The sequence below is a fragment of the Astatotilapia calliptera genome, chromosome 13, assembly GCF_964374335.1.
Source record: "Astatotilapia calliptera chromosome 13, fAstCal68.1, whole genome shotgun sequence".
In the NCBI taxonomy this organism is placed as follows: Eukaryota; Metazoa; Chordata; class Actinopteri; order Cichliformes; family Cichlidae; genus Astatotilapia; species Astatotilapia calliptera.
The window spans coordinates 13,298,188-13,352,937 of record NC_137434.1 but is presented as its reverse complement, the minus strand read 5'-3'; the positions used below and the strand labels follow the sequence as shown (position 1 = coordinate 13,352,937).

At 40.7% G+C, this 54,750-nt stretch overlaps 3 protein-coding genes and 1 long non-coding RNA gene across 7 annotated transcripts; 1 reads left to right on the top strand and 3 right to left on the bottom strand.

The window, feature by feature from the left end:
- Positions 1–7,985: 7,985 nt before the first annotated feature.
- kcnk1b (potassium channel, subfamily K, member 1b) lies at positions 7,986–15,177 on the bottom strand. Its single transcript, XM_026190637.2, has 3 exons — positions 14,666–15,177; positions 11,720–12,115; positions 7,986–9,678 (listed from the first exon to the last, which is right to left on the bottom strand). Exons 1-3 carry the CDS (start codon positions 15,018–15,020, stop codon positions 9,422–9,424), a joined length of 1,008 nt encoding a protein of 335 aa, XP_026046422.1. The 5' UTR covers positions 15,021–15,177; the 3' UTR covers positions 7,986–9,421.
- Positions 15,178–20,231: 5,054 nt separating this feature from the next.
- map3k4 (mitogen-activated protein kinase kinase kinase 4) lies at positions 20,232–42,956 on the top strand. 2 transcript variants are annotated; one of them, XM_026190091.2, is made up of 27 exons: positions 20,232–20,867; positions 26,768–26,958; positions 27,065–28,470; positions 30,159–30,419; positions 30,586–30,738; positions 30,819–30,976; positions 31,114–31,230; positions 31,324–31,423; positions 31,590–31,673; positions 31,784–32,053; positions 32,153–32,302; positions 32,664–32,825; positions 34,171–34,304; positions 34,819–34,897; positions 34,988–35,066; positions 36,843–36,936; positions 37,236–37,358; positions 38,643–38,743; positions 38,836–38,916; positions 39,036–39,227; positions 39,315–39,385; positions 39,490–39,606; positions 39,685–39,844; positions 39,935–40,057; positions 40,435–40,541; positions 41,766–41,945; positions 42,037–42,956. In XM_026190091.2, the coding sequence occupies exons 1-27, from the start codon at positions 20,836–20,838 to the stop codon at positions 42,055–42,057; spliced, it is 4,746 nt and encodes a 1,581-aa protein (XP_026045876.1). In that variant the 5' UTR covers positions 20,232–20,835; the 3' UTR covers positions 42,058–42,956. The 2 variants fall into 2 exon arrangements, with proteins under 2 accessions (XP_026045876.1, XP_026045877.1); XM_026190092.2 differs by lacking the exon at positions 37,236–37,358.
- LOC145419618 (uncharacterized) lies at positions 35,852–37,325 on the bottom strand. Its single transcript, XR_013900920.1, has 2 exons — positions 37,194–37,325; positions 35,852–36,487 (listed from the first exon to the last, which is right to left on the bottom strand). It is a non-coding gene; the product is annotated as an uncharacterized LOC145419618 (long non-coding RNA).
- Positions 42,957–48,582: 5,626 nt separating the features above from the next.
- Positions 48,583–54,028, bottom strand: agpat4 (1-acylglycerol-3-phosphate O-acyltransferase 4 (lysophosphatidic acid acyltransferase, delta)). Of its 3 annotated transcripts, none has more exons than XM_026190761.2 (10): positions 53,720–54,028; positions 52,155–52,335; positions 51,743–51,912; positions 51,496–51,657; positions 51,225–51,378; positions 50,986–51,088; positions 50,832–50,907; positions 49,765–49,963; positions 49,638–49,659; positions 48,583–49,116 (listed from the first exon to the last, which is right to left on the bottom strand). In XM_026190761.2, exons 2-10 carry the CDS (start codon positions 52,330–52,332, stop codon positions 49,080–49,082), a joined length of 1,101 nt encoding a protein of 366 aa, XP_026046546.1. In that variant the 5' UTR covers positions 52,333–52,335; positions 53,720–54,028; the 3' UTR covers positions 48,583–49,079. The 3 variants fall into 3 exon arrangements, with proteins under 3 accessions (XP_026046546.1, XP_026046547.1, XP_026046545.1); XM_026190762.2 differs by having other exon boundaries at positions 49,638–49,656; XM_026190760.2 differs by lacking the exon at positions 49,638–49,659.
- Between the last annotated feature and the right edge of the window lie 722 nt (positions 54,029–54,750).

Below are 54,750 nucleotides of genomic sequence, written 5' to 3'. Positions count from 1 at the left end.
GTAACATCCCAGCTGCCCTCCTTTGACTTGATTTGGATCAGTGTGCTGCCCACTGGCACATCTGGTTTCCTCGTTGTTTATTAAAAGTCTTTTGTCTTTTTTGTTTATGGTTGGATGCATGAGACCACATGGTGCAGAGCAGATCTGGTTTTTTGACAGTCTTTCCTGATGCGTTCAGAACACACAATCAGAACAGAAACCAGCACGTATCACGAAACATATGTTCTTTGTCTCTTATTCCTCTTTTCTTATGTATGAATCTGCAGTGCAGTTGGATGCTGGAGACCATATCGTGCGGAGCAGATCTGCTTTCGCAATTTGTGCTGGTACGTCCACAAACAATCGAAGCAGAAAGCATTTTACATCACGAAACATATGTTTATTTTGCATGCCTTCGTGTCTGTGACGCAAATGCAGTCTGTGTCCCCGGCAGCAGAGTCACGCCATCCTCTCTGTTTCAATATGTTCATTTTCTTTGGTTGTGTGCAGAGTTTTCTTTGTTTTTCCAGTTGTGGTGAAGCTGTTTGTTTTTCTTCCCCTTTTGTTTGCTGTCAGTGATGAAATATCGTTTATATCACTAAACAGTGGGTACGCTGCACCATTCACTTTGTCTCTTAATGAATGCGTGCGTGATGTAATTGAATATGGCTTTCTGGTGGGATCTCTTCTGAAGTTCTCCACTCCTCCTTGAGCTAAAGCTCGTTGAACTTGTGCAGAGCAGTCTCTGAAGAAACAGCTCTTCATCTTCCATTCTGATGCACATGCAACTTCCTACTCATTTTCCTGTAATATGCTTTATCTTCTAACATATCCTCTCTCTGGAGTGATGTGCTGGCGGCATCTCACAAGTTCCTTTGATTGACCTTTATTGTACTGCTGCAGGAAACTGTACCACTGACACTGTTCTCAAAAGCATTAAAAAACAGATGACATTTTGACATTGGCGTCTCTCGTTTTTGTTACTGTTGAAAGGCATTATTTGTGGTGCACTGAACGTTGTTTTCATGACATTTAAGTGGCATAGGCTCAGGGTAGCATGGACTGATGTGCGATTTTCTCCTTAGGCCTTGTTCTTTTTCTCATTCCGAGTGGTCATATTTAATTTCCTTTTTGTTTCCCTGAGTGCTTTGTTATTAATCGTTTCCTCTCTGAGATCTTAACACATCTAGTCATGTGTGCTGCAGTCTCTGCATCCAGTCAAAGCTGCCCCTTCTTCCCAAGAAGAATTTCTTGCGGATCAATTATTGCTGTAACATTTTCTGTTTCGTCATCAATCCTGCAGAGTCAGCCTCTCCCCTAAAAGATGTGCAGATGACAAATTAGAAGCAGCAGATTTTCTTCTGTGATCTTCTGTGATCTATTTACTCTGCTACCAAAATCTGACACGCATCGTTTCACATCATCAGGGGTGACTGTGGCTCAGGAGTTAGAGCATGTCACCTCCTGTTCAAACGGTTGGTGGTTCGATCCCCGTCTACTCCAATCTGTGTTCATTCTAATGCATCCACTGGAGTATGAATGTGTGTGAATGTTAGATAGAAAGCATTTGCATTAAAAAAAAAAAAGTGATTGTGTGAATAGCTGAGTTAGAATATATAAGAATGAGTCCATTTACCATCATCTTGAAGGTTTAAGTTTAAAACTGGAATGAATAAAATAGATAAATATATTTATTATCATTTAATCAATAACTATTGACTTTATCTGTCTGTTGTGTGAGTGAATTAGGTGTATTTAAAATATAATTTACATAATCATAGCTATGAAAAGAAGTTATGAAACAAACAAAGTAATATGGTGGACCACTGACCGTCTCTCCCACACCTGTCGAAAGCAGATGTAAAATATTCTCTGATTTTAAAACCCTGAATTCTGTCACAACTTTTGGCGGGACCCCTGTAGTTCCAAAGGCCTGTGTTATTTCTTTAGGGTGCAATTGTTATTCATCTGCCATTACTGGTAAGGCTGACACACAGCTGGAGAGAAGAAGCAGATTCCTGAAGGATTAGAGTTCCTGCTGATGCTACTATGCGTCAGCATCATGGACCAGTGTGCCGCAGACAGCACAGCGCCGATGGGACGAAAAGATTGGCATCAACCGTCTTCTTTTTCTGGCAAAACTGAACTGCCCTGATTTCCATTATTAGATATTCTCTTTTTTACTTTTGCTGACAAACAAATGAATAAAGTAGCCACAGAAAGTTCCCTCCGTGTTGTATACAGTCAACAAACAAATGCCTCTATAGATTCAGTCAGACAGCAGTCATTCAGTTAATGGCAGAACTTTAGCCTCTCCCAGCTGAAACACATTATTATGTCCATTACAGCCATGTTAGTATTATTGATAGCTGGTCACAACTAATCGCCCCATGCTGCACAAGGAACACTTAGCAGCACGCTTCAGGTCCAGAAAGGCGTATGACAAATGGCTTCATATTTATAGCCAATTGTTAATCATTTTATTCATTTCTTCTTTTTTTGCAAGTTGTGGGGAGTGAGGATAGTCTGTAAATCAGAGCATTGTGAGGTTATTGGATAAGTTTAAGACACACTGATCATATCAGAAATTTACATGGCAATTAGTCAGCTTTCTTTCTTCATCTTCTTATTTTTTGATGGCAGTTGTGTTGTTAAATGCATCATTTTGTAACTTTTGTCATCTAATTAATGTCCACAGCATCTTCTCTACATCAAATCTCAGCACACAAATCCCCGCTCTCTAATGACAACTGGCAGCCTTAAATATGTTCAGCTGTCACAGACTAACCCATTCTTCCACTCTCAGGTAAATTCTTAAATCCCAACCTTCCACCACAGTATACAATATATCAATTAGAATAAATAAAAACATAAATATTCTAAATATTTCACACATTAATTTTACACCAAACCCAATATTATAAAAACCCAGAAACCCCGAGCACAAAAAGATTCACCACACTCTCTTCACCAATGGTCTCTCCCGGAACCTTTAAATGGTGTCTGATTTTAAAATTCCCAATAAATAGGCAATAAATATTTAAACTTCTTGTGTGCAAATCCATGCTTAAAGTGCAATGCTAAATAAAGTGCTTGATAAGGTGTGTTTAATAAAGTGAAAGGTGTGCTTTAAAGTGCTATACAGATAATATAATATAAATAAATGTAGTAAGGGAGTCCTCCTCCTTACAGGGATATAAAGTAGGAAAACACAGAATAGGAGCCCTCTGCTGTTGCTTCCCCAAAAGATTCTTTGTATTCCCTGGGTATTCATATCTATTTAATCCGACTGCCAGTATATGTCATGGGTTTTTTTTTTCATCTCCTATGAAAACCAGAGCAGATTACAAATAATTTCTCCCAGTGCCTGCACGAATCTTGATGTGAGCTCAGTCTTGATGTCCTCCAAAAATCACACTCCACAGAGATAGTTTTTCACTGCAGAATAGCTGTGAGAGAACAAACGCCTGTGGCTACATCATCCAATTAGCATCTTTCGTCTCTTCTCTCCTCCCTTCTGGTACTGTCAGTCTGTCTCCCCTCTTATTCATTCAACACATAGTTAACTGGAGCAATCTGCAAATGTCTTTACATATACACAGCAACTGCAACCTGAAAGACATTGCTTGGTGTGATTTTAATCAGTGGTATCAATCTTGAGTACCTTTTAAGTATAAATAACACCCACTGTATGTCAGTAAAATGAACATGTTGTGTTTGCTGTAGCAAATGAGAGCAGTTGCAGACTTAGCAGTGGGGAATAGTTGTGCTTGAGGCCTCTCGCGTTCACATTGTCCCAGTGTGTGTGTGTTTGTGTGCCTGAGCGTGTGTTTCAGGATATAAATAGAGTTGCTCCACCATCAGAAAGCGGTGCTATAGGGTAGATGCCAGTCGTCGCCTCAAACTAGCCCAACCCACCCCTGTCCTGCCTGACCCCTGAGTGAGCATATGAGGGCCAAAATTGTTCTAAAAGCAAACAAGATGAAATGTCAAGCAGTATGCAATATATGACTGGGTGCTACTACAACAAGTTTTACTTTTAAGTTATGTGAGAACGAGTGTTTAATTTAAGCTGGAATATATCAGTCTTAAATGACGTGCAATTAACACCAGATGAGGACTGTTTAGAAACAAACTTTACATGATAGGTAATACTGTCAGGATGAGACTTCATATCTGGTTGTTTGGATCTGGATCCCTCAGACAGCTTCCCATATGCTCATAAATCATGTTAAAAACAAAAAGGTCAAATGGCAATGTTAATGACAAGAAACTGCTGGTAAATTTCAGTCAAGTGTGTAGAGATGAACCTTCAGGGGATGCTTCTGTTCTGCCCCGTTACATTCTTGACTGACAGCCCGGCTGCGTCTTCTGACAATCATACGTATGTCAAAAGACGCAGCCAGCGTGGGTACAAATTAATAGCAATAAAAACCACACAAAGAAAACTGAAACAATGGATGAAGCATCTTAACTGGTAATAGGCAAATACAGAGGGGAAAGTGGAGCTTTAGCCAAAGATGGAAGCTATTTGGTCGGAGTATCTGGAGTCTGGAGTGACTCCAATCTCATTTTGCTGTAAGCACAGATGTTACTTGTGCATGCACAATGCTTCATTTTCAGTGAGGGGGCAATCTCGCTACTTTTTATTCAGCACTGTTTTCTCTGTGTTGGCAGTTAAATGTCATCCATAATTTACAGGCATTATTTAACAGCGGAGATGGAGAATTTGATTAAAATGAAGATGGACGGACGGACGGACGGACGGACGGACGGATGGATAGATAGATAGATAGATAGATAGATAGATAGATAGATAGATAGATAGATAGATAGATAGATAGATAGATAAGACACAGCTATTCCAGTTACAGTTTGAAGACAGATAATTGCACTCTCACAATTGGCTTCGAATAAATACTTGCTTCGAGCGTGTATTATATATTCATGGAGTTAATAACATGGATGTCAGCTCATTGGCTGCTGCAGTGAGAGGTGCCTGCATGTCAAAGTTGGTTACACTTCTCTTTGACATGAAGCTGTTTAATAAAACAGAAGCACTGCACAATTAAATTGACTTTCCTTAGATATGTGCCACCTGCAGCTAGGAAAAAAAACAGCAACAACAGCAATATAATATGTAGGTAGGATCGATTGTGAGGCTGGAGGGCATCACAAAATCACGGACAAACCAAAATTCAAAACAAATATTTCAAGAGTTTTGCTGTTTGCTTTATATATTTCATTGTATCTGATATTGTCTGGTCCTAAAGCCTCTATATGTTATGCAAATTCAAATCCTTTGCATGATATTGTGGGAAGATTTTGATTGCAATCTTGCATATTTCAACAGCTACTAATGTCCTTTCTCTCATAAAGTTTCCCAGGAGCCTAACTATTGTTTGTTTGCTGAAATGAGAAATAGTTTCAGATTAATCACTTCTTTCGGATCCTGCAGAGCCTCGTGTTCACCTCCAGCTTGAATGACTGGCAGAAACAAAGTGTGATGAACACCCATATCCATTTTTAAGGTCATAGTGGTGCATTCAAGCATATATATATATATATATATATATTTAAAAAGCCTAGAAAAGACCCTGTGGTTATTTGTTCTGCTTTTACTTTCCAATTCCTCCTACACAAAACCAGCAGAGACTGACTGCAAATTTCCCCTTCATATAATCATGTGTTTCTACAAGAGAACACAGGTGTCGGGGCACATTTCCTATGAGCTAACACTTAATTTTCCTGTGTTCAAATTTTATAGCATTTTGCATGAAATGCCTCTCATGGTCCTGGGTCTTTGAACAAGTGTTTTTGAGTTTATTACAACTTTTGTTTATTTATATATTTTCTATTTGAGTTTGCTTGGTGGTTATATTTACAACTTTATTTATTTGCTTAGGGAATTTACTCGTAAGTTCTTACATCCTCTTTGCATAACAGTTTAATTGTTCCCGCAGTGCTTTTTGTTCCATCCACTTGTGTCACTTCCCCTATATTAAGTTCGCTTACATGTTTGTTTCCCTGTTTAGTTATCACTTCCATTCTCACTTCAGTCACTTGTGGCAGTTTTTTATTTCTAGGATCTTACGTTTAGTTTTACCTTCTCTCCTGTGTCGTTGTCTTTGATTACTATCACCTACATCTCGTTACCCAGCTGTGTTCACTTACCCCCTTAATTGCTGTCTTGTGTAAAGGGAGGTCAGTGTCCCCTTTAGTCTTTGTCACATCGTGTTCTCCCAGCTATCCAATCGCCTCTGCTTATCCATTTCAGGGTTGCGGGTAGGTGGCTGTAACCTATCCTGGCCGCCGTAGGCTGAGAGTTGCCAGCCTGTTTTGGGGCTAACACAAAGAGACAACCACTGATACTTGCATTCACACCAACATCCAATGTAGAATCACCACTTAAGCTAATCCCAATAACTGCAGCGGCATCCCGAGAGAACTCACACTGACATGGGGAGACAATAAACTAGAAAGGCTCCAGCCAGATGGTGTATTTGAACCAAGGACCTTCTTGCTGTGAGAAAACAGTACTAACCACTGTTCTCAACCAGCTGCTTTGTACTTTAGATTCAGTTAGCTTGCCCAACTTTGTGTTGGATTTTGTTATTAACTTTGTTGGCTTTGGAAATTGCAATTGCAAAAATAAAGGTTAGTGTTTTGTTACATTTTTTTTTTTGCACTTTTTAAAAACACAACTTTAAAGTGTTGTGTTGCATTTTTGTTGTGTTTAATTGTGCTTAGTGCCAACATGGACAGTTTCCAATTTCGTTGTACTATTGTACTAAGTATGACTGTGAAATGACAGCAAAGAGTTATCTTATCTTATGTTATCTTATCTCACTTGTGTCATCCTAATAGCCAGCATTTTGGGTCTGTGCTTTGCAATTCATGACACAAAACAAAGAAATCCAATTAATTAATAACAAACACTTTATTTAAGACACACTTTTACAGTTTATTTGTTTCTTATTCCTATGCTGAAATGAAGTTCATGTAAAACCTTGATACACAATGGTATTCATGACAATCGTAGTCTTGCAACACTAAAGTACTTAACAAGAAATGTAAATCTATAGCATCCACCACTGAAGAGATATGTACAAAAAACTCATGAATACAAATACTCCAAACATGCCATTTCTCAGCATGAATAAATAACGTCAGTGTACTTCCATTTGTAATCCTTCATACGATGTTTATTCCCGAATCAAAGCTAGAACTACCTCACCTGATAGCCTTTGCCTTTGATATAACATGTAGGATCAAAGCCTTAGCATCAATTAGCTTAATCTGTCTACAAAGCAATTTAAACATCTTACAGTAAAAATAAGGCGAGTAACCCCCAAGTTTCAAGTTCTCCTTCTTCTCCTGAAGAAATCTGAACAAGATCAGTGTTTCACAGTTCACATGAAGGACCAGACTGGCATAAAAATAGAAAGAGAGAAAACCACTGATCTACAGAACACACTGTTGCAGATCAGTGAACCAACTCGAGTGGTAATCTTTCAGGTCATGACACCTGTATGCACTGTTCCAAACAAATGAAACTGAATTTAAAGTCAGCAGAGGAGTCAGTTTTTCTGCACTCTCACAGGGCTTTAAATGTCATGTAGCAAAAAAAAAAGGCATTAAAAAACATTACATTCAAAACCTGATGAAAAGCTGTAACCTGATGCGAAAGACGAGGTCAGAACTTTATCTCCATAAAACAGATTGTACCGGTGTCACCGTTCAGAGAAACGGGAGGTGCTGTGATTGAAAACGAGGTTTTTCATTACAGCAGCATGCGTCACTGTTTGAGCGGTCGTCTGTTTGCACCAAACAGATTAGAGGACGGATGATGACCATGAAACTACTGTATCTGACATAACACTTTCCCTCAGTCCTAAAACTCGTTCATTTAAAGTCACTTAATTCGATTTAAATCTGAGACAATGGATAAAAACTGGGATTTAGCTGCGCTCCTACTCTGGAGTTCATAATTTCCTCTTTTCCTATTGCACCGTGTATAGAAATGAATTGCTTGAATTAATTACCGAGAATATTTTGTAAACCTTCCCCACTTAATATTCAAAAACGTACACTTCTTTATTCAAACTTTGTACATACGCTAAAAAATGTGCTGTTCAACACTGTTCTTTTCTAGCTTAGAGCAACTCTCAAGTTTTACGAAGTATCCATGAACAAAAAAAAAGTCTTTCCAATAAAAAAATTTAAAAAAATCTAAGGTTTTCAGGAATTCTTGTACTCGGGTCCTTGTGCAAACTGAGCTCTCTTTGTTGAAGGTAAAATGCCACGGGTCAGCCCTCTGCAGTTCTCTGTTCGAACCGGGCTAACGTCACATCCCTTTTCAGACACTTTAGCACATGTTAAGCCATTCAGATGAATCAATAAATTATAGTGCTTGACACAGTAACAACTCCCAAACAGAGCTGCAGCATGAGAAAATCCACAAATGTTTTTCCCGATGTAATATGACAATGTGGAGTGCGACCGGAATATTTAACACCTCTATGAAGATGACCCAAGCAGACTTAAAAAGAGAAACAACATGCTTGTAAAGTGTTTCTAATTGGAAGTCCGCTGTGGGGGAAAAAAAGCCTGTTTTTTTAAAAAGCTTTCTCAAAACGATCATGTTCTCAGGATGTATTCTGATGTCAACCTCATAAATCCATCGTGAAAAACATAATATGCAACGAAAACAGGAACCTGAAACTCAGCAGGAGCCAATTCAACAGCGAGGAGCGCCACAAACTGTGCCGAGCAATAATCTAATTTGACTTTTAAAAAAAACAACTTTTAAATAAAAATCTGATGACACGTTTCAAGTAAACAGCTTAAAATAATTAGTTTCCTTTTAGATGTATCAACATCACTTTGAAGCATCTTCACGGCGTGGAATAATTGGAGGTGTCACATTTACATTTTCAAACATTAACCTGATTATGTACATTCCACATATCTGTCAAGCATCTCTATTTACAAGATGCACACATGTTTATGTACTATTTTAAGACAGACAACAGAGATTTGTCCTGCATTTTAGCTAAATTCAAAAAAGCCTAACTTTGAAAGTATTCCTAAATATGCAATAAATAATGCAGCTTTCAATGGTGCCGAGCGTCTGTAGGACAGAAATACAGCAGAAGGTTTTTTTCTCTTTTATCACTGCCTCTGTATTTATAGCCACTGTTACAATATTCATTTTCTGCCTTATTAATATACATAATTTTAATCTCTGCTGCGTAACACTATTGTCAGTATTGTGGTTCACTAAAGGAAAACGTTTGCTTGATCTGAGATCTGCTTGATCTCTCTTTTTTTCTTTTACGACTAAAATTTGCAGGGCTGAGTGTTAAACAAAGCCTACAGCTAAGATCTACTCATTCTCTCTGCCTCACTTCTACATTTTTAATCCCTTAATAAGTGAATTTTACTGGATCATAGGATCGTCGTTGGGAGAGGCCAGAGTCGGGACGCTAACAAACATCTGGGATTTGTCCTGGCTCTGGGTTGTGCCGCTGTTGGACACCGTAGTGAAGGAGAGTTGATCGTGTTCCAAAATGGCGAGGCGGTCGACCGGCTTCTCCTTCTTCAGGTAGAACATTTTCCTGAGCTGCTTCAGTTGTTGCAGCTCACAGAAGGTCTCCAGCACCACTAGCATGACTATGAGGCCCAAGATCAGGTAGACTGATGAGACAAAAAAAATAAGGATTAGGAGGCATATGAGTAATGATCTGCAGTGCTTAGTGTAATTAACACCATATTAAAAGCATTTTCTTTAATCCTGATGTGAAATCACTTCCCCTGGATTTAAATAGAGGTTTAAAGCCTGACTTAATCTCATACCTGCAGCATATTTATCATTTATAATGCAGCATATTTTTTCAGCATGGTAGCTGCAGATGATGTTTTGCTACTTGATACAAAGCCAGTGGATTTACTCATAAACACTGTTGTTTTATGGATCAACACAAGAGGGCAGTGCAAACCATCCATGTTAACAAAAACATGGAGCATGCTTTAGAATGAAACAAAGAGAAAATGGAAAGGATAGTGTAACACTGATAGTTGGTGGTTTTTTCCATATCAAAACAGAGCCTGGCATTTGTAGGAAATGCTATTCTTTACTGTTTTTATCAGTTTAAATGCACACATACAGAATGCACTGAATAGTGCAAATCCCGAGTGCAACTCACAGAAGGAGTGGCTGCTTAACCCCAAAGGCAAGACTGAAGAGATTTTAGCAAATGAGGTAGTTTGTTCAGTATATACTAAACAAAACGCCTGCTGTTTTTTAGTTGTTCCACTTACATCACAATGGTAACACAGTTATGGTCATATCACTTCCGATGCATGTAATTCTTCACAGAGGAAGTTGTACGAATGTGTCTGGAGCCATTCATGCAAACAGACACGTTCTGTTCCTGCCTCGTCTCCTCCTACAGACTGGCACATTGTGCCTACAAATTGACGTCTATTTCTCTCTCTCTCTGGCTCTCTGACCACACACCCACATCACAAATGCTGGAGACAGTCGAGTGGAATAACATTTGACATTCGTGTGCATGCACTCCCTGATGAGACTCTATGGGTTTAAACTGAATTTCACTTTTTTGCACTCTTAACTTTGACGGTGCTGCTAAGAATATGCTGCACAAGACAACCAGAAAATGCAGGCAAGACCTTCCTGCTGTCTCCAGTAGGTTATCGTCCAGATTTAAAACTGCTCTAACCTTGTTTATTAGAATAACTAATATGGCTTTAAACACATAAAAAACATGCATATAACTGGCAATTTTAACTGAAGGTTTTAAGAAATTGAATGTGCAGACTCAAGTAGAAGGCAGTGATTACTTCTACTTTACTGTAGAAAAAGCTATATCCTAGACACCACGTGTATATGGCCCTTCTTTGATGATGACATAAAACCTACCTGCCTGTAATTCTGATGCATCCACTCACAACACGGCGCATGGTGTAATTTTCACAAACAGGTCAAAGATAGACCCAGCTAACTGTGTCACAAAGAGGCAGATCAAAGTTGGCCATATTAAAACCCGCTAAAAGTGATTTTTCTCACATCGGAAAAATAACAGCATTCGTTCTGACACATTTGCAATTTAAATGAAGTGAAGCCTGTGAGCTAATTTGGGCAGGCAACTGGCTCACCCACACATAACACTGCTCTGCTTTCATCGTACCAAACACGCCCTCCTGATCTGCTGGTCTATTTAAACAGCATAAGTTCCTGTCTCACCCTCTGACGTGTTAGTCCTGTTGCTGCCCTGCATTATCTGCTGTTTTATCCCTTACACCACCCTCAATTTAATCCATCCCTGATAATGAGCTCAAACTCTGGCCGTATTCTACAGCTGTTATTTCCAAATGAGAGTTGAACAAATAAAGACAATCTCTTTAGCATATGTTACACATTCTGACACTATGTGTGACTTGTTGAGGCTCTTTCCTCACTTTATAGCTTAATTAGGAAGCGAGTGCTGTTTTTAAGTGCAAACAAAGCAGGTCCTAGTTTATGAAGGATGTTGTAATTTTGAGAATCAGAGGCACTAAGAACGATACCGTAATCCAAAAATGTATTTTCTTAATAGTGATTAGACCAAAATAATAGATCTACAGAATAATTTAGTTATATAATATCACTAAAAAAACCTCTGATAAGAATCAAAGTGGACAGTTAGCTACTAACACTCTCAAAAGCGACACTCACCAGTGATGCCCACTTTGTAGAGCTCCCTGAACTTCTGATTGGCAGCCTCTCCGGGCACGTAGTCTCCGAGGCCAATGGTGCTGAGCGAAATGAAGCAGAAGTAGAAGGACTCCAGGAAGTTCCAGTTTTCTTCCAGCGCCGAGAAGATGGCAGCAGGGATAAGGAAGAAGCAAGAGACGGCCAACATGGCGAGCACAGTGGCATGAACAATGGCCACCAGTGGCTTGGACAGGCCCCAGTGTGTGTGGATGTACGTGATCGGCCTCCGTGTGCTAAATACCATGATCCGTTGCACCACAGCAGTGAGGAATAGAAGGGTGAAGGGGATGCCGATCATGGAGTAAATAATGCAGAAGGCCTTCCCGCCGTCTGAGAGTGGTGCTGTGTGCCCATATCCTGCAGAGGAAAAACATTAAGACCATCAAAAGCTGCAGAATAATGTAGGATTGCAACGCTTCTGTAATCACTGCTATAAATCATAGTCTGTTGTTCTTTCTCCTGCCACGTCAGGTGTGACTGCAGGAAAGAACCACGCAAATATTTACCATGAAAGGCGATCTGTAAATGCACTGTAAGATTGTAGCTTGTTTGCATTTCATGGGAAGAGAGCTCAATTTAACTAACAGCAACATCCTGCATCACAGTTACTGAGTAAAACAAACATTTGGAGGATATAAAAGTTACGACTTCTTTTTTTAGTATTTTGTGGCACGCAACAAGTTTCCTTTATTTTTTTTAATGCAGTTTGTCTTGGACTTCAATCTAAATTTAAGATAACTGAACTTTTTTTTTTTAAATTTCATTTAAAAAAGTATATATATGAGCTAATTTTGACTTTTACAGCAGCAACAGATCTCAAAAGTCTGAAAAGTGAGTAGTATTTTATTCCAACTAATTACATTATTTGGCAACAGGTAGGTAACATGCTTGGGTATAAAAAGAGCATCTTATAGCGGCACAGTTTCTCAGAAGTAAAGATGCAAGAAACTGCATCTGTAATCTGTGGAACAATCTTAGAATAATGTTCCTAAACGTAAGACTGTGACGACTGTAAACATCTCATTATCTACACAGTACATAGTGTCATCAAAAGAGTCTGAAGAAGTCTCTGTGTGCAAGAGACAAGGCTACAAATCAGTAGCAGACTTCTATAATCTTCAAGCACTCAGGTGAAACTGCAATAAAAACAGGAATGATTTTGTTGTCACAATCACTGAATCTGCTCAGGAACACTTCCAGAAATCATTGTCTGCGAGCACAGTTTTCAGGTTAAAGTAGGTCCTGTCTGAGCCAAATCTCATTTTGTAAGTTTGTAACAAACGTAACAAAAAAATGTTATGTTTAAAAACAAAAACAAAAGAAAAAACATGGATACTGGATCCTCTGGATTACAGAGGAGAGGGACCATCTGGCTTGCGATCAGTTCAAAAACCTGCATCTCTGATGGTATGGGGGTGCGAACCCGTGACTATGGAACTGACATTGTGCACATCTGGGAAAGCACCACAAATGCCAAAAAAGTATGTCTCTGCAGCTGGTCTCCTCCAGATGTTTAGACTTATATTAAAAGAAGAGGGGAGGCTAAACAGTGGAAAACATGGAACCTTTGCGACTTTTTGCAGACATGTTGCTGCAACCAAATTCAAAATGAGCAAACATTTTTCCTAAAATGATGCATTTTTAAACATTTTATTTTTTCTGTGTTTTATTGTGAATTGAGATTTGCAAATTCCAGTTCCAGCATTTATATTTTAATTGCACTTTATATTCGTATGCATACAGTCATTCCTACACCTTGTCTGCAGCCATGTTTCTGTCTGCTTAAGCTTTATCAGTATCTGTGGTCTAGTTTAAGTCATGCTGAACAACTTTGTGCTCACTTTTCTAAACTTGCATTGGTGTGAAAACATACCAGACCTAAAAAAGAGGCTGAAAACACAGGACTACCGCCTCACAACATGCAAGTGATAAAACTGTTTCCTTGTGACAAAAATCCCAAATAGTTCACCTCCACTTGTTAGTTAGCAGCTACAGTGTAACTACATCACTTCAGAATAAGACCTGCCCTAGGTAATACCATAATTGTCACTGCACATCTATTGAGTAATGTGTTTTTGTAAGGTAACAAAGGCAACAGAAAATATCCAACAATAACAGGGAGTGTCTGAGACTGAATGGTAAAATGACACGCAGGCAAAAACGCAGACCTCAGTCAGGTCCTGTTTACAGTCATCAGTTCTGTTGAGACTTAAAACAAGATAATGCGATCATTTTTCCCCATTTAGGAAGCAACTGGGGCACAGGGTCCCTTTACTACCGTGTATGTTGTAACCTCACTGCTGCCAATCTGTCAGGCTAAAGTTCTTCCTGTGCGCTGACTGATCAGCAAGGCAGGCGTGCCCTTTGTGAAGTTATCCGGGAAAAGAAATACATAACTTCTAACTTAACAAAGCTATTTCTTACACCTTGGAAAAAGTGACAGAAAACCACGTGTGTGATGCACTTGCCTAAAGCAGAATATGTGTGGCTGTCTGGGAGGGTTAAGGCCTGCTTCTCCAGCTATAGCTGTTAGAAGAAGATATTTAAATTTCTATCGCTAGCTGTAAATATATATATATATATTAATAATAATAATGGATTGGATTTATATGGTGTGTGTGTGTGTGTGTGTGTGTGTGTGTGTGTGTGTGTGTGTGTGTGTGTGTGTGTGTGTGTGTGTGTGTGTGTGTGTGTGTGTTGCAGCAAGGGTTGCTCTTTTAGAGTGGGTTAATGTGTGTAAACGGGGTTTCCGGTGTCAACATAAACGCAAAACACAAAGATTATATATTTCAAAATATAAAGTCCCGTTTGTACTAAGACCCGTTTGTGTGGCCTTGTCAGGCGCCTTTTCTGCGCTATTCTGCGCCATGCTCGGCTGCAGCATCACCCGGCCTGCCCAGGACCTACCTGTGGTGGACAGCACCGTGCTGGCGAAAAACAGCGCTGAGGTGAAGTCCCAGTTCCAGTTGGCCGATGCGTTATTCAGGATGGATACCCCGTAATTGCTCGCCTCCAGCGCCTTCCTAAGAAACTGCTCCAGCCGCTCCTCGGAGAGGCAGTCATTTTCCTGGAGGAACTGCTTCTTAATGGTCCTCAGATCCTGCCGCAGGAGGTCTTCGTAGGGCAGCTCGACCGATGAGAAAACAACTGCGCCGAATATGAGATAGAGGAGGTAGCCCACCACCAGGGAGACGAAATACCACGTCGATTTGTGAGTCTGTATCAAACGCACACAGGAATTGCTGGCTAAAGACTGGAGCATTTTTAAGAGGTGTATCACACCGGTGTGATACTAAGCTACGTTTGTCTACGGTGTTAATTTGACCGTCTAACGTCCTAAATTGACAGCATATATCCTACACGCAGGGATGTAATAGAGACAAAGAGCAAAACGAGGAACCGCTTTCCCCTGACTGAAACCTGCCACTTGGTGCTTTCAAGTGCAGTCGGTAATCTCGACGTAATATCTTTACAAAAAGAGTGTTTATACTACAAACGCGTATCGAGTTGGTACGCTGTCGTCACTGGAGATCCTTTGGATAGATAAACCCCCCCAAAAGGCACATTTCTAAGAGGCTGACTCCTAATCTAAGCGTTTAGCTTTTACTCAGTGGGGGAAAATCCGAGCTTCAAGCGCTTCTGAAGGCATCAAATGATGTGGCGACGACAAAGGGCGTGTGACGCAAGAACTTCCCCTTTCTCCCCCCGCAGGTAGCCGAGCCTGTCTTTCGATTTCTAGTCAAAACAATCGAGAGACGTCAGAAAAGACCACAGATGGCTGTCATGTTGGGTAGATGAAGAAACGCCCCAGTGTACCCACAGGGGGGCCTGGGGTTAACTGAGGCGTGGAGACTCAGGTCCCAAATGGCTAAATTATTATTGGCCCAGTTCTGTGACAGCCAACACTTACTTCTGTCCTACATACAGAATGACAGAATGACGGCCCATTGCTGGTCCACTCCTGGCTGCCAGATCTCAATCACATGAACTGAGGTTTGTGGTGACACAATACCTAAAATATCAAAGTTAAAGCTAATGCAGGTAGAATGGGTGTTACATCATTGTTATTAAAAATGAAACAAGAATATTTTGGAAGACATAACAACTAAATATGTCAGATAGAAGTGATATATCCAATATGTTCCATTGTAAATATATATATATCTCACCATCAGACAACATACAGTCGAAATACGCAAGGGCGACTACATCACAGTTGTACTTACTGAAGAGTGTTCTTTGCATTGATGACATAGAAAGGAAAAATACTGAGTCAAAGGTGTGGTATGGTTTACAACGATGCATCAACAGTCATTATGCATGGATTACCCCTGTCAAACTTCTGCTTTTGTTTCTTTAAAGTTACCTGCCCTTCGAAAATATGTTTTGCGTTACTCGAAGTGTTTTCCTGTCACACAGCATTTTTTTTTAAAAGTTTTTCAAGTGTTTAAAAGTTTTTGCGGGATTGCTTGTACAATACACCGAATAAAATCAGATTATATAAAACTCTTCACTTTGTTTCCAACGCCTGAGCAATGAGTAGCTAAATCTTTAATTGCTTCTCTTTTTCCACAGAACAGGGGAGATCCTGGTCACGTAACTGAGACCGATGGGAGAGGAATGACAATAAATTATTTATTAAAAGACTATGCAATTAACCTAGGTTAACACAAATTCAAATAAGAGCGCCACCTATCCAAATAAGACCGGTAGAGCACCCAGATTCCATTTAATTTAACGTTTTCCATTGTAACAATGGAAAAAAATTACTAAATTTACATGTACTTAAATTGCATGAAATCATTATTTTGGGCATAAATAGTTAGTTTTGAGTGTATAAATACTGAGAACTGTGCACCCAGTTAAAAATTGGCATTTCTGATAGTCACTCAATGTTATTCCTGCATGAGGGCTCAGATTTTGCATCATACACACTTTGTAACAAGTGCAGGAATTACATTATATGATAGTGGACACGAGGAAGAAGAGGAGGCCTCATCAGCCGCTGTTAATCCAGGGCCTTGAAGTGGAGAGGGTGATCAGCTTTAGGTACCTGGGTGTCTACATCTCTGAGGACCTCACCTGGTCACTGAACACCACACAGCTGATCAAGAAGGCTCAGCAGCGGCTGTATTTCCTAGGGAGGCTGAGGAAATTTGGTATGTCGGCCAAGATCCTCAGCAGGTTCTACAGCTGCATTGTGGAGAGCACCCTGACCAGCTGCATCACTGCATGGTACGGCAGCACTACTGCTATGAACCGCAAACACCTGCAGAGAGTGATAACAACTGCGGAGAAGATCATCAAGACTCCACTGCCCTCTCTGCAGAGCATCTACCATCGCAGAGTCCAGAGGTGAGCTGCCTCCATCCTCAAAGACCCCACACACCCCCAACACGGACTGTTCACACTTCTGCCCTCGGGGCGGAGGTTCAGAAGTGTGAAATCCACAACATCCAGACTCACTAACTCCTTCTTCCCCACTGCCATCAGACTCTTGAACAGCTGACCTTTTTTTGAACAGTAATAATAAAAATCTTTTGCACATCAAGTCATCCTGCAAATTAAGCCAGCATATTAAGCTAAAGCTCTTTTGCACACATCTCTGTTTCACATCTCCATATTTTGTCTGCTTTTCTGTCTTCATTTATTTATTTGTACTATTTGTATTTATATGTTCTATTTCTATTGTATATGTTAATCGGCATCTGTGGATGGACAGCAAAGAAAGAATTTCATTGCACAGAGAAATGCCTTTTTGCTTGTGACACATGACAATAAACACTTTGAATCTTGAATACAGTTGCATACATCCAATCTCCTAATAAAGCATTAATTTAAAAGATGAATTTATATCTTGAGGCTCCATGTTGTGTTTGCAAAATAAAAATATTTAACTACAATCTGAAATACAGCAGGGTGTTGATGCCTTGAGTTAGCAATATGTAGATAACATAATTATATCAGCTAGAAAGTAAACCGAGTGACAACCTTTGTACTCAGTTTGAGCACTCAAACCACTTTCTATTTGCAAGTCTCATTCACACAATCCTTTTCCTTTACATCTAAGCACTTTTTCTTACATTCACACACAAACTCACTCTTTGATGGATGCAGTGGGGGTAACTTGGGGTTCAGTATCTTACCTGAGGATATATGGACTAGAGATCAAACCATCAGTCTGATTGGTAGACAACCTGCTCTACTACCTGAGCCACAGGCGCCTGATGAAGGATATTGAAGATGCTGCTGGGTTTGATATGAAACAGTAATAACTCTATTAGATGACATACCAGGTAATACTGGAACAGCAGAGCGAACAGTGGGCTACCAAGGTACACGGCTGCAAAAACTGAACGCAGAGAGCACAAATCTATTGTCACTGAGAGGCGAGGCATACCAGCAAGAGACCTGAAGGTGGCAGGCAAGAGTCAACAATTAGAAGGGCTTTCTTCAGTTCTATACAACCAAAACTGTTGCTGTCATTAGATTAAAACTGAGAAAGTAAAAATAATGACAGATCATTAGATCTTCTGCAAAATTAGCATTTTTTTTTTAAATTTTTGTCTAACATATGGATCTCATTACATGAAATGTTTTCTTTAACCATATAAGCACCAACAGCTTCTGGGTGTTTTTGTTTGTTTGGGTGGGGTTTTTTTGTTCCTGTTACACTTTTGCTCACAGAAGGTTTTTGTTTTTTTTGGTTTGTTTGTTTTTTTCTTACACCCCTAGAGACAGTTTACTTTACAAAAACTTCCTTAATCTTAACCTAACCTATTTTTACATGCAACATTTACTGGGAGTTTTTGTCACAAAATTAAAGATACTTAGTGTACATGAATGTACCGTTTTTTAGATGTTACCTTTATTTCTTCAAAAAAAACAAGACGCTTGATATGTGTAATCCTAATCATTTCAGGTACACACAGTCTCTTGTTCAACCTACTCTTTTACAGTATAATTGCTAACTGGGAGAATATGATGGGATTGTCCTGGATCACATTTTCTGCTAAAATTCTGCAGTTGCCGGTAATTATTTTAATTTAATTTAATTCCAGGATATTCTGTCTTATTTTAAAGGTAAAGAAAAAAAAACCATTGTGGATAAAAGCTTAAGGAAACTGTCCTCATAAATATTGTGTTTACAGTTCAGTTGCTCAGGTCAGATGATTTATTTTCCTGCATCAGCAAATCCGTGACACCATGAGTAAGGCCAGTTCCTAATTTCACAAGGAACAGATGATCTCATGTTCTCATGCAAGTCAAAAGTAATAAGTTGCAAAAAAAAGCAGGATATCACTTTAAGTAATATAAAAAAGTTAGATATATTAAACACTCAGTACAAAGACCAGAGAAAAAAGTAGAACTGAGCTGACTTTACTTTCATTTATTTTTTTTTACATATAAAGAAAACTTTTATACAAAGACTATAGATTAAGATCTACATAATAATCCTATGCAAAAATAAACACTACATTTTATTTAAGTTGGTCAGCAAGGAAGTTTTCTATCAATGTGAATAAGAACATAACGATGTGCTCAGTGGATTCTAATTTTGACAACTCCAGGTTTCTAACTCGTGTTTTAATGTATTCTGACAGCAGACGTTTTTGTGTGTCAGCAGTTCACACTGAAGTGATTTCCTACTAAACTTCCAGCTAATAAAGCTGTGGTAACAATCCGGGATAAGCCTTATAACTTTATCATATGCTCTTGTACTCTCACAGATGGACAAGTACTGATGCAGACGGAGTTTGGGTTTGAGATTGGTTGGAATGATTTTTCTTAATTACATTATCTATAGCCATGCATGTTCTCTTGATGAGGCAAGAGATTCATCTTCTTATCTCAAGAAAACACAGATAAGAAGGTGATTAATCAAAGGAAAACAACTTTTGTTTTCATTACACAACATGATTATGGAGACCTTGGTAGCCACGAAGATGGCCTAGTCCCCTTATCTGGTTACAGATGAAGTTAATAATCACTGAAGAAGGAGACTAACACTTCATTCATGAAACTGTGCCCATTTTCTTCTTTAATGAGGACTAATCTGATTGTTATCTTGCCTTAAAACGTGTTTCCCTGTGCCATTCCTTAATTCAAAAGGCACTTGATTTGACTTGGGCTTATTCTTATTCCTACTTTTAAAAATATCAATGTTAAAAAATTAAAAGTTTTTACAGAGCAAAAGTGAAGCGTCTCCACATGAACACACACACACACACACACACACACACACACACACACACACACACACACACACACACAGAGAAGTAATCACTGCAGTCTTCTCTGGAAAATGGGAGGGCTGTTTATCTCAGCAGTAATGTCAGCAGTTCACTTTCCTGCTTAAAGAGAAAGAACCTATGGTACTGATCCAGTCATTCTCAGTGTTGTGATTCATACATTAGTACATTACATTTTATACATTCTACAAAGGATAAAGAAAGGAAGCCATGTATTTTTATATTGTCTTTATTTAGGTAAATTCTCGCATTAGTCCACAAATTACATATGAATGTTCACCAGATTTTACACAGGATCCATGACAATGAAGATGAAATTTATTAATAATAATTCATTTATTTATTTTTTTCTCTATCCTGTCGCAAACACACCCACTCGTGAACTTTTAATTAAAAATAACCAAACGCAACCAGTCTTTTCACGCAATGAACACTTTTTTTCACAGCTCTGTATAACAAGTGGTTTCGAGTGTAATTCATCATATCAGTCAAGTGGTGACAATGTGATGACTGTTGTAAGTGCGACAACTGCGATTGCTCTCTGAGGATAAAAACGAGCACTCCGACCCTGCACTGATGGCCGAAGATGATCCCTCCGAGTTGCCGTAGCGCTGCAAGGCTGTGGCACTCCTCCTTCAATGAACGGTGGAAAGATGGCGACAGCATACGCACAAGCGAGAGTCGACTGTACCGGCGGATAAAAAGTGCTGTAAAGAGACAAAATCCACCTCCTTTGCAGAGATTTAGCGGTGCAAAGTGTGTTTGATATAGCTAAGACATGGTATAGCCCATGCACAGCTTGAAATAAGGAGCCACCGCTTTGTTATGGAGCCGCCGGATCGGAACAAGCCCAGCAGGTAAGCGATTTCGTTGAACAGACACTTTATCGCCAGGATTTCGCAGTTGCCGAATAGTGAGCTAGCCATGACACTGCAGTCGGAGCGCTTGCGCATCCAGCAGAAATCGACTTCCTGTCAAATAGTGATACCCGTGCAGTTAATGCATTTGCAGAACACTAGTTGTAAACTTTTTGGAGAAACACTTTCCGGGGGAGCTTGCTGCATATAATTTATTCCCAAGCAGTGCTCGGTTGGCCGTGAGAGAGCCAAAAATGCTCACCAAATACTGAGGTAGCGTTATTAACAATTACCAACCGCTATAACAGTGCAACAGTCCCAGCTAGCTAACATCCACATTAGCCGCCGCTAGTCAGTTTATTGTTCAGGCGCAAGTTTGTTGACAGAAACTGAGGAGGCTGAAACTGCGTTAGTTTTGCACTGCAGGGCTCTAAATGGGGACTTGAATATATATTTTTTTATTATTTTGTCTCGCCGAGCTGTGCATTTCCCTTCCAGTAACAGAAAAGCAAAAACTTCGCTACAGTAGCTAGCATGTTGCTTCACTGTTATTGTTAACTCCGTGGGTACATTCGGCGCCGGTGCTGGACGTTGAATCTGCGCTTTCAGACTTGGTGCATTTCATGTTGGCTCACTATTACTGCAGGAATAAGAGTGTGGTTGATAACATGTCGCAAACGTGCCGCGCTGCGGATGTTTGGGCGTACTGTATGCACTCAAGTGCAAAGTTAGTGCGCGATATATTTTGTGCAATCGCGCAGAAGACCGCGTTTTAACCAGAGTCTCAGGAGATTTCGATATGGGCGCATCTGGTAATCGAAATGCCGCAGTGTTTGCCCCTGACCGCTGGCGACAGACCCTCAGGAATCTGCTGTTGTGTCTTCCCCTCTCCTCCTCCTCCTCCTCCTCCTTCTCTCATGCAGTTTTTTGGGAGGGGGGGGCAGAGCGAGAAGCATTTTTCATGTTGGATCAGCTCTTGTCATCTGCCATAATCACATTTTTTGAGTAAATAGCCAGTCTTTTCCTTTTTGGTGGCTATTTCGGTAATGATTGCGTAGCAGCCACTTGTTATTACCTTGCGCTTTTGTGGTCACTCAGTCGAAGTGGATACACAAACAGCTCGCGTGATTGTGCAACATTGGCCCTGAGTTAGTATATTGCTGTCCGACATGACTGCATGAAGAAAATTGATGAGCCAGTGGCCACATTATTGCTGAGAGTATGTTGGTTATGTTGATTTTACTTACATGCTTATTAGACCACGTTTAGTTTGTGCACCAGCAGATGAAAAGGTAACCGTTGCTCTATGGGAGCTCACGCAAACGCTCAGCGGTGTTTTACTAGTTAACAAATGTTTTAAGTGAGTCTAAATCTGTCTCTCCTGCAGGGGTTGCTTTCCTGCTGTTTCTATAGTAATGGGACTACTATGAACTGCCAGCAAAACTTGTAAACAGCAGAGTTTACATGTTCCAGGCTGCAAGGTTTGCACAGAAGCGACATTAGTTCAGCGTCTAGCGTGCTCCATGATGCATGGCTCTGCATATACATTTAAACTGCAGACTGAAAAGACAACAACAAATAAGTTTGCTTTTAGTCTTCTCGGCTATCTACCTCTTTGAGCTTATATAAGATTGTTTCGCACCAACAACTATTTTAAGAAACATCAGTTATGTGCTCGCTCTGCAGTTGAAGGCTATCCCTATCTTTGCAAGTACAGAGGTCCTTTGTCAATAATGTCTCGTTCTCAAAGTCAGTCTGAAGACACTGTGGCTCACAAGCATTCCAGAGATTTCAGGATGTGGTGTGCTATGTGCAGTAGATAGCTGCCTGGAGCCCCGTAGGCGCACATTGGGCAGAACTCATTAATGCTTCGCTTTTGCCAGGAGCACAGGCTGTAGAATACAGATGGATCATCCTCTAGCATTTCCTATCTGCATCCTGTCTTTGCCCACACCTGCTTTAGAGAAAGAAACTAACACTCTCACAGGCTGCCACTCTCATCTGTCATTTCCTTTTAAACAATAGCACTTTTGTAACTGCTGAACTGTGGCAACTGATGTTGCTAATGCAGGAGAGCGACCGTGTAATAAAAATGATTAAGCACCGCTGAATACCATGTTTGTCTATTTTGAATACATGCTTTATAATGTGCACAGCTGCAGAACAGGGTGCAAGTTTGAAACTAAAAGAGGTGTTGCTTATTTCTCTCTGCAGTTTCAGATTACGTTTCAAAGGTGGAGCAGACTGCTGCTTTCACCGCATTTATAATGCATGCGTCATAAGGTGAAAAACATGTCATTACACCATTTAGCATTTAACTCGCGCTCCAGCCGACAGTGTGCAAACAGCGTCTGCTTTAGCTGCCGCTGGTGCAGTCTTTTCTTAGACCAAGACTGTTCCCTGTGGTGAGCAAAGTACAAGTCCAGATATTAATCAAAGCAGTGTTTTAGAAATAAGTTCACTTTTTTTTCTGGAGCTATGAATCAGAGTGCGTTTAGTGACAAAATCAAACTTCTTAGCTGTGCATTAACAGTGTGCTTTGCATAGTTAGTGCATGCAGGAGAAGTTGGGAGGTCACGCTGTTCCAGCAAAGGGTGTGGTGAAGTACATCTTGTTCATTGTTTCTGAATTCTGTCAGCTTACGATGCAAAAACTGATTGCTGCTTCAGCTCTGCCAGTTTATCAGGCGTTAACAGCACGTCAGGAATGCTTAATGTTGCACACACGTGTGCTGCATTTCCACGGAGCCCACCAATTGCTTTTTAATCTTACGCGCTCAGCAGTGAACGATGGTTTGAAATTAGTACCCCGCAGATGCATGCTTTTTACAGTGGGGGGGGGGGGGTAATTCAAAACTGTATTTAGCCTACCAGTTAGGCATCAGTTATGGCAGCATGACCTAATTAAAGCAAAGTGTGCTCTTACAAAAACCCGACCACCTTCTCCTCCTTTTCCTTTCTGTGGAAAAAAAACAAAAACAAAAGTCCCCTTTAGTTTGGGCATTGTGAGCAAGTGTGCTCACTAACCAGCTGTGTGGTATTCAGCCGTGGGCCTCACGGGCCACGTGTCAGCGTTATACAATAGAGAGCCCCTTGCTGGTACAATAGTGTGGATGGTTTGTGTCAAAGGTCAGCCCCCCCGCGACTCTGGCAGCCCTTGGTATCTCTGCTTCAGTCGCTATACAGAAAAGACTCTCGATTTTTGTGCCGTTTATTATTCACTTAGTGTTCTGCCTGGGGCTTTAGCATTCCACTGGCCTTTATGGGAGCCCCAATGAGCCATCAGATGAGCCATTGAGAGCAGCCAGACACCATCTGCAGTGATTATTCACTATCAGCAGCCAGGCAGGGACAGCTTGAAGACCACAGTGCTGCTATGGTTAACTGCAGGACACACATGCTGGTAACTTTGTGTAGCCTGTAAGTAGGTTAAGAAATTCACAAGACAAATTTGCGTATCCCTTCCTGCAACGGCACAGCCTGTGCTCGAAGCGTGTCATGGCAACCTAACAAACAACCGGCCCCAGTGGCGTCATTGGTTCCGCTCTCATTCCTGAATGATTGAATCACAATGTTCTGCGTAGAGGAGTACGTTTTTAAAACTTGGTCTCATTCCCTCGCTCACATGTATGTACTATTTCTGTCCTTTTTCTCACATGGACACACACACACATCCAGGCTTTCGAATGTTTATAAATGCGCACACAATGTGATCACTTGTGACACACGCACGCACGCACGCACATGCCGTAGGAGTTTTTGAAGCATAACAGGTTTTTAAATGCGTTCTCGTACTAATGCAGGAGTACGGTGTGTATTTCAGCGTTCAGCAGTTTTTGTAAATCTGCTTTCTTCTTGCAGCTTCCTGATACCTGTCTCAATTATCGCATAACAAAAACCAAACTCATTTGTCTGTTGTTGTGATTAATGCCTTTATTGTAAGGAACACAGTTGCCTACTGTGCATGCACACTGGAAAGTACTGCACGGCGTTTTGTCCGTCTCTTGCAGAACAAGTTCCCTCACAGTACACTCATAGAGTACATTCATAATGAAGTCAGTGTGCTTTCATTTAAGGGTTGATCTGCGATTTGTTCTGTGACTGTTCTGGGTAAACTGGTTGTGCTGTCACGGAGATTAAGATAAGATAAGATAAGATAACCTTTATTAGTCCCACACGTGGGAAATAATAATAATAATGATAATAATAATAATAATAATAATAATGGATACTTTATTGATCCCCATGGGGAAATTACTTGTTTTTCTCTGCATTTGACCCATTCACTCAGTGAAGCAGTGGGCAGCCCACTAAGCAGGCGCCCGGGGAGCAGTGTGTAGGGACGGTACCTTGCTCAGGGGTACCTCAGGGTAGCCGTTAAGTGGATTCGAACCGCCGACCTTCCGATCATGGGGCGACCACTTTACCTACTGAGCTATCCCTGCCCCCAAATTTGTTGGTTGTTAGAGGTATTGACAAAAAATTTCAAATATTTTAAAACAAAAGGGCTTATTTCCAGTGAAGTTACGAGAACATATCTAAAGCATTCAAGTCGGTAGGTCCAACAAGTTAACATCTGAGTTTATAGGCTGTTTCACAAGATGGGAGCTTCTAAGTGCTTAAATAATTCGAGACATTTTCCATGAACAGAAACTTGCTGTTCACTTTGCAGTGACCCTGAGAATGACGGTTGTTTTGTGAGAACAGGTATTCGTGATTGCAGCTAATCTTGCACATGCAGCATTTTCAGCAGGTGTTCTGACCTGTGTCTGCCTGCATGTAGCTCCACAGCTGCTCCCACACACTCTCTCTCTCTGCATGTGTATGTGTGGAGAGTCACATAGGCATTCTGCCGGGGGGGGGGGGGCAGATGGGTGAAAGAACTGCAGCCCCGTCCACTCACACTCCCCAGGTGACAGCGACACACCCATCCCCCGGTTTGAAGCTGCCAGCACACAGGCTAACAGGCACGTGTAGGGGAATGCCTTTGAGTCAGATGATCAGCAGAGGCACACATGGTGACTTGCATAAATATAATAGATGTCACCCGTTTTCATTTGCCTCCCCTTCTTCCCCATTGTTTTATTTTGGCTGGGTCAGCCCTTGTAACCTTTCTCTCTAATCCTATTAAAAAAAACCTCTCAGAAAGGCCTTAGGGCACAGAGCTTTGACATTGTAATCTGGAAAGGCGTGGTGCTCTTCCACATTACTACCCCTCCCCTTTTCCCCTTTTTTCCCACAAGGAAGTGTTTCGAGTGTTTGTAATCTTTCCTTTCTGCAGAATTAGCTGCTACAGCCTTTCAGAATTCTGGTAAGCGCCTGTGGTATCCAATATTTATTGTTTCCTCAAGATTTACTGGAATCTCCTGGGGGTGTTATGCTGTTTTGCATAAGAACCATATTTGCATGCAACTGTGCAGTATGACTTAGACAGATTTAATGATGGGTTACTATAACTCCCTTTTTGGTCAAGCTATATGTTTACCAAGACACACAGAAACAGTTTGATATCCTGCACCTGGATGCCTGTGGTCATGCACAGACTATTGCAGCCAGAGAGATTCCCCCCTCCAGGGCAGACAAGTCGTCACACTGCTGTGGGTAGCAGCAGACGTTCAGTCTAGCTGCAGTTTAGCAGCCTGTCTCCTGTGGCATTCAGGATTTGCTGCACAGTCTGTTATTGGTGCAAACAGACGAGCACTATTTGACCTTGTGCACACATTTCTTAGGTCGTGCTTGTGATATGAATGAAATGGTTTCATAATGCCAAGTCGTTGTGTCTCCAAATCTAGTTTCTGTTCCAGGTAACAGTTCTTATGCATATAGGCCAGTCTAATTTAAATATGCAGATCTTGCTCAGACCAATGGGTTGTCTTTTCTGTTGTCATTCATGCCTGACAGGCAGGCCAAGCCAGTGGAAGATGCATCCCTACGGAGCCAAGAAGTGGCTGAATCCTGTGACTCTCCCAGTGAGGAAGAGGAAGCTCTGTATGGGACATCACCTCCATATAACGCCCGTCAGGTGAAACACATGTCTAGCAAACACCTGAGGAACAGTCAGGGGAGGAGCGCTGGGGGGTCTTCAAACAAATGTAAGTTAGTAAATCGATTTTACAGATAAATGTGTACTTAGAAACCCCACATTACATGCAGGTTTTACACACAGTGTTCTGACTGGAAGTCTGTTTCTTTTCCCAGCTGACGCCAGCTCATCTGCCCTGAAGGACAGTCCCAAGGCAGTGGAGACATCTAAGGAGCACAGCTACAAACAGGGCAAGAAGCTGAGGTCTGCACAGCGCTCCACAGAGAGAGACCACAAGAAGACATTTGAAGGCTCATTTATGCTGGATCCCCTCTCAAAGCCCCTCATGGAAACCAGAAAACATTACTTGAGTTTGGGCTGCAGTCGCAGTCTTCCTGTGTCTATGCCCCATATGTCCCGCACCCACCGGCAGACCTCAAGGACAGATTGTCCTGCTGATCGCCTCAAATTCTTTGAAACTCTGCGGCTGCTGCTCAAGCTCACATCTATGTCCTCCAAGAGGAAAGAGAAGGAGCAGAGAGGCCTGGAGAACATGCCTTACTTGGGTCACAATAATGAGGTTATTTGGCTGGAGCTGCAGGCATGGCACGCACGGCGTTCCACCGGTGACCAAGACCTTTTCCTTTTCACTGCCCGCCAAGCTATCCCTGACATCATTAACGAGGTTCTGCACTTTAAAGTCAACTATGACAGCCTGATAGGGGCTCAGTGTTCAGAGTCTCAAGCAATTCAGGGGGACTATCAGAGAGTCCCTGATCTAGTTTGTGAAGAGAAGAGGGAGCTTACTGTAGCAGAGAGCAACCACTGTGGAGTAGATCCCTGGGGCTTTAGGGCCTGCCCCTCATCAACAATGAATGCAGCAGAGCCTCTTGGCTCTGGCGCTGATTGCAGGGAGCATCTTCAACGTCAGCGGCTGGCATTTGAGCAGGTCAAGCGAGTTATGGAACTGCTGGAGTCTGTGGAAGCTTTGTACCCCTCTTTGCAGGCCTTACAAAGGGACTACGAAAAGTATGCAGCACGAGACTTTCAAGGCAGGGTGCAGGCGCTCTGTCTGTGGCTCAATATCACCCAAGACCTAAACCAGAAGCTGCGCGTTATGGCCACAGTGTTGGGCATCCATGACTTATCCCGTATCGGGTGGCCCGTCTTTGAGATCCCTTCACCTCGCTGTTCTCGCGGAAACGAAGATGAAGAGAATGACGACGACGACGAGAACGACTCGATAACCACTTTTACCACAGAAAGTGACGTCGAGGACAGATATGGCGAGGACAATGGAGAAGCGAGTCCTGTCACAGAGGGAGAGTTGTCTCCCACCCTGACTCCTAAATTTGCCCGTTTGTTGTCCGAAGATGAATTTCTTCCAAATGCTACTTCAGGAAATGCAGAAGCATCCGTGGGAGGAGGGGTGTTCTGCCCAACATCCATCTACAGACCATTTGTGGATAAAGCTCTAAAACAGATGGGACTACGTAAACTGATCCTCAGACTGCACAAACTGATGGATCGCTCTCTTCAGAGGTCCAGAGCAGCACTGCTCCGCCACACTCTTGCACTAGAGGTGAGGCTGTTATTCTAAGAAATCTGGTAATAAAAAGGAGTCACATTAGTAAAGCTACATCTGGGTGTGTCATATATCCAGGCCCTGCTGGTTAATGACTTAGTTACTTTTCTATAAATCAATTAACAGCCATATGATGTTTTGTTTTGTTTTTTTTGTTTTTTTACAGATCGAGCTTTTTCTTGTTTACAAAATATTTATAAACAAAATAAAAATAGAACCAAGTTATAGAAATGATTAAACAAATTAAAGCCAAATTAATTTTACCACAAGCTCTGCAACAGAATTATTTGAAGTGTGATCGTCATTGTATGTTAAATATAATTGGTTAATTAAGCTGCTGTGACTGTTTTGGTCATTTGAATCTTTAATATAAAAGAAGAAAAGATTAAAAAGATATAAAAGATTTATCAGTATTATTCTACTGATAGATACTGATACATTGATTTCTAAAATTGGATTGGTAGTTTAAGTTGTCATTGAGAACAGTAATGGCTTGTAAGCACCAAATACTCAAAAGGGGTTCACAAGTCGGCCCAGGTAAAACCCCCTGCTCACGCCAAGTCATAAACAATTGGGCTGACTTGTCTTATCTGCATTACCTGGCACGTCGTTAGCATATGTATAGAGTTTTAAGTAGGGGGGTTATGTTTGCGCTGCCCTTAAGGAATGTAGTCTGTGAGATGTGGTTAGCTGCACATCTGCTTGCCAACTTTTTTTCAGATGCTGATGAAAGGCTAATTATTTCCTTTGTTTAATTTATTTAAAGTAAAATACTTTGAGGTTCTGCCAATTAATATAATGGTATATATTACGCATTGTTTGCATGCTGTGGATTGTAACAGACTGTTTCCCAAACATCTGTTCAATCGTAATTTATTGTAAACAGTGAAACAAGATAATCAAATGCATTTTTCAGTAACAACATTCTTTGTAGAAAAAAAGGAAACACTAGGAAATGAAAATTTTGTTTTTAATCAATTATTTACAAGAATTAATTTCAAGGAATCAAAGTTTAATTCATTGCACTCTAGAACTGAATTGCAACGTGACAACTGAGTGGCCTCATAATTCATGCAAAAATGTATTTGTTATTAAGTATGTGTGGTTTTTCTAAGCGGATCTATACCCAGAAAGTTGATTCTGTTCAGTGGGTGAAATATTTTGTCATTCAGCTGAGAAACAGTGAAGTTTCTCCCACTAAAAATGTAACATTCAGATAAACAGAATCAACTTTCTGGGATTTCCTTGCGAGGATGATTAAGCATGCATCAAGACAAATGGGTACGTAGTATAGAGCTTTGCACTAGCAAAAGATCCCTGATTTGACCCCACCGGAGAAACAATTCCTTTTAGGGTTTCCATCAGTGAGAAAAAAATCAAACATGCAGAGCTGCCTGCTGTTGCAACCCATTGTGAATAACAGAGCAGACAAAAGTAGAATTCAGTGTGTGTGTTTTTTTCCCCAGTTAAAGCAATGATACAGTAAATTAGTTCTAAACAGCTGAATAGCATTTTTGTCCACAGAAGCAGTGTAGCAACTTGTTATATTGTTTGTATGTTAATATAATTTAATTAGTCACTTGAGGAAACCTCATTTCGAGAAGTTCTTACAGGTAGAAGCTTACAAGAAGTCCCCTTCCTCCGAGACTTTCTTAATTAAGTTCACACTCCTCTTCCACTTGTAGTTTGCAGACTTTCCAGACCCAATGCTGTACAGCGATTACCTGCCTGAGCTGTCACGACACGGTCAGTTCAGCGGTCCTGCTGACCCTGAGCTCGGAGCGGACCAGGTGTCCTGGGCAGATCTGCTGGACATGGATCTTCCATCCTTCCGGCCAGCGTTCCTCGTACTGTGTAGAGTCCTCCTCAACGTCATTCATGAATGCCTTAAACTGCGACTTGAACAGAGGCCCGCTGGAGAGCCCTCGCTGCTCAGTATCAAACAGGCAAGCAGCTGTCCAAGTCCTTGCTTTTTTCTCCTCAGTTTTAGTTTATAACTTCTCAACAGTCCTGTGATGCCTGCAAACATGCAGTTTAAACTTTTGGTGAACAATTAGCCTTAACATTTGTTGTACACAAGTGTTCTTACATGCGTTTGCTTGTGCTCTGCAGTTGGTGCGCGAGTGTAAAGAGGTCCTTAAAGGAGGTCTTCTGATGAAGCAGTATTATCAGTTCATGCTGCATGGTGTGGTGACTGACGCTCAGGGCTTGCAAATAAACGCCAATATTGATGAATTTGAAGAAGATCTTCACAAGATGTTGGTGGTAAGTTTCCCAGCCATTCTCCCGCCTCTATTTTCAAACTGTAGTTGGTGATTATTCACCGTGTGCTGCTTTTTGTGCAGGTTTACTTTGACTACATGCACAGCTGGATCCAGATGTTGCAGCAGCTGCCTCAGGCCTCTCATAGCTTGAAGAACCTGTTGGAAGAGGAGTGGCACTTCACCAAGGTCATCACTCCTTACATCCGTGGAGGAGAGGCCCAGTCTGGGAAGCTTTTTTGGTGAGTGAACCCGCAGTCGGTCAGAAATGTGCCATTTTTAAAACCGAGTGACCGCATTCTTGTTTTAGTCACGGCGCCTGCTTGCAGAAGTTTATTAATCATTTATATAAAACTGAGCAGTGTTCCGCTCTCTGCAGTGACATTGCTGGGATGCTGCTCAAATCCACTGGAGAGTTCCTTGATGCTGGTCTGAAAAAGAGTGATAATGAATTCTGGGAAAGTGCGGATGACAGCACCGCCTCAGATGAGATCAGGTGAGGATGATTTCAAGATTTCATCAAGTTTTTATTGATGTTTTTGTCCCACTGCATTTTGATTTTAAACTCTGAAGCTTTTAATTTTTGCAGGCGGTCCGTTGTTGAGACTAGTCGGTCTCTTAAAGAGCTGTTCCACGAGGCCAGGGAGCGAGCATCTAAGGCCCTGGGCTTTGCCAAAATGCTTCGTAAGGTGAGAAACTGACATAGGAAAGACTATTCACTTCCTTGACTTAAAAAGAAAAAAAGAAGATGCAACAGTACTGGCTTTGCAGTTTGTCTGTCACCCTGTTTTCTCTGTTTGCCGAAGCACCGGGATTGTGTTTTGACACGTAGTTTGTGTGCACCCTTCTCTGCAGGACTTGGAGGTTGCTGCAGATTTCACTATCACTAACGGTGTTACTTGTCTCCTCGAGGCACTGAAGAAAAGAAACTATGTCAAGGTGTTTATTTTGTTTTGCTTTTATTATATTTTATTTTGCCAGTTTCTGATCTTCCTTCTGCCCTGGGGTTATTTATGTAACTGTTTAACACCCCCCCCCCCCCCCCCCAGGTTCAGATTCCGGGCTTGGAAGAGCTTCAGGTTTTTGTCCCCTGTGGCTTGATGAATCAGCGACCCGTCATCCTGCAGCTTCTTAATGCTGCAGCTGGCAAAGACTGTTCTAAAGAGCCAGATGAAATCGCTGAGGACGAGGCCTACCTGCTCATGAGCAAACACAAAGCTGGGGATTCCACCACTGATTCTGACTGGGCTCAGTGGGATGGACAGCTTCTCAAGCTGGTCCCACAGATGGAAACTGTTGACACTTTAAGGGCCATGAAGGTTTGTGGCATTTCTAAATTCAGTCTGTGTGCAAGTGTGTGCGTCTGCCTGTTTGTACCTGACGTTTATGTGTCTCACAATGGTTCGATATGCTTTCAGGTAGAGAACATGCTGTTGATAGTGATGCAGTCAGCTCACCTGGTGGTTCAGAGAAAGGTTTTTCAGCAGTCCATGGAGGATGTGCTTACTCCTAACCGAGAGCAAACATCGAGTCAGCCCCTCATCGCAGGCGCTCTGGAAGAGCTCAAGGTGCTTATATAACCACATGCTTGACATCTAACCCATGGTTTATTCTGTGTTGTTGTGCAGACAGGTGCATGTCGGTGTCCTACTTTCAAATCAGTTTTTATAGCAACTGCTATCAGCTACCCTGAATTTCTGCCCTATTAACATTAGATAAAAAGAAGAAACAGAATCATTTTCAGGTCATATTTTAGAAGTGCTTCCTAAATGGAAGCCACTAAACTTTCAGCAACTTTATCTGTTACTTTCAAAATAAAAATCTCACGTGGCTGCACTTGATAATAAATACATGCATTAATAATAATTTTTATGAAAAAGGTTTTAAACATGTCTCTTTCTTTTCTCGTGTTTCTCTCTCCTTTCACAGAATGAGGCACTGCAGCTATGCATTAAGATAAGGGATGCCATTGACTGCGTAGATAACATGTTTACCACAGAGTTTAAGGCCGAGATCGACGAGTCCGAGTCAGCCACTCTGAATCATTACTACAGGGAGGCGATGACACAAGGCTACAACTTTGCCTTCGAGGTAAAAGACTGGAAAAGTGTGGGCAGATGCTGTGTCTCAATTCCTGTTGCTGCACGCTTGCTATTTTAAGTACATAAATGCACTCAAACTGAGAAGTACAGCTACATACAGTACTGTGCAAAGGCTTTGAGCAGAAGCAGTGATTTATTGAAACATACATGGAAATCCAGCATGTAAGGTAGGGCTGGTATTAAGTTTAACATCCAGGCATCCATGAAAACAGAAGTTATTAAATTTAACGGCGTTAGAAGTTAACAGGAAGTTAGCTCGCTAGTTTACACCTAAACATTTCATACCATGTTCTGACTGAGATTTTTGAAACGAATTAAAGCGTACAGCTCTGCTACCACTTCTGACATAAATGAAGACAGAAAACTAAACAGCAGTGGCGTTTGAGGGGTTACTGAAGTTGGACTACCTGGTATATAATGTTGTGCTACATGATTGCTAGCGACACAGCTATGTTAGCACAACATTAGCACAGTGAAGCTGGAGGATGAACGCCAACTTTTCTTCCACTCGATAAAAGTTAACGTGAGGGATTCTGGTAGTCAGGGACAAATGCAATCGCATAGCAGGATGCTATACACGGGCCAAAGTTCAGTCAGGAGAACAACTGAGATTTTTCATCCACAATACAAGGTTAGTTATTAATATACTGCAACAACATGGGAACAGAACAGCTGCGAGAGAATTCAACATTATTGAATCAATGTTATGGAAGTGGAGGAAGCACAGTTCTTGGCTTTCCCCATATTTCAAAAGTGCTTCATCTCTTTGCTATGACTGTCGCCCGGCATAATTTGCAGATGATAATGGTTGTAGCCGCTGCAATGCTTTCGACCAAAACAGGTGCAGCTTGATGACATCATCAACATGCGCTATCGCGATAGAGCGGTATAGTCAAAATCCCTAACGTTGGCCAAATTTATATCGTTTCTATCGTATATCGTTTATATCGCCCACCCCTAATGTAAGGCATAGGAATAGTTTTTCAGGCTTTTTGAAGGGCATTCTTTGGATGTTGGCTGCCTTTGTTCCATTCTCAATCAACTTGACTGTACTTTGATAATCTTTCAGTTTTTTATGACTTATTTTATAAATATAACAAAACAAATTTCCTCTGAAAACGGTCAGGCATAAAGACTGGACTGAAAATGGATGAAAAAATGAGCCAGGGCCCAAAGAAAAACTTTGAAAGACCTTCAAAAAGCCAGGAGAACCACTGTAATGTAACTGTAATGTAGTCTGGCTCCCTAGAAGCAAAATACAAAGAAATGAAGGAATGACTCAGGACTTTTGCACAGTTGTTTAGCATCTTATCAGTCTCTTTTTTTGCTTCCAGTATCACAAGGAGGTGGTGCGTCTGATGTCAGGAGAGTTCAGACAGAGGATCGGGGACCGTTACATAGCTTTTGCCCGCAAATGGATGACCTATGTCCTGACCAAATGTGAGAGTGGCAGGGGCACCAAACCCAGGTAAGATGTTCCTATCAGCTGAACACTTATTTTTCACTGTGCTCCTTCCTGAGTATCTGCTCTTCTTGGTAGTCTTCTGGTTTGCAATATGCTACTCAGGGATGCTTTTTGTAGCTAAAGCCAGGCCTACTGGTTGAGTATTAAGCTATAAGATTTTTATTCTGCTGCTGCCATATTTATTCACTGTGGAAAACTCACAATGTTCATTAAAGATGAGCTCTTTGTCAAGAGCTTTTCCTTTGAGCCATGACTCGTTACTATGGCAACCTTGCACTCTTAATGCAGTGAAGAATTTGACAGAAGCATGACATTTTGGATAGTGTCTAATAATAGTGTGACAAATACTCAAACAAAAACAGTCCCGGTTAACTCTGGGTATGAGTCAGTTGTCATATTAGTGCTTCCTGTCTTAAATGCTTAAAAAAACCAAACCACCCCCCCATAAATCATTAACTAAACATTCTGTTGTGGTTTGTTTTTGCATGCACGGATTAACAATGTTTCGCTTCCACAGGTGGGCGACTCAGGGTTTTGACTTTCTTCAAGCTATTGAGCCTGCCTTTATATCAGAATTACCAGAGGATGACTTCCTGGTAAGTATAGTTTCCTACGACATAAACAATAGGCATGCTTGGAATACAATATTTTTATACTAACTGAAAATTTATGTTGTGTTTCTTCAGAACTTACAAGCCTTGATGAATGAATGTATTGGACATGTGATTGGAAAACCCCATAGCCCTGTTACTGGCCTGTACTTTGGTAAGAAGCTTTTCCACGATAGCATCTTCCATATCAGGATTGATTTCAGGTTATACGCTGCAAGTTTACAATGGAGAGGGCACTGCTACACAAAGCAGACACAGCAGCAATGACATTACAGTTCAGTTCACATAGAATATTAAAAAAGTGTGTGTGTGTCTTGAAGTTGACTTTAACTTCTTTAACCTCCTAAGTCCTGAACTCTTCCACTACATGCATTTTTAATTTCTCTTTGATATTTGAGCATATTGGGACCCGATGAATGTAAAAACAAAGAATTACCAGATTTCTTTTTTTCTTTTACCTAATTTTTGTTTTTAGGAAAAATAAGAGCCACATATGAGGATATTCATTTAAAATTTTGATAGAACAGTAGCTGCATAATGTCCTCGTAAGTGGATATCAGGCCCTTGTAGAGCAAAATTGAGTATTTTGGTCTAAATAACCCAAAATGTGATGTCCACATATGTGGGCGCCAGGTCCTAGGAGGTTAAAGTAAATGAGTAAAAATATGAAAATCTGAGGAGTCCTGTTATGACATTACTTGTTACATAATGCACGTTAAGTGTTTATGGAAAAATAATTCTACCACCAAATAATGTTTTTATGGAAAAGGTGTTATGTTATTGGAAAATTTGATATGAAGTTGGCAAACTAGTACCAGAATAAAGCAAAATGTTGCTACATCTATGTCTTTGATGGAGTAAAGTAGTTCAGCACAGTGGTATATGATTATAGACCATCAATTAAAGTTGGGATGTTGTGTAAAATGTAAAGAAAACCTCTCATAAACCCAGATTTTATTTACAATCAAGCGTAGAAAAAAAGCTAATTTGATGAAATTGATTAACTGACTTTGATGACAGCAACATGAATCAAAAAAGTGGGGACAGGCATAACATCCTCTCTTCCTGTACAAATGCTCCATAAATGTCTGAACTCAGGAGACCGGTTTCTGTACTTTTGGGAGAGACGTGTTGTCCCATTCTTGTCTGATATTGTCCTGTCTGGATTCTAGCTGCTCCTGGGTCTTATTTGTCATATTTTTTTGTTTCATGCTGTGCCAAATGCTTTATGCTGGAGAAAGGTCCGGGCAGCAGGGAGGCCAGTTCAGCACCTAGATTCTTCTTTTAGAAAGCTACGCTGTTGTAATAGCTCCAGTATGCGGTTGCTTCAATTCATTTAAAAAGATTTCTGGCCCAAAGAAGACGACAGCATCTCCAGATCACACGTCGATGTTCACGTCTTCATGTTTGCATGTTAGAGCTTTAACCTGCTTTTGTGACTCCTACAGTAAACTGTGTTCACAGCCAGACAGGATCATGTCTGTTTTTGGGCCTCAGGGCCCAAAGTTTACCGGTATCCAGTTGATTTTCAGCTTTGCTCTTTGTGTCCTTCGAATCCTTTGATGATATTATGAACTGCAGATAATGAGATATTCAAAGTTTACATTAAATTACATCATCAGTTAAATTACTTCCAATACATTAACTTAGATTTTTGCTCTGTAATTTGTAGACAGTCTTTTGCAGATTGGTGAACCTCTTTCTGTGTTTTATTGAGGATAAAATATGGCTTTATGAGATTAGTAAATCATTGCAATTTAATACAGTGTTCCAACTTTTTTCGCACTGGAGTCATAAAAACATGACTTAGATATCTTGTTACTGCTAACTAATTTCTCATTCCCATGATTTAAACCCAGTGATGATCTGTTTTTTGGGGGGAGGGTTTGGACAATTGAATAAATTTAGCATTTGTTGTTTTTCTTTTCAGGTCCCAGAAATAGTCGTCCTGTAAAGTTGGTGGGTCGTTGCCATAGTGATCCACCAAACCCCCCTCTGATCATCCCTAACGCTGAAGGGTTCAGGTGGGTGACTGCAGTTTTAAGTTTTTCAACACTTTTTCTTTTAATGTTTAAACTCTGTCCTGCATGGCTTTGCTTTTTTACCTTCTAATGTTTTTTCTGGCTAGTTAAGCTTGTGAAACATTTGAGCTTCTTTGTTTGTGCGTGTGTGTATGGTGTGCTCTGTGTGTGTGAGAGTGAGTGTGCATATCTGTCCGTGAACCAGCCACCCAGTCACACACCTACATATAACTTCACACATCCCATGCAAGCCACCTTACCTCCCAAGGCAGCGCTCCTCAGTTTGTTTTTTCACCACACAGCTCTCGAAGTCTCCCCTGTGATCTCCGGAACCAGCTGTTCCCAAACGGCCCTCGCCCTGTCCCTCAGGGACCGGGGGAACAGAGCCACACCAAAGCACCCGGCAGCACCCCCAATGACGTCAGGTAGCTTTGCCCCCCTCCCAAAGAAGAAACTGTTGTCAGAGTTCAGCTCGGTCAAAAAAAGGGGGAAAAAACCCAAAAGCTGTCAGAAATGTTTTTGTAAGGCTTCTGTAAATGGAGGAAGAAATGCTTCATGTTATTTATTAACTGCAAGATCCAGGACATTTCGTTCTGTACTGAAGAGTTTAAAGCCAAAAAGTATTTTACCTAATTATCAAATCTGGGATGTCCTGCCAGTGTATATCCTTAACGGTAAATTAAAAAAACGTAAAGAATGAAACACTTCTAAGCTTCTGATTGCATATAAACCAACAATATTTGGGAAATTTTGGGAAATATTCGATTGACTGTTGTACAATGAAAGTCACACACAGGCTCCACATCAGGGCATCACAGATGCAGACGATCAGTCTGTTTGATTTAGTTTAATTGCTTACGTTTTTAAGCTATTTGACTTTAGATCAAATGAAATAACAAGGCATTTCCATTTTACCTTAAATGTATGTGTAATTAATTCATAGCATGCCTGTAAGATTACAATTATTCTAGTCTCGAGGCTTGATACACAGTGATTTGCATGGCTATAAAAAACACAGATTTAAAATGTAGCCTCCTAAAATGTAGTCCTGCAAAAATGTCAACAACTCCAAAAAAAGAAGACTTCCACAGGTCTACTGATTAAGGGAAGAGGCTGTGATTGTTGTGCATGGTGTGAAAACGAACACTACTTCACTGAAGGAGTTGGCTATGAATTCTGCTTTTTAGTGTTATCCACATCTGTCTTGCTTTGATGCTGGTGACTGACTGCTTTTAGAATTCCTGGTGCATTAGTACAGAAATCCGAGCATGCATACTAAAGGTCTTATCTTCAAGTGTGAATGCCACTGATGAATGCTGAGCTGTTAATGGCTTTCATAAGGCCCTCTCTAATTAATCTATATCTTCAACATCTCCTGAATTCAGATTCTTTCCCTCTGAATTTGTAGTAATCTGTTAAATCATGTAATTTACAGTATTAAGTTTCATTATGAACACAAGTCTGGGGAAAAAAGCTTTAATTAAGATGCCTTTAGAAAAAAATGTTACATTTTCCTCCGTTTATTTAAAGATAAAGAAAACATTCAGTGCAAAATGTATCTAGAGTGTACTGTTAAAAAGCTTATAAAGTAAAGTTCCTTCTTGGTAGATGAGATTGCACTAACTTGCGCCAGACCGAAACACTCCATCTGAATAAGTAGTTTTTGATTGAATCACAGCATTGCATCAGTTTCTTCTTTGTCTTTGCAGAGGATCCAGTTTCCATGAGAATGACCGGCTGTCATCAGTTGCAGCAGAGTTGAATTTCAGGTCTCTGAGCCGCCACTCCAGCCCTACAGAGGACAGAGAAGGTGGGAGCTTTCAGCGATCTATGGTGTTTGATCTGCTTTGCATATTAGCCTTCCTTGTCTGAATCTTCTTTTCTTTTCCTTTCTTACTTTAGAACCTTCGTATCCTAAGGGAGACCCTAACAGTTCTTCACGCAGAAGCTGGGAGCTCCGCACCTTCATCAGCCAGTCCAAGGGTGAGATTATTTAGGGATAGGTACCAAAATCTGGTGCTACAAGTCACAGAACTACTATTAACTAAATCACAGCAGAAATGTTTCCAGAGTTTAAATATTAATCCTGTCTCCTTTCTCAGACACAGCAGCGCGGCAAAGCCCCATGGAGGCCGTCCGTCTCTCCATTCGCAAATTCGAAGAGAAACGCTACGCCGTGATGAAGCAACGCAACATCATCGGCCAGGTGTGCCACACACCCAAGTCGTACGACAACGTCATGCAAGTTGGGCTCAGGAAAGTGACCTTCAAGTGGCAGAGGGGCAATAAGATAGGTACGACTTTGGTGTGACTGTTTTTGATTATGATGCAGTTTAACACTCTTGCAAACACAAATGTGATGCCTTTGTGCTTGATCACAGGTGAGGGCCAGTATGGGAAGGTGTATACCTGTATCAATGTTGACACCGGCGAGCTGATGGCTATGAAGGAGGTATGCGCTTCATCTAGTTGGAATTCAATAGTATTAACAGATCATAGTGACTGTTGATGTTAACAGACATTTCTCATTCTCTTTTTTTTTTTGCCTCCACTAAGATCCGATTCCAACCAAACGATCACAAAACAATCAAGGAGACTGCAGACGAGCTGAAAATATTCGAAGGCATTAAACACCCGAATCTTGTGCGCTACTTCGGAGTCGAGCTTCACCGGGTAAGAAGCATCAATTCAGGAAGCCACCTGTGGCACGTGGAAGTGGTGTGGTATTAATACTTGTGTGCTCACCTGTAGGAGGAGATGTACATCTTCATGGAGTACTGTGACGAGGGCACTCTGGAGGAGGTATCCCGGCTGGGGCTGCAGGAGCACGTCATCAGGCTTTACAGCAAACAGATCACTATAGCCATCAACGTCCTGCATGAACACGGCATTGTCCACCGGGATATTAAGGGTCAGCGCCATGCACTTATTCTATCTCACTGTTACTTTATTTGATCAGCAACCGTTTCCTCATCCTCCTGTTTGTTTTCGTCCCCATCAGGAGCCAACATCTTTCTGACATCATCAGGCCTGATTAAGCTGGGTGACTTTGGCTGCTCAGTAAAGTTGAGAAACAACACTCACACAATGCCAGGAGAGGTGAACAGCACTCTGGGAACAGCAGGTAACACATAAATAAACCTGCAGTGTCAAAATATGATAATCGGCCCACCACAGACTTCAGTCTGGCTCACTGGACGGCTTTGAAAAATGTGAAAGAGCACTGTTTTCATTCATTTTGTAGCTTTTGCTTCTGATAAAGACCTCCCCCATGACCATCAATACAACACCAAAGTAAAAAAGTAATAGATAAACAATCAAATAACAGAAAGTTCTTGTTTTTTCGCAGTCTCCTGTAGAAATGTGTGATTTTTACAGTTTTGCATAATTTTCACATTTTCATGTGCTGCATTAATATTTCTGTAAAATCATTATTGCATTGTTATTATGCATTATATCATACTATTGCTATTAATATCAGATGTGTTGATATTCTTTCAGCATACATGGCACCTGAAGTTATCACCAGAGCGAAGGGAGAAGGTCACGGGCGGGCAGCAGACATTTGGAGTTTGGGCTGCGTCCTTATTGAGATGGTGACTGGAAAGGTAACAAGCTAAAGAGAGGGTTTTCCTTTTCGCACATTCAAAGCTTCACTCTGGTATTTTTCCAAGTTTTAGTAAGCTACTTCAATAGAAAGGAAATTAAATTTAATGTTGAGCTTGCCCGCAGGGGTCATTTTGAGCCATGCTGGTGGCAGTGACCACCACTGCTGTTGTTTTCTAATTTTAACTTTTCTAATTTTAGCTTCGATTTTACAAAATGAGTGTTTTACGTTTCAATTTTTAGAGGTTTTATTAGTTTTATCAATGTTTTAGATCATTGATTGCAACGTTAAAATACACCTTAGAATAAACTAATAAACAAAGCATATAACATATAACACAACAGCTAACACATCTAAACAAATACATTATTACAGTGGAAAAAATGAAAAGTAAAAAAAAAACAAAAATCAGAGTTTATCATCTTGTCCACATCCACCACATCTGCCACCAAACATGCAACCTCATGCAGCCTCCACACTGCTCCACCTTTCCCCTGCTCTGTGGATTTTACTCTTTATTTGCTCAGATTTGTTCTCCACACTGTGGACTCAGCTACGGTTCCCCCGCTGTTCAGAAAAGCCAGCAACTCGCCCGGTTCTCCACATGTTGAGTCACACACTCCTCCGCTTTGACCTGCTCTGCTCTGGCTCAAAATCCCATCCTCAGCCTGGCAGCAATTATTCATCTTTTATCTAACTACAGTCCTCTCCATATTTATTTATCAATCACATGTAGCTGTAGCTCATGTTATGGCAGCACATCATGTCTGTAAACAGTCTGTAAACCTGCATGCCGCAGTAGTGGTTTTACATTATTTTCTACGGCATCCATGGTTTGAGGTAAAGGTCATAATTTCTTATTTTTTTAAGTCTAAAGTCTAAAATTCAGTATTTGATGAATAATCCTATTTTAGGAAAAGTTACACAATTTTTAAACTGCGTAAGGGGGTCAAAATGACCCCCTTTGGCAGCTCTAGTGTTTAGCTATAGGGTGCTGTTTCAGTCTGAGCTGTGACCACTTGTGCAAAAACCACTTCCAGAGTGAAGGGAGCATGGTTACTGTTGCTAATGACATGTTTGTCCCCAAACTGCAAAACATATTGCTTGTTAAGCATGATTTAACCTTTTTTTTTTTTTTTTGTAAACCACTTCAGGAAACTCACTTAACAAAATTCAAAACCACAAGTAAAAAAAGCAACTCGTATTCGTACGTTTCTATCTGCAGAGGCCCTGGCATGAGTACGAGCACAACTTTCAGATCATGTACAAAGTGGGCATGGGCCACAAACCTCCCATCCCCGAGAAGCTGAGCACAGAAGGGAAGGACTTCCTCGGTCACTGTCTGGAGAGTGAACCCAAACGACGCTGGACAGCTAGCATGCTGCTTGACCACCCATTTGTTAAGGTGAGATGGTGGGAAGGTTAAACATTTCTAAGTTGTAATTGAATATTTCCATGGAATTCACATTATATCCCCGACCTCGCATCTGTTTCAGGTCTGCACGGATGAAGAATAAACGAAACCTCCTGTGTGGCTTTAAAGTTTACAAGTTAAAGCACTACTGTACATGTTCAAATAAGAAAAGAGAACTGTGGACACGGAGAAGCAGGAGGTTACTGCTGAAGGCACATGGATTTAAACTGAGGAAGTAATACAGTATCATTTCAGAGGACAACTGGATCTATATAGTATTGATTTGTTGTGTCTTTATCTATGGACTGAGAGAGGACGGGTGGGACTGTATATACTGTAAAAACAGAAAAAAGAATTAGTTTTAATTCCTGTATAAACAATATTGTAAAGTTAAATACCTATTGCCACATTTGTTTGGTCTCACTGGTGAAGAGATCTCTGAAAAGGCATTGAAGAATACTTGTTTTTTTCCTTTCATTTTTTTTATCAAAGGGGAATGGACAGGTGGTTGGGGGTGGGGCAAAACCTATAGCACTTTTAAACTGTTTACCCATGGGGACAGTGGAGTTACTGCTTGTCTGTCCCTCTGAGACTGAAAAGGTGTGGTAGGCCTCAAAATGGAAGGAGAGGCTGCTTTACCTTTATGAAATGAACCATCCAAATGTAATCAACAAATCGTATTGCTTGCTATTTGGCAAGCGTGGGCACTGGGAAGGATGTTTTTTTTTTTTTTTTGTTATTCTATTTTTCTTTGCCTTTGCTGAGGAGAAAATTTCAAGTTGGAGCAATGTTCAAGTCTACTGGCCGCCAGTGAAGAGCTGTTCATGTGACTAAGGCGTTACAAAGAAAAGGAGAAACAGGGCCTGCTCTTCCTCCCTGCTGCTGAACATAAAACATTCTCACGGCCAAACACAGACACTGACACACAACTTCTGGTTCTCTGCTGCTCTCACAGTGTTTGCCATGTACAAACAATATTAATAAATGAACTCTTTTTTTAAAGAATGTGTTCTGTCTGTCTCTCGCCGTGAAATTTTAACTTATGTGTTATCCACTCACCAGTAACTATTACTGGGTCAGACCCACTTAGTCTTCAGAAATACCTCAATTCTTTGTGGCCTAGATTCAACAAGGTGATGGAAACTTTCCTCAGACATTTTGGCTCTATAACCATGACATGACTCTCCCCTCCTACCACACCCAAATGTGCGCTATTGGATTGAGATCTGACTACAGTGAACTCTTTGTCATGTTCAAAGGAAACAGACATAATTTAGGCTTTGTGACGTGTTTGAAGTAGCCATAAGAAGATTGATGTGCTTTCATTATAAGGATAGAAATGGGGAACGACAATACTCAGGTAGGCTGTGTGCTTAGAAAATATCCCCCACCTTATGTTGTTTAGGACTAATTCTGGGCCTACCATCTGAATGTCGCAGCAGATATTGAGACTCATTAAACCAGGCAATATTTTCCGAACTTTTGTTGTCTAGATTTGGTGAGCCCATGTGAATTAGAGCCTCAGTTTCCTGCTCTTAGCTGACAGGAGTGGTTGGGGTGTGGTCTTCTGCTGCTGTTGTAAATGGCCTGTATTTATATAGCGCTTTACTAGTCCCTAAGGATCCCAAAGCGCTTTACATATCCAGTCATCCACCCATTCACACACTGGGTTGTAGCCCATCTGCTTCAAGGTTTGATGTGTTGTGCATTCAGAGATACTTTACCTCATACCTTGTTTGCAACAAGGGGTTGTTAGAGTTGCTGTTGCCTTTCTATCAACTATAAACCCTAGAGATGGCTGGGCAGGAAAATCCTAGTAGATGAGCTGTTTCTGAAATACTCAGACCAGCAAATCTGTCACCAACAACCAACCGTGCCACATTAAAAGTCACTGAAATCACCTTTCTTGCTTATTGTGATGTTCGGTCATCTTGACCTGCATGGCAAATTGCACTGAGCTGTTACCATGTGACTGGTGAACAAGCACTGGAACCGTGAGTGTATTTCATAATGCAATCTTTGATCCATAGCAAAACAGCTCTGTGCTTTTTCTTCTTCTTACATTTTCAACATCTGAAGACCAGTGCCAAGAAAAACACAAGTGGTGAAACTGGTAGCTGTTAATGTAAAATCATCTGAGTTGGAGGAAAGTGTTGAACTTTGTATTACCAAAGCGTCTCTGCCAGTCTCAGTCAAACTTCCAGGGGAGCTGAGAGTATATTTAGAATTTCACATGCGCAAATCAGAATGAAGGGAGGACAGTTTTGCACGGGACGTTTCCCACAGTAAATTTCTTTTATGTGAATTTTTCCTTCAATACATGAAGAAAATATAGCGTCAAGACCCCGGTTATGTCTGTGCCTGTATCAACTCTTAATAATCCATCAGTTTAATGTGTCCTTGACCTTGCATTTACAATAAATACTCTGTTTCCTCAAGCTAATGACATTAGAAAACTACATTTCACGTGAATAAATAAGATAAACAGATAAGAATAGACCTTAATTCGCTAGTCTTATTTTCTGTATGATAGTGTTTGCTGTATTTTACCCCAATAAGCCATCTTTTGATCCAGAAGTTTAGCACGCAATTGCAAACAGCTGTAGCCACACAAGCGAAGACAGCAGCAGGTACAGAAGTGGTCAGAAGTTTACATATACTCATCATGGGAATGTCGTAATTTTGGATTTTTAATGGTTTCTTTGAACTGTTCTTTTCCAGGGTGGAATGATAGATCTTTAATGACTTTAGAAAATGAGAATTGCGTGCATTATTTTAGGTTGGCCATAATCTACACAGGGTCAAATATATACATAGACCCGCACAGAAGTGTGGTTAAAATGTCCCATACTAAGTTGGATCTCAACCAACTTAGTATGGCTTTTGGGAAGCAATCAACAAGCTTCTAACATGATTTTGGTTGCATATTTGACCACTCCTTTTGGCAGAATCCCTAAATTTTATTTAAACTTGTTGGTTTCCTGGCACGGGCCCAATTTTCAATAGGATTTTAGGGCTTTGGGAGTCCACTCCTGAAGCTTAATGTTAGCATGCTTTCTCCACTCCAAAACCAGTTTTGATGTGTGTTTGGGATAATTGCCCAGCTGGAACACTCAACTGTGTCCCAGTTTTAGTTATCTGGCTGTTGATTTGAGGTGAAATTGGAGGCACTCCTCTTTCTTTATTATTTCATCCACTTCACCAGTACCAGCAAAACAGTCCCGGAGCATGATGCTACCACCACCATGCTTGACATCTGGCACATTGTTCTTAGGTTTGATAGCCTCACTCCAAACATGCCTCATCATTGTGGCCAAACAGCTCAATCTTTGTCTCATCTCACCATAAAACGGTTCTCCAGCAAACATTTGGTTTGTCCATGTGGGTAGCTGCAAATTTCAGTTGCGCTTGAATCTGTCTATTTTGGAGCAGGGGTTTCTATCTTGAAACACCCTCTCAGACCACAGTTATGTAAAACTTGCTTCATTTTGGACAGTGACTGCTGCCATTCTACACGTTTCTATTTCATGGCGCGCTTCTCTAAGGGTAACAGTTTCTTCCAGACCATGACAAAGTTGTGACACATCTGTATAACTTTTACTTATGCAGGATTATTTGAACTGATAATTTTGGAATCTGCAGTTGTTTAGAAATGTCTGTGAAAGAGCTTCCTGACTTCTGGAAACATAAAAGTTCAACGAAATCATTAAAACCCCCAAATTACCATGACATTCATGCCCATGACAAGTGCACATAAATTCCTGACCACAACTGGAAGTACCATTTGTTAAATTAATTTGATTTACATATACAGCTAGCATTTTCTGCTCAAAGGCCTGTGACCATATTCACAGGAATTTCCATAAACAATCTGGGAATAGTGAACATTCTGAAATGAACCACCACTAAGCCTGCTATCACTTTAAAGGTTTTATTTTAGAGTACTGCTGTTAAAGTCGTTTAACTGTTAACTGTTATGCAAACTGATGTCTTTGGATGCAAAACTGTTTTTGAACGTGTTTACTGCAACAAGGTAAAATTACACAAGTCTTCCTTTAAGCAACAACACCTAACATCCAAGTGTGATCTGTGTAGCTGAGAATGGCATTAGTGTACACAGCTTGTGATGCAATAGGCCATTCTGATGCTGATTATACTGCACAGGAAGAGGGATTTTAGCAGCTGCAGTAGGTCTATTGTGCTGTACTGCACGAATCAAAGCTGTAAAACACAGCCACGTCTTCATGTCACACGCCTGAATTGATGGGCGAGGCACAGCATTATCAGCTCAAGGCTAGTGCTTTCATAAGGTGTGACAGCACCTCAGGCCACTATGACATAAAGATACAGATTAAACTCGAAGAAAGGACAAATGTGACACCATTTGTTGTGAGTCACTACTCATTTCTTTTTGTTTTGGTTGCAAGAAGCCAGGCTTTCTTTTTTTTTTCCAAAGTGGTTTTGAGCAATAGTTCTCCAGGTTTCCAAATGTCCAAAGTTTCTCTTCGGACATTGGCTTCTTTTTCACTCATTTTCAGTCCAGTTCCTGGTCCTGACCATTTCCACAAGAATGCTTTTGTTTGCTTGCTTGTTTATTAAGCCATTTCACACTGGCATATCATGCACTGGGAATTGGAGAACAAAAGAAGACATTATAGTTCTGAAATAAATTATCTGCTGCAGATGGACAGTTTCTGATAGTCATGTCCTTTAAAATGAGACAGAAATTCAATAATTTACAATTTACGGTTTCTCAAAAGAAAAAATTAATATGGTTGTTGTGTCAAGTTACACAACAGCAGTTCTTGTGTAATACTGTAATTGTGAAAGTCAGTGGTGAACGGACCGTAGTATTAATGAACCGGTGTGCGATGGTCTTAACACATAACTGAACAAAAGGCAGAAACATCCAAAGATGAACTTCAAGAAACCTGGAGAACTATTCCTGAAGACTGCTAAAGAAATGAGAAGAAAGCTTGCATAAGACAGTTCAGGCCGTGTTTAAGAATAAAGGCAGTAATGCCGAATATTGACTTTCCTGCTTGCTGGAATTGTACAAACTCTGTTTTTGCCTTTTATACTGTGTTTCCACAAATGTTGGAAAATGATTCAGTACAGTGCTGCACACAGTCCTAATGTTTTTTAGTTAAATATACAGAAATGAGGAGTTCTCTAAGGCTTTTAACTTTGTGTGAGAGACTTCTGTTTTATGCACTTGACCAGGGTTTCATATCTTATCTTTTGATTAAGAGTTAATCAGAAAACAACCTATATCTATGCTGTGAAATTTTCTGAGAATTTCCTCCAGGTTAAGGTAAGATTTTAATAGTTTAACTACATGGTTTATATTGTGTAAATGGAAAATGGGTTTACATTATGATGACTCACTACTGGACTGTGGGCACGTTTGTTTGCATTGGAAAATGTTCTATAAACACTTGAGAGGCCTGACCTGCAAATGTGTGAACTTTAAAAGACCTGTGATGCATACAGAGCTCATGTGTTAATGTGCTTCAAGTGGCTCAAATTTAGTAATTTTTTTAGAGATTTTTTACTCATCTTTTGTTTTGATCTTTAGTCACCATTTCCTGTGTAAAATTATTCATACTGATTTATTAATTTAACCATTGCCTACACATGTAGGTCACTTTTCCCAAAATAAAGTTGATGGAGCTGTGCAGAGATGTGCTGTGCATCTTTCATAACATCAGCTAATATGAGGCTTGAGCTTTGAGTTTGTATCCAAACTTATTGATCCAATTCTTTCTCATATATGTCTAAATCGAGGCGTTCAGCATCAGCCTCCCTATTAATATTTTTAATTCTGTTATTGAAGATATTGATTCACTGTTTACTTATTTACTAATGTAAACCAGCACCTGAGGACATCAGGATCAGCAGGTAAGAAATTTTAGCTTGTGTCCTGCTGGCGTGTTACCACCAGGTGTCCCTGTGGTTTGGCATTTTCTCTTTTTCCTTCTTGTTGCATGATTACTTTTCCTCACTGGATGCTTGCATCACTGTTTAACAGTTTATTTTTTTTTACCATTTTCTCATTCTTTATCAGCATACGCGGAACGAAAGGTTGATGGTCGTGGGCAAACAGGAGACACATGGAGTTTGAGCTTTGTCCTCTCAGACCATGCAAATCGCACCAACTTCAATTACTTTGTCACACAGCCGTAGATGGAAAGACTGCAACAGTGAATGTCAACAAAAAGTTACTGGAACTTTTGTTTTTACTGCCAACATATAAACGGACGGACTATATTTATGGAACCGTGCGGCACATCGGTTCACTTACTGATTTATTTAGAAAAAAAAGAAAGCCACACGTGTAGATTAGATGTAATTTAGCTGGTCAATCTTCCTTATTACCTGAAGAATATAAACTGACTACGAGTTTCTACATTACGCCCAGTGTAGTCGCAGTTGAGACGCTGCTTTAGCATCTATTCAATGTCTTAATGCTCCAAAATATTCTCATACTGGGAGTTAAGTCATCCTTGCCTTAGCAGACGAGGAAATATCAACTGGAAGGCTCAGGTTTTTTTTTTTTTTTTTAACAATAAACTATTTGCTGGTGAAGTCCTGTTCTTTTGTCTGGATTGTAGCCAAATTTGAGCAGAAAAAAAGGCCCTGATCTTCGTCATACCATTCATTCACTACTTCTTTTTTTTTTTTTTTTAAGTACAAACAACAACAAAGGCCACTTTTTTTGTGCAAAATTTTTATTTTCTCTCACCTCCTAAATGTCATCTGTGCATTACAGTGCAATCATTGAGGTAGTCCACTTGCCTTTTGGTTGAATTAAATTTGTTTCTATAGCAAATGTTGGTCTTGGCTGTTCTCAAACATACTCTGATTTTAATCCTGTGTTTAACCTGCTTACCAAGTCCCCAGTCTTCTGCAGCATAGCGTTAGTGTAAAACTATCCTGTCTGCGCTTGCTTTGAAGCAGGTCTGCACTTGCAAATGGCAGTCTGGCAGGACTGTTTTGGCACAAGTTTTCCTGACGGCAGTTTGCAGATTAGTAGCTCTGCAATAAAAAGACGCCGTTTCCAGAATACACTAGTTGTTGTTTAGAGAAACCTCCTTATTCCCATAGTTTGAGGCTCTTTTTATCTCAGTCTGGCCAATCATCCAGCGAACTCCCAGTGAAGCTGTGGGAAGACAAAAAAAAAAAAAAAAATCACCACAGGATTCAGAGAAGCTACAGCATTGTTTGAGTGAGTCACAAAGAAGTGCTGACAGGCTTTGAAATGGGACATTTTTATTTCCACAGTAAATTTGACTTTGAATGTGGTGCATATGCCCTTTAATTATCAAGCGTTTTTATTATGACAATTTAGTGACGTGGCTGAATACGTCACTTTGAAATGAGAAGCAATGTTGCACATTAACTGGCTCTTTTAAATAACTGATAACACCTAAGCCATCTCCTCCAAGTCTGTATCAAGGCCTCTTATTTATTGTGGAAACTGCAACATGCTCTTGAAAAACCCGTGCTGTTAGAGTGATTAATTCCATTTAACAGTGAAACCAGTGAAATAATAATAATAATAATAAAAAGAATCAGGTGGATGACTTGATATCTAACTGATATTTTAAGCACATGCCTGAATGCTGTTATGGACATGCTCCCAATACTGATGAATTAATAAAATAAAAGAGGGAGACTTACATTTGAGGTGTCAAATCTGCTGCTTTATGTAACATTTGGACAAAAAGGAGCTGGTTAAAGTGAGGGATGGGCCGTATTAAACCATATTATGGTGGCTTGACCTTGCCTGTGAATGGATGACACAAACCTGCAGAGCAGACAGCCACGGAAGCTACGATGGTAAATACTGATCCAGAGCTGATCAGCTGAGTGAGCAGCAGGCCTAGAGGGTACAGGAGCAGGCAGGACCAGAATAGCCAGTTGATCAAGGACCATGGTCGACGAGGAGGACTCATTATGGGGCCCGGGAAGCGCCCAGTCTTTGCGTAGTGCTCTTGAAAGCTATCCTGTTAACAAATTAATGCAACGGCAGCTCAACACCAAAACCCACAACAGGGAAGCACGGCTAAAGTTGGTTCTTTTAAAGCCACGTGGCTGCTGTGTGTCTAAAAAAAAACCCCAGTAAGAGCTAAAATGGAACCAAGTGTGTACAAAGTTTAACATTCCCAAGTTCAGATTCAAGAGTTCAGTTATAAAGTGCATGGATTGAAAAGTAATTAAAAAGGTGGCATGGCAGTCAGCCAAAACCACAGATAAGCTCACCACACCTTCAAAACTGTGTATATAATAGGTCAATTTGTTAAATGACATTGACTCTATCTCTATAAAAAGGTCCGCGAGCCAAACTGTTCCTACCCTCAAAGTTAATTTTTACCACTAATGCCATTTGTGGTGAGCAATAAATATTTCCTCACACTAATCTTCCACTCAAGTGCAAAAGCTTCCAGCTTTTTAATATTGTTTGTGTTCTCTGCTGGAGCTGCTTTCTTTAAATTACACCAAAATCTTTATGTTTTCATGTGGAATTCAAATCCGAGATGATTCCAGATCCAGGTTTTGGCTGTCTGGGCACATCTGTAAGATCAGTGGCTGGATCAAAAAATTTCAAAGACACTGTTTACCAGTTCCTGCAGCACCAAAAATACCCCTACAAGAGGATGGAGCCACCCATTTATTTATAGTACTACTATTCAGTGTGAAACAGTGCATCAGCCTTCAGGGGGAAAAAAAGAAAAGAAGAGGCACTTATTTTAGGCTACATATCTAATCAGTATGGCTTCTATTTCAGTAATAAGAAACTGGGTGATTTAGTACCTCTACCTAATGCGTCTCTTTTGAAAATCATGCATCCATCAGAATATTTAAGACTCTCACCTTCTCCTGGTAAAGTTTGTGGAGCCACTCAGCACATTCCTTCTCATCTTCTGGGATCAACTCTAGAGGAATTCTCCTGCATGTCACAGAGATGAAGGTTACACCAGCACACAGGAAATGAAAAGCAACAAGTGTGTGAAACATCAGTTCCTACCTCACATATAAGTCTGCGTGATATTTTTTCCCGTTAAGAAGCCCCAGCAAAGTCGGCATTTCATTGTTTCTGAAGTTCAGCGTGGAATCATAAACAGCCGCAGCTGCACAACACGGAACATGCGGCGGTTAGTCAGCGCCACCTTTCATTTGATTTGCAAATCCACCCCCTCGCCCCATAAAACTGATCGGGTACTTTCTGGTGGCCACATTTAAATACATAGACAAAGACAAACTCACCCGTCCCTCTGAGGCTCTGAACTGTTACCCAGAATCCTTTGGTTCTGGGCAAAAGATGATACTTTAGTTTGGACAACCCTTTGCTTTCAGCCACCTGCATGCTGACCTGGTGCTTCTTTGGTGTGAAGCGTGTCCCTTCGCAATAAAGCAAGAACTTTTGCCAAAAAAGAAAAAAAAAAGTTGGGTGTTATATAATTATATTATAATTATGGCCACAAAAATATCACTCTCACTTCTCTTGATTCTAAAATTACCACAGACTGAAACCCACCCAGAAGTTTTCTGGGTAATCCCGCAGTTTCTCAAGACTCTCATTCACCGTCCTTCGATCTTCCTCCCATTTCCTTTTGCAGAAAACTATCTCCAAGAAGTACCACATCCAGCCGATGATCGGTACATAAGCCAGCTGTTTTTTGGCTAACACTTTTGAGCTCTGGAAGTTGAGAACACATTGAAAGAACTGGAGGGAAGCATTGAATTGAGGGGTGGGTGAAGTTTTCTGGCTTACTTTCACTTACCCCAAGAACTCCAAATCTCTCACAGAAGGTCCAACCACACAGGAAGTCTATCTCAAAAGCGTGGTTGAGGACCACAATGGCATTCTCTTTTCCATACAGTGGATAACTCTTTGGGTCAGTGTAGAGTGTGCACTCTGTCCCAGACCACCACTCCAAGATAGCAACCATCTCTAAGGACAAAGACGCAAACAGGTACATGTGAGTAAAGGACACCTGGATTGCTTTTGTGAAATGATGCCATGCAGTACAGAGTTCTGGGAACTCGTGCAGCAGAGGGTTGTCATAACATCACACCAACAGCACCACTGAAACCACTGAAACTAAAGCTTTCTTCTCCCAGAAGCAGAAGAAAAAACTTTTCTGCTTCTGGGAAACAGCCAGGTTGTAATGGTACAGCTAAGGTTATACATACGGCTGGAGATGCAGTAGGCCAGTCTGATGTTGATTCTGCGGGCCAGCTGCTTACTGACCAGCCACACAGGTAAAGTACAAAGCTGCAACAGGTTGATAATAAGGCCGCTGACCAGGAAGACATAGCAGATGATCAGGTGGCACAAGAACTGGGATTTTAGCAGCTGAAGAAGCCCCATGTTCTGTAAAAGTTCATAAGAAGACATTTAATTACATCAGGTAACAACAATAAAATAAAATCGTCTCATTTTTTGTTGGCTTCTGATTGCTTGTGACTCAAAGGTAGAGAAACTATGTCCAGTACTGTACTGTCCTAAAGTCTGGAACAACCTCATTTTTTTTTTTTTAATACTTTGCAAGTAGCCCGACCTTTTTATATTTGAAAAAGAAGCTTTGAGCAACAATTCACCAGGCTTTTCAGTCCTTGTACATGACCACTTTAAAAGAAGTGTTTTTGTTTTTCATTTTTTTGCTTGTCAAGCCACTAAAAAAAGGATCCAACTCTAGAACCAGTGCCGTGTCTCTCTGATTCAAGCAGCCTGTTGCAAACACACATAATTATAATTGTTCCCATTTCTTTTGTTGAGACTATGAAACATGTCAAATATAACACTGTTTGACAGGGATAAAAACAGTATCTTTGCACCATCAAGGAGGGGAAAAAAAGAATCAACAAACAAATGAGGAAACTGGACGAGTGTAGGACAAAAGAAGTAATGACAGGACTAAAAAACTATTTATAGCAAACAGTGACAGTACTTGAAAATTGTGTCTCTGAGAAATATTTAAAAAACAAACAAACCAAAAGATAAATGACCAGACACAGGACCTGAGAGATGCATGTGGGCCTTCCTCAACTGACAACGATTTGAACCAAAAATGTCAAATCTGGTTTCATCACTCCATCAGGCCAGTTGCCATATTTCTTTCAGTCCAATCCACATTATAGTCCTTTTCTTCTCTCTTTTTGTCTCATATACTGTCATCCCATACATAGACACAAGATTCAGTATATTAGCCTATTTCCCAACTGTTTCTTTCTAATAGTTCCTGTTTTTAAACGTTTGAAAAACAATAATAAAGAAAATAATATATACATTCTCCACCTTTGAGGCACAAGCAACCAGGATATAAAATACAAAGAAGCAAAATATGTTATATACTATTATTAATTTGTTCCACGCAAAGCCAGGCTGTGATCAAAACTGTTCTCAGAGTTTCTAAAACATGAATCGAGTCTGACATAAAGGATTTCTTTGAACGTTTTTACTCCCCCCCCCTCTGAATAGTGTCTTTGAGATGCATTCCAGAGCCAAACAGCCAATCAGAGGGCAATTGTTTGCTGTTTGCTCCTAACAACACATGACCTTTTCAGGAACAGGGAAAACCATATCACCAATTATTCATAGTCAATCCCACAACGGCCTTCTCTGTGTTTACTGAGTTTTCCTTACGCAAACTGTTAGGTTAGCAGCTGTTTCAGAGCACAGAGAAACACGACTGGAAAATGACCAAACTGCTTAAACACAAAACCCATGTACACACCTGCAAACACGTGACACTTACCTTGATTCTGTATTAGTGCCCAGTGTTCCTGCCTCAGACACCTTTCTACCTTTCCAAACAGTGTAAATGAACAAATTTAAAAGACAACCAAACACCACTATCCCACTACACGTCCATGCCACCTCCAGTTCGCGATGTCCCTCGTCCTTCAGCTGTTAGTGCGCAGGCCTAGAACTATGCACCACCCGGCCATCTGGTGAAACGTCCTTCAGCATGAGGAACCACACCCATCCGCCTGCCAAACCTGGATCGCGGGATGAAGACATGTGTGAACCTGCGCCACCTTCGAGAAACTCTGCAGACAGCCTCGCGCGAAGATCGTCTACTCTTTGTTGGCCCAATCAAAACACAGGATTTTCTCTACATAATGAAGTGGAACATATGACTAATACAACGACAACAAATATGACGTTGTAATAATAGACTTTTTCTTCTCATATAGTTATTATGTCCGATATAATCTTTAAAAAACAAAATGTTTTTAACAGAAAGTTATACTATATCCCAACATTTCCTGGTGCGGTTACACTCTTTTTTGTTGTTGGTCTCACAAACTCGGGCTGAGTGAGACCTCTTCTTTTCCCTTCCAGCTCCGATGCCAAATTTGGTCACAGGAAAAGCGGGAAGCGCGTGGGAGGCATGGGCGGCGCAACGTTTTCGTCATACACGTGATAAATTCTTCTGAAACCCAAGAAACGTCGTAAGTCGCTTCCTTGTTTCGATTTGAGTGGGTAAGAGTAGTAACGACGGCCTCGTGTCTTTTAATGTAGCATTTAGCAGCACACAGAGTGGGCGTCCCTTGAATGTAATTGGCTGAAATCACTTTCGTTGCCACTAGCTAATGGAGTGCATGCGGCCAGCTCCCCCTGCTGGTGATGTAGTGTATGTACGTAGAAGAAAAATGTTTAAAGGAGCAATCGATCTCAAAATAAATGCAGTGAATACAAATCTGGACTCATTAACTGTTAAATTTAAGGGATTCCATTAGTTTTAGAAATTATTTATATAATTTAATTACAGGTCACAAAGGT

Excerpts from the sequence above, each read along its gene's own strand:
- kcnk1b (XM_026190637.2), bottom strand. The coding sequence starts at position 15,020 with ATGCTCCAGTCTTTAGCCAGCAATTCCTGTGTGCGTTTGATACAGACT. Across the intron at positions 12,116-14,665 it reads CACGGTGCTGTCCACCACAG|GATATGGGCACACAGCACCA; the intron begins GTAGGTCCTGGG and ends TTTCCTCTGCAG. Across the intron at positions 9,679-11,719 it reads CTACAAAGTGGGCATCACTG|TCTACCTGATCTTGGGCCTC; the intron begins GTGAGTGTCGCT and ends TTGTCTCATCAG.
- map3k4 (XM_026190091.2), top strand. The coding sequence starts at position 20,836 with ATGGAGCCGCCGGATCGGAACAAGCCCAGCAG. Across the intron at positions 40,058-40,434 it reads CAGCACTCTGGGAACAGCAG|CATACATGGCACCTGAAGTT; the intron begins GTAACACATAAA and ends ATATTCTTTCAG. Across the intron at positions 41,946-42,036 it reads TTGACCACCCATTTGTTAAG|GTCTGCACGGATGAAGAATA; the intron begins GTGAGATGGTGG and ends CATCTGTTTCAG.
- agpat4 (XM_026190760.2), bottom strand. The coding sequence starts at position 52,332 with ATGGGGCTTCTTCAGCTGCTAAAATCCCAGTTCTTGTGCCACCTGATC. Across the intron at positions 51,913-52,154 it reads GGCCTACTGCATCTCCAGCC|AGATGGTTGCTATCTTGGAG; the intron begins GTATGTATAACC and ends CTTTGTCCTTAG. Across the intron at positions 51,379-51,495 it reads ATTACCCAGAAAACTTCTGG|TTCTTGCTTTATTGCGAAGG; the intron begins GTGGGTTTCAGT and ends TTTTGGCAAAAG.